Source organism: Macaca mulatta, chromosome 9, assembly GCF_049350105.2.
Source record: "Macaca mulatta isolate MMU2019108-1 chromosome 9, T2T-MMU8v2.0, whole genome shotgun sequence".
Classification (NCBI taxonomy): domain Eukaryota; kingdom Metazoa; phylum Chordata; class Mammalia; order Primates; family Cercopithecidae; genus Macaca; species Macaca mulatta.
The window spans coordinates 122,744,944-122,817,032 of record NC_133414.1 but is presented as its reverse complement, the minus strand read 5'-3'; the positions used below and the strand labels follow the sequence as shown (position 1 = coordinate 122,817,032).

The 72,089-nt window shown below is 39.9% G+C and overlaps 1 protein-coding gene and 1 non-coding gene across 2 annotated transcripts; both read right to left on the bottom strand.

Annotated features, from left to right (window-relative positions):
• Nucleotides 1-29,923: 29,923 nt before the first annotated feature.
• On the bottom strand, nucleotides 29,924-67,750 carry SMC3 (structural maintenance of chromosomes 3). The gene is made up of 29 exons (XM_015148176.3): nucleotides 67,602-67,750; nucleotides 66,402-66,477; nucleotides 61,405-61,443; nucleotides 59,735-59,802; nucleotides 57,342-57,413; nucleotides 56,921-57,000; nucleotides 56,139-56,217; nucleotides 53,852-53,969; nucleotides 52,781-52,956; nucleotides 52,242-52,322; nucleotides 51,333-51,497; nucleotides 50,926-51,047; nucleotides 50,493-50,706; nucleotides 45,726-45,829; nucleotides 45,441-45,540; nucleotides 44,858-45,018; nucleotides 44,236-44,377; nucleotides 41,940-42,090; nucleotides 38,623-38,775; nucleotides 36,519-36,670; nucleotides 35,015-35,173; nucleotides 33,967-34,074; nucleotides 33,385-33,493; nucleotides 32,620-32,867; nucleotides 32,324-32,536; nucleotides 31,838-32,029; nucleotides 31,504-31,681; nucleotides 31,214-31,320; nucleotides 29,924-30,327 (listed from the first exon to the last, which is right to left on the bottom strand). Exons 1-29 carry the CDS (start codon nucleotides 67,614-67,616, stop codon nucleotides 30,256-30,258), a joined length of 3,654 nt encoding a protein of 1,217 aa, XP_015003662.1. The 5' UTR covers nucleotides 67,617-67,750; the 3' UTR covers nucleotides 29,924-30,255.
• On the bottom strand, nucleotides 58,371-58,472 carry LOC114670246 (small nucleolar RNA U13). Its single transcript, XR_003719726.2, has one exon. It is a non-coding gene; the product is annotated as a small nucleolar RNA U13 (small nucleolar RNA).
• Nucleotides 67,751-72,089: the final 4,339 nt, after the last annotated feature.

The window sequence follows — 72,089 nt, the reverse complement described above, 5'->3', positions numbered from 1 at the left end:
CCCACATAATTCACACTTTTCTTCTTAGTTTGTTCCTCAATATTTTAAGCTCTTTAGTTTGTATAAAAATAGGGCTTTCTCTTTATTTATCTTCTCTAACTGGTTATTGTTTATATAAATATAAATGTATATTTGCATATTTATATTTCTATATTATTTAATCTGTATATAAAATAATGCATGTATACCCACAGAAGTATTTTGCTTGTTTTAGTTTTATCATTACAACTCTTGAGTTTTCCAGATATTCTATCATGTCATCTACAAATAGAGCTTTACTTTTTTCCCTGTCAATTTTTATTCCTCTAATAGTTTTCTCTTGTCTAGTTGTATTGATTAATATCTCGATTATGTTAAATAGTAGTGGATATATGGGCTTCTTTGCCTTGTTTCTGATCTCATGTGTTTATCTATTAATTTGGTGACTTTCCTAATATGTACATTTAATATATCTATTCACATCTTTATATATACATTTATTGTATTAAAATGAATTCTTACATAGGCATTGTGTGGAAAGTTAAAAAGACATGGAAAACGCCTGGTGCGGTGGCTCACACCTGTAATCCCAGCAGTTTGGGAGGCCAAGGCGGGGAGATCATGAGGTCAGGAGTTTGAGACCAGCCTGGTCAACATGGTGAAACCCTGTCTCTACTAAAAATACAAAAATTAGCCGGGCATGGTGGGTGCCTGTAATGGCAGCTACTAAGGAGGCTGAGGCAGGAGAATCACTTGAACCCAGGAAGCTAAATTTTGTATTTTTAGTAGAAATGGGGTTTTGCCATGTTGGCCAGGCTGGTCTCGAGCTCCTGTCCTCAGATGATCCACCTGCCTCAGCCTCCCAAAGTGCTGGGATTACAGGCCTGAGCCACTGTGCCCAGCCAATTGTCCTCTATTTTTATAACACCATGTTAATACCGGATGAGCAAGAATTATATTGGAAGTCTGTACTCCAGAAGGTGAGAACTTAAACCTCAAGAAGATTCAGGAACTTGCACATTAGTAGATTGGTAAGGACCCAAGGGTCTAGGGTCTGTCATCCCCTCCAGAGTAAAAGGTAAATCCTTTGCAGTGGCCTCATCAACCTCTTTCCACTTTCAAACTTCTACTTTCCCCTCTGAATAGCTGGTACAATGTCTTATAAGTGTCTGATGTAAACTAGGTGAGGATCAGGATCAATCTATATGTGAAATATTACCAAAACTTTGAAAAATTTTTGATAACATGGATAAAAGAAAACCAAAAGCTCTAATATTTTCTTCTTGCATTCCAATGGATTGACTTTTAAGCCTCATTTTTGGAAGTCAATTGAATAAATTATTACTTTTATTTTATTTTATTTATTTATTTTGAGAGGGAGTTTTGCTCTGTCACCCAGGCTGGACTGCAGTGATGCAACCTCAGTTCACTGCATCTTGTACCATCCATCATCCAAAAGGAAACATAGAGAGACTGCCTTGGTCCATCTATCCAGTGATAGGAAATGCTGTCAGCTTTCTTGGAATGAGGCACTGCCTGGGAAAGGATTCTGCAGAAAGTACAGGCTGGGCACGAGTAACTCTGCTACCTGGGCCATGTGACACAGAGAATCCTATGGCATGAGAGGCGTTTATGGAAGGAAAGACATATTGAATCTATTACAAGCCCTAGTAGGGGCATCACAATGTAGACACCTAGAGTTCTGGAGCAAGTCATGACATGTGCAGCAGAAATTTACAGCATTTGGAAACTAGTTCCTAGTGGGTGATTTGGCCCTGGTAGAGACAGAGCCTCTGATCTTGCCGACCACGGAACATCAAGTGACTATGTGACAAGAGCTGCTACATTACATTTCTACTGTTGTGTAACAGATTATCATAAATGTGAGGGCTTAAAAGGGCACACATTTATTTTTTCAGAGTTATGCAGGTCAGAAGTCCAGAATGGCTCAAATGGGTTCTCTGCTCAGGATGTTACAAGGCCAAAATCAAGATATTGGCCAGGTTGGGCTCTTATCTGGAGGCTCTAGGTGAGAATCTGATTCCATCTTCATTCAAGTTGTTGACCAAGTTCAGTTTCTTGTGGTTGTAGGACTGGAGTCCTCATTTTCTAGTTGACTATCAACAGAGGGCCTCTCTCAGCTCTTAAGGCCACCATACTCCCTCTCAAGTGGCTCCACCATCTTCAAGCAAACAACAATGCATCAAATTCCCATTATACTTGAAAAAGACTTGAACCCACCACTAGAACCTTTAGAGTAAATCCAGCACACTCACTGTTCCTCACAATCTAAATTATATAACTCCTATGCTTAGAGAATTGGCTCCTTCTCTGTTTATTAGCAGGCTGTGCTTCAGCTAGTCAAGTTATCTAATCTCTGGTTTAGTTCCTGATCTAAAAAAAAAATAAACATATAACACCTTATAGGGCTGTTGTGAACATCAATGAAATAACACTTATAAAGTACCTGACACATGCAGATGCTCAGTTAATGAAAGTAGTCAAAACCAGCACCTTCACCACCACCATCATCATCATCGTCAGAACAATGAAGACATGAACAATGCTGTTTTAGGCCTCTTTGGCCTAGAGAATGACAAGCCTTTGGTAAAGTAACCATGGAATGAAAATAGTTTGGGGCTCCAAATCCTAATGTATCTGAATTCCTGGGATCCCTGGAGTCCCAAGTTCCATTAAAGCATCATGGGTGGTATGTGTTTGGTGGCCCTCTGTCTTAGTGGGTTTGTTGTTGCTTATAGCAGAACACTGAAACTGGGGAATTTATAAAGAAAGAGAATGTATTTCTTACAGTTATGGAGGCTGAGAAGTCCAAGGTCAAGGGGCTGCATCTGGCAAGGACCTTCTTGCTGATGAGGACTCTCTGAAGAGCCCCTAAGCAGTGCAGGACATCACTTGGCAAGGGGGCTGAGTGTGCTAGCTCAGGTCTCTCTGCTTCTTCTTATAAAGCTACCAGTTCCACTCTCATGATAACCCATTAATTCATTAACCTGTTCATAAGGCCCAACCACCTCTTAAAGGCTCACCTCTCTAAATAACGCCACATTTAGGATTAAACTTCAACATGAGTTTTGGAGGGGACATTCAAACCACAGCACCATCATTGGTTTTGCATGTGGAAAATTAGTGGCCATTCAAATCATTCTACTTTTCTGGTCTTAATTGACAGTTGTTCTTCTGATATTGTTGGGATGAGGTAGGCTCCCTGCTTTGTGCTACCACAGCAACAAGAACTGCCCTCATCACCACCCTGTCTTCTAATTGCCTCTTGCTGGCTACATATTCCATGAGACTGTGAGTGCTCTGTGAAGGTGAGTGTTTTTGTCCTACTCAGCATTGTATTCTCTGGATATAACACAGCATATGATAGCATAGCAAGTGCTAATTAAATACTTGTTCAATACATGAATGAATGAATGTCCCCCAGCTCTTTTAATCATTATACTTAACAAGGCAGAAGGAATTAAGTGAATTAGGGACATTATTAGTACATAGTAATTAAAAATGATAATCATAACCATTATGTAGAAACTTAAGAAAACAATTATGTAAGAATGCCAAATGATAGAAAAGTTACTTAAACTCCTTTTGGCCACATCCAGAAAACGAGGCTATCAACATCTGCAATATTGGTTTGTTGTGATAATTAAAAGAGAGAAAATAGGTAAAATATTTAGCATGGTGCCCAATATGAACATGCGTTTCATAAATGGTAGTCATTTTGTTGTTGTTTACAATAATAGTAGGTGAAAGAAAAAAACAGAATGAAAATAGTTATTCTAGAGCTTATAAAATGATAGTTCCATAATTCTATATCTTCAAAGTTTCTATAACTTCAAATTCTATTTCTATAAAAATAACTATCACAAATATTTCTATTTCATCATTAAAGTCAAAGTGACCTGGGTTTATTACCAATTCTCTGAGCCCCATTAATAAAGTAAAAATAAGTATTATATCCTACTTGCTTTATAGGTCTTCAGTCAATCAAATACATTTCTAAATGTGAAAGTGACTTGAAAGTAGTCACCTACTTTTTTCCAGTTCTGTCCTGCCTTAGTTTTCACCTCTGGTGTCCTTGTGATGGATGCACTGGCCACAAGGGAGATTCCATACAAAAAGGGAGTCAGTAATTGGAGTGAAAATCAGTACAGGGTTGCCCATGACTTCAGAGAGTCAGAGTGGCCAGCCCTGGAGAGGATCTAGGGAGCAACCCCAGGGAGTGGGTTCCTACAAAGGGAACCTGGAGATGACTGGGAAGTGGAGACATCTTCTATGCTGGATTCTGGGTTTGGAAGGGCTCAAGAAAATGACATGAAGACCCAGGAATGTAAAATATATATACCCAAGGACAGCATCCTCAGACCACCAGGGCTCAACTGAGGCATGTTTTTGCTCTAAACTAGCCCTAGCTTCCCACTTCCCATACCTATGCCACCCACAGGCCCCAGCCTATTATTAGTATTGGCTGTTTGGCTCTGAATGACATGAGCCTTTCTTTGACTCTATCCCCAGGCTAAGAAAAACATAGGTCTTGGCTGGTTAAATTCTGCATCTACAGAGTCATAGCAACTGATCAGGACCATGAAGGTTATTCCTGCTGCTGGATGTGCTGCTTTCTGGCTTCAGAAATAGCACGCATTCCTTGCCTCTGTGGGTTCTACCCACTCCCTCTGAGAATACACAGACAGAAGTTGGATCAGGGACCACTCATGCTAAATGTAAACAGTTGGGTGTATTTGGAGTCCTTTTGTTTTAAAAGTCCAGCAGCTTCCTTTGCACCTGTTGGCAGAGTGTCAACTTTCTCTATTTCATTCATGTTGTATGGGAGAGTCAATCATAGCTTCAATTACAAAGTCAACAACATTTGGGAGACCCTTCCAGGCAATTTCTTTTAATCCTCGTAAAAACTCTACATAATACAAGGTAGGTATTATGCCCATATTAGGAACAAGAGAACTGAATTTCAACGAAGTTCAAAAACTTGAACAGGAGCACACGGCAGAGCCTGGATTCAAAGCTAGGGCTTTGGCCTACTGAAAGCCTGAACCTTTCTACAACACCAGATTATAAACAGAGAATGTTGGGACTTTAAAGATTGCTTTGTAAGTTTATACTTTGAGGCACTACTGCTGCTCCAAGCACATAAGAATAATAAATAAAATATGGAAAAAAAGGTAATCTTTGCTCAAAAGCACAATGAACATCTCCATGGACTACTCAAAATGAACCTGAAAAACAATATTTTTAAGCAAATGAAAAAATCTAACCCTAAAAAAAAGCCAACAAAATCAAACAACAGGAACAAAAATTTAATACAGATAAAATTAAAATAATAAGATTACCTGACAGCTACTTTAAAATATGTTTAGGTTGCTCAAACTAAGAAATAATATGCATATAAGAACAAAATAAAGGCCAAAACAGGCAGAAAAAAGGAGAACAGGTGAGTAATGAAAAAGAACCAAGTAGGAATCTTGGCAAAAAAATAGATAAACAAAAAAGAGTGTTGCACTTTTGGCCTCGATGGATTAACAGAGACCGGATTTACCCTCTTGCCAGAAACAACAAGAAAAACAGAAAAACATGACACAATGGTTTTCAAGACACTTGACATTAGGAAACAAAGAACGTGATCCCTGAACAATGGGAGGCAAACAAGGTGAGCCCTGTTATTACTACAGCTTACTGCCTTGAGAAGGGTTCCAGGACACAGTCCAGGGGTAGCGGGTGGGGGGTGGGGGGGTGAGGAGGGGTAGGGTGTAGGGAACTAAAAAGCCCAGTAGCATTTCTGATTTCAGGAGACAGAGCTGAGAATCTAGTAAGACCAAGATGCAAGTGTTCATAGGACAGAGTACTAGAGGGGAGAGAACTGCACAGAGACTGAAACCCAGAGATCTCCAGAGCATCCCTCTCAAATATCCAGCAGAGTACTAATCAGTGCACGTGTGTGAGGTCAGGAGAAGAATCATCTGAAAGGATCTGAAAGAACAGTGTTCAGCACTCACACAGCACTGGCAAAAATATCTGTTCCTACCAGAGAGAATGGAAAAACTCCAAATTCACAGGGCACTGGGTAGCGTATTCAAGAAGATCTTGCCTTAGTCGTGAGGAATAATTAGCCTAAGACTGAGTACTTCTCTGGGTTCACCTTAAAAATCATAAAAGCAAGATCTAAAAGCATCAAACTGTTTCCAAGTAATAGTTGGAACAAAGTTCAATAAAGTTCAAGATTTACAGGGATACAAAAATATCCAGCACCTAATAGGGTAAAATTCACAATGTCTGGCATCCAGTCAAAGATTACTAGGCATGCAAAGAGGCAGGAAAACACAATCCATTATGGGGATAATAATCATTCAATTAAAACCAACCCAGAAATGGCACAGATGTTAGAATTAGTAGAAGGCATTAAAACAATGATTATAACTGCATTCCATGTTTAAAAAGTTAAGTAGAAACATGAAAGATATATAAAAAGATCCAAATAGAACTTGTAGTGATAAAAATTACAATGATTGAGGAAAATAATAAACATGAATGTAGTTTCATCAACTCTAACAAATGTACCACTCTAGTGAAGAATGTTCACCAGATAATGGGGGAGGCTATTCACCTGTTGGGACAGGGAGTATGTGAGAAATCTCTGTACTTTCCTTTCAATTTTGCTGTGAATCTAAAACTTCTCTAAAAACAACATCTTTAAAAAACATATTATGTACAGAGGAACAAAGAAAAAGATGACAGCAGGTTTCTTGATTTCTCTTCAGAAACAATGCAAGCGAGACGACTTGGAGTAACATCTTTAAAATATTGAAAAAAAATTGTTGACCTATAATCCCATATATAGCAAAAATAACTTCCGAAACAAAGATTTAAAAAGTCATTTTGAGACACAAAAGTTGAAATAGTTTATCACCACCAGACCCATACTATAGAAGATGTTAAAGCAAGTTCTTCTAAGGTCACTCAACCAATTAGGAGCACAGCCAGGATTTGAAAACAATAAAATTAACCACAGCAAACATTCAACAAACATTGGCTTATGGAATAACGAAAGACACTCACTCAACCTTCACAACATCCATATAAGGTATGCATGACTTGGCCTCTCTTTATAGATGAAGATACTGAGACCTGAGAAGGTGAAGAAACTTAGCCTAGCGCACACACATGCCAAGGTTCAAATTCAGGCTTCTCTGAATTTGAAGCGTGTGATCTTTTCCTCGTATGTCAGTCTCTTGGGGGCTCCAGCAGAAAGTGGACCAGAGGGTCCAGCCTCTCTCTGGGAAGGTACTGGCAGCTGGAGATCTCTGTCTGGCCAGCTAAGAGCCCAGATCCTTAGATGGTCAACCTGACTTCTCAGGCTGAGGGATTCAGTGAAGGAGAAAGTGAAAAGTCGAGACCACTCTCCAACAGGTCTGGGGCATGCAAGTGAGCCCAGGCCCCACAAGCTGGAACCATGGAGGAGTTCGTAAAAGGTTACTCCCATCCTGCAAGAGCAGTTCATCCCCCTGATCTCAGCTCTACCTCTCTAACACTCCCCAAAAAGGAGAAGCCGACTCCAACAACCCCTTAGTGTCCCTGGAGATAGTGCTTCCTGCATTCCACATCCCACTGACAGATTTTTGGCTTCCTTTGATAACCCTAATAAAATGTGCCAGTAATAATTTATTTTTCCTTGGGAGTGCAAAAGGGTTATTGGGGAAAAAAAAAGAAAACAAACAAAAAAATAATTTGTTTTGCCTTAATTAAGAACTCCTGCTTGGAGGCAGTAAAGGAATGACCCTCCACGGCCTGATGATCAAACTCAGGGTTAAAGCTCTTGGCTCTCCACCCACTCCTAGTCTCCATGCCTCTGAACTCTCCATGACACCTTCTCTCTATTAGGTGCTGGACAAGACCTCCCTCCCTGCCTTCTGAGGTTTGTTTTTACAACAGTAAGAGCTTCCATTTACTGAAAGCCCAATCTGGGCCAGGCCCCATACAAGCAAACGACCTGCGATCTCATTGATTCCTCATGGCCACGCGGAAGAGTGACATTATTGTGTCTACTCAGAGATGGCGGCTTTCCCAAAGTCACACAGCAAGTAAGTGGCAAAGACTCAAATTGCATGTACTCGCTTCTGAGCCACACTGCCTTAGTCAGCTGAAAGTGAGCCAGGAGACCCCCAAAAGCCACACAAGGACCCTGCCTTGAGTCAGATATTCCTGGGATGAGAAAGGAATTGAAAGTCAGAGTCAACTGCCTTCCCTCTGCGCCCTCTGGCACAGTGATTACCCTCATAAGTCTGGAGTCCAAAAGGCACGTGGTCAAATCCAGGCTGCTTCCATGCTGTGTGGCCTTGGGCAAGGTACTCAAGTTCTCCAACTCTCCATTTTCTTATTTGTGAAATGAAATAACAGCTGTTGTACAGCTTAGACTCATAGGGCTGGAACTGAGTCAACTCAGGCAGCAGGGGTGTCAAGGGCGCCCTTATGAACAGGCCACAGCATAGCAGGTCTGAGCAGGAACTCTGGAGACTGGCTTCTTGGGTTCAAATTCTATCTCTACCACTTATTAACTGTGCGACTTCAGGCTGGTAACGTGACCTGCCTAAGCCTCGGTTTCTTCGTTTACTAAAAAAAAAGAAAATGGGTAACTGCTTCTTCTCCTTCCCTCTCCTTTCCTTGCTGAACAATTCATGGGCGGGTGGGGGGACTGGGGAGGAGAACACTGCAGTGACCCAGCGTGAGGGTGTCGGAGTCTGTGGAGGGTGAGGAGGGCATCCATTTGGGAGGTCGCATGTCACGGGAATCAGAAAGGGAAGAGGGCAAAGCAGTTGCCCCAATGGAGGGGCAGCCCAGCATGAAAGGTTAAGAGACCAAGTTGTGTGAGAAGGGACTCTGCTGGTGCGGGGAAGTGGTGGCCCAATATGGAGAGTCATAGAACAGGTAGGGCAAGGAGAACATTCACTGAGAAGGGCAGAGGCCCAGCCTGGCATGGGTGTCAGAGTCCAAGTGGAGTGAAGAGGGCATCCACATGTGGGGAGGCTGAGTTCCTGAGCTGATGAGAGCATCTATGCATAGGTGACAGGTGGCCTGGAACGGGGGATTTGGGGCCCAAGCAGAGAGGAGAGTGTCTGATGAGGGAAGGATTAGTGGAGGACATGGACACTGGTCACCTACAGGGGGATTAATCAAAGAAGGCAACAGATTCAGGATAATGAAACCAGAATTCTTGCCATTGGAGAAATGGGTTGCAAAGATGTAAAGGGAGAAAATGAGAATGAATTATATGGTGTGAAATTGGAACTGGAAGTTTCAGCGTGAATTTATTTCTGTATGTATTTTATCTGTATTTATTTCTTATATAGAGAATATAAATAAATCTAGAAGTAAATGTGTATCATTTATGTGTACCTTTTTGAAGACTTTTGAAATAAGCACAAACTTACAGAAAATTTGGAAGTACAAGTAACTTATTTTCTTCTATTTGAGAGTAAGAAACTGACCTGATGCCTCATTATTCCTGAACACTTTACTGACTTTTGTTTTTGTTTTTGTTTTTTTTTGAGGTTGGCGGGGGATGAGGACAGTGGGGGAGCATTAAGACAAAGCCTTTCTCAGGAGAATGGCGTAAACCCAGGAGGCGGAGCTTGCAGTGAGCTGAGATGGCGCCACTGCACTCCAGCCTGAGCCACAGAGCGAGACTCCGTCTCAAAAAAAAAAAAAAAAAGACAAAGCCTTTCTGTCAGCCAGGCTGGAATACAGGGGTATGATCACAGCTCACTGCAGCCGCAAGCCCCTGGGCTCAAGTGATCCTCCCAACTCAGTCTCCTGAGTAGCTGGCACCACAGATGTGCACAACCATGCCCAGCTAATTATTTTTTTTATTTTTTGTAGAGACAGGGGTCTCCCTATGTTGTGCAGGTTGGTCTCTAGTGTGTGATTTATCCTGCATAACCTCAATACAAAGCAGGGATTTGACATAGTTGCATTACTCTCTTGTAATCCTCAGACACTATCCGAGTTTTGCCAGTTGTCCCAATCATTTTCTTTATAGCAAAACGATCCAGCTCCAAATCATACAGTGCATTTAGTTGTCATGTTTCTTCAGCTTCCTTAAATCCTGAAAGATGGAATAGTTCCTTGATCTTTCCTTGACTTTCATGATCTTGACACTTTTAAAGATAACAGGTCAGCCGGGCATGGTGGCTCAAGCCTATGATCCCAGCACTTTGGGAGGCTGAGGTGGGTGGATCACCTGAGGTCAGGAGTTCGAGACCAGCCTGGCCAATATGGTGAAACCCCCATCTGCACTAAAAATGCAAAAAAAAAAAAAAAAAATTAGCCGGGTGTGGTGGCGTGCACCCAAGCTACCCAGGTGTAATCCCAGCTACCTGGGAGGGAGGCGAGAGAATCACTTGAACCCAGGAGGCAGAGGTTGCAGTGAGCCGAGATTGCGCCACTGCACTCCAGCCTGGGCAACAGAGTGAGACTCCATCTCAAAAAAAAAAAAGAAAAAAAGGCGGGCATGGTGGCTCATGCCTGTAATCCTAGCACTTTGAGAGGCCGAGGCTGGCGGATCATGAGGTCAGGAAATCAAGACCATCCTAGCTTAACACTGTGAAACCCCATCTCTACTAAAAATACAAAAACAAGGCCGGCCATGGTGGCGGGCGGCTATAATCCCAGCTACTCAGGAGGCTGAGGCAGGAGAATGGCTTGAACCCAGGAAGTGGAGCTTGCAGTGAGCCGAGATCGCGCCGCTGCACTCCAGCCTGTGTGGCAGAGCGAGACTCCGTCTCAAAAAAAAAAAAAAAAAAAAGGTAACGGGTCAGTTATTTTGTAGAATGTCCCCTAAGTGTCCCTTAAGTCTCCTCCATACTTGGATTCAGGTTATGCATCTTTGGCAGGAGTATCACAGACGTGATTTTTCTCATTGCATCTTATCAAGGGGTCCCCGGTTTCAATTCGTCCCATTAACAATGATGTTCATTTTGATCTGTTGACTAAGATGGTGTCTGCTCATCTTCTCCACTCTTTTGTAATCAGTAACTCCTTTGTAATCAGTAAGAATTCTGTGAAAAACCATTAGGATGCTGCTGCATTTGTGCAAACTAGAGTCAGTGGTGGCTTTCACTGAGTTAATGGCAAAGTAGTGGAGAGGCAAGGACATGTTTCATAAAATTCAGGAAATAAAACCCACAGGTCATGGTAGCTATTTGGATATGAGGAATGGGAGAAAGGGAGAAACTAACAACGATGCTAATAGAGTTCCCATCTGGGTTGCTGGGTGCTGCAAATGCACTTGGTAGGTGTGTAAATTGGTTCAACCGTTGTGGAAAGTGGTGTGGTGATTCCTTAAAAAGCTAAAAACAGAACTACTATTCAATCCAGCAATCCCATTATTGGGTATACCCAAAGAAATAGAAATCATTCCACCATAAAGACACATTCACATGTATGTTCATTGCAGCACTATTCACAATAGCAAAGACATGGAATAGACCTAAATGCCCATCAATGATAGACTGGATAAAGAAAACGTGGTATATATACACCATGGAATACTATGCAGCCATAAAAAAGAACGAGCTCATGCCCTTCACAGGAACGTGGATAGAGCTGGAGGCTATCATCCTCTGCAAACTAATGCAGGACAGAAAACCAAATACCACATGTTCTCACTTATAAGTGGGAGCTAAATGATGAGAACATGTGGACACAAAGAGGAAAACAACAGACTATTTAAGGAAGTCTATTTAAGGACAGAGTGTAGGAGGAGGGAGAGGATCAGAAAAAAAATAACTGTTGGGTACTAGGTTTAGTACCTGGGTAATAAAATAATCTGTACAACAAATCCCCACTACACAAGTTTACCTATAACAAACCTGCACATATACCCCTGAACCTAAAAGTTAAAAAAATTAAAAAATGATATTCTGATTGTAAAATATAAATGGAGAGTAAAAAAAAAAAAAACTTAAAATAGCTAAAAACAGTTTTGATAAAGGAAGAAATCCAGAGGACCTACACTACTAAATTTGAGAATTACCATTAAGTTACAGTCATCAAGACTGTATGGAATGACAGATATAGAGATCAATAGATGAGAATAGAGTGAGAAATAGGCCTATACATATATAGTCAATTGATTTTCAGTGGTGCCAGGATAATTCAATGGGAGAAATACAATCTTTTTAACAAATGGTATTGGATCCAATGGACAGCTTCATGAAAAATACTTAAACCTTGGGCTGGGCACAGTGGCTCATGCCTGTAATCCCAGCAATTTGGGAGGCCAAGGTGGGCAGATTACGTGCAGCCAGGAGGTCAAGACCCACCTGGCCAATGTGGTGAAACCCCGTCTCTACTAAAAATACAAAACTTAGCCAGGTGTGGTGGCGCATGCCTGTAATTCCAGCTACTCAGGAGGCTGAGGCAGGAGAATCACTTGAACCTGGGAGGCGGAAATTGTGACATTGCACTCCAGACAGAGTGAGACTCCATCTCAATAAAATAAAATAAATTTTGACTCTCACTTCACACCATATACAACAATTAACTCAAAATGAATCATAGACCTAAATGTAAATGCTGATTATAAAATTTCAAATAAAAATAGAAAAAAAATCTTTGCACAGACTTTAAAGATTAATAAATTAGATTTCATTAAAAGTAGAACTTCTGCTCTTCAAAAGCCACCATTAAGAAAATGAAAAGGTAAGGCACAAACGAAGAAAATGTTCACAGCACATATATCTAACAAATAGCTTGAATCCAGAATATAGGAGGAACTTTACAACTCTATATTAAAAATGCAAATCAGGAGATTTTTTATGATGAACAAAGATTTAAAACATAAAAGAAGATAAGCAAATGGCCAAGAAGTAATTTTAAAAAGCTCAACATTATTAGTTACCAGGAAAATGCAAAGTAAAACCATAATAAGAGCATCGTACACCCAGTAAAATGGCTCACATTTAAAAGACTGGTGATATAAAATGTTGGTGAGGGTACAGAGGAACTGGAACTCTCATATACTGCGTGGGAAAATAATATGATACAACTACTTGGAGAGCAGTTTGGCAGTTCCTAATAGAGTTCAAATATACTTACTATACAACCTCTACAACCCAGAAATTGCTCACCTACTGAAATTAAATTCCTCCAGAAGAATTTAAAATATGATACGTCTACACAAAGACCACTATACAAATGCTCTCAGCAGCTTTATTCATAATAGCCAAAAACTAGAAACAATCTAAATATTCATCAGTAGTATGCGGATTTAAAAATTGTGATATGTTTATATGATGGAATATTACATAGCAATAAAAAGGAGTACAATAGCAACATATGAATTTCAAAAATGTGTGGAGGAAAAGCAGCAAGATACAGAAGAGTATAATGTATTATTCCATATATTTGAATTTCTAGAAATGAAAAATTAATTCATATTGACAAAAAGCAGATCAATGGTTTCCTGGGACCAAGGGGACTGACTACAAAGGGGCATAAGAAACCTTTTTGGGGGTGGTAAAAATGTGCTAATTTATCTGAAGTATGTAACTATGAGTAGAATTACTAATCATAGGTGGTTGTATGTTCTGGTTTTATGAACCATCAGACCTTTTCCCAAAGTGGTTGTACCAATGGTGGTGGTTTACACTCCCACCAGCAATATACAAGAGTCTCAGTTGCTCTGTGTCCTCAACACTTGATACTGTGAGTCTTTTTAATTTTAGCCACACTGGTGGATATGTAGTAGTAATTTGTGATTTTAATTCACATTCTCTGAAGACTTTCCAATGTGTATTGGCTTTGGGAAATGCTTTTGCCCATTTTAAAAATTAAAATTGAGTTATCTGTATTTTTCTGATTATATTGTAGAATTTCTTTGTATAATGTGGAATTGAGTTATTTGCCAAATATAAATGTCAGTATAGCTTAAATTTGTATTATTCTTTTTATAAGTGAGGACAAACATCTTTTCATTGATTAAGAACTACTTGTATTTCTTTTTCTGAAGAGTCTTTATCCTTCGCCCATTTTAAAAATTGTTTTGGCATTATTTCATATAAATGATAGGAACTCTTTATATTATATGTTATGACGATAAGATTAGCCTTTTGCCTTAATGTCAATTGCATTTTTTTTTTCTTAGCTTGACGCTTGTCTTTTGGCTTCACTTGTGGTGTATTTTTTGGACATGCAAAAAATTCTTTTTTTAAAAGAATTTATTAACCTTTTCTTTTAGATGTGTGGTCATTTTTAAGTCCAATGTCCCCATTAGATACCAAAAAGAGGTGATTCAGGCAATGTCTAGCCACCTTGAACTGAGCCTATGGAAGGGCCTGAGCTAGTGGGGAGGGGAACAGGGTCTCAAGTCCTCTTTCTGCTACTTATGAGCTGCGGATCTTTAGGCAAGTCCCTTTACCTCCCCTTGGCGCAGTTTCTTTTTCTGCAAAATGGGGATATTGGGGCCCACCTTACAGAGTTGATGTAACAATTAAATGAGATATTATATGAAAAGCACCTAACACACAGCTGGCACAGAGTATAAACATTCCATACAAGGTACTTCTCTCTCTCTAAATGGTGTATGTGTGTGTGTGTGTGTGTGTGTATAACAGGTGTAAGTAAATGTATGTGTGTCTGTGAGTAGGAGGAAGCAGGGCCCAGCTGTAGGATACAACACACAGTTGGCTCAATTACTCATGGCCTCAAGATTAAAAAGCGGCTCCAAGTATTTACAGGCCCCCGGATAATTGCAAATCCCACAGCCTGGCTCCAGGCCAGAGCACTCTGCCTACCCTCCCCTCCCCCACCTCCTCCACTGGTGGTCAGAACCTGGCTCCCCTACTCCCTGTGATGGCCTGGCCCACAGATACCCAGAGGATTTGAGACTCCAGGGTGGTCTTGAAGGGGAGAGACTGGGGCCTTGGTGGTCTGCTAAGCCTTCTGGAGATCCCCATCTGGACTGCTTGCCTGCTCTGGGGACCTCTCCAGGCAAGGAGATCAGTGTAGAGTCAGTGAGTAGAGGGGCTCTACATGGCCTGGGACTCTCCCCCTTAACACCTTGGCTCAGCCAGACTTGCAAATCTCATTCCTCAACACACTGGAGTTCACAGAGCAAGTGGGGCTTTATGTCTCAGTGTTTCTGAGAAAGGGCCAGGAATTCCCTTTTTGTGTATCCATTCTTCCAGAGCTTCGGGAGAGCTGGCAGTTTAAAGGAGTCCTGCTGAGAATCTTCTAGGCAGACCAGGTACCTCTTCCCTGTGGAGCTTTGTGAAGCTGTTTTTCTCTGACTTTGCTAAAGATGAGAGGTGCATAGACACCTCTGGAACTAGCTGGAAAGGTGGCATGAGGCCAGGCAGGTCTCTCTGTTTCCCCAGTAGTGCCAGTCAGCCTCACAGGGCTCTGGTGCTAGGAAAAGGCTCACGGCCAGCACATCCATGCTCCTTCTTGTTCTACTCACTAGGGAAGTGGGCACCAAGAAGGGATATGATTTGCCTGAGGTCACTACATTAGAAGCAAGTCCAAGCAGAGATCTAGAAACCAGGAGCGCACTCTTTCCTCCTTCGTGTTCCCAGCATCAGACACAGGGTCTTTAGTGTAATGGAAGCTCAGAGTGATGGTTGGCTGAATTCAAATACCAGGTTTCCTGATGGCTGATCCAGTACTGATCCAGTTCTCTCCCAAGATGGCACTGGAAATATTCTATGCAAATACTTTGTAAAATACTTGTTGAGGGTAACTGTGGTAGATTAAAGATGACTGCAAAATCATGGCTATTCCTCCATGGGGAGGTGGAACCCAATTCTCCTCTGTGTGAAACTAGGCTGGGCTTAGTACCTGCCTGACAAATTGAATGATGTGGAAGTGATGTTCTAGGACTTCCGAGGCTAGGTCAAAAGCAATTTAGCAGCTTCCCCTTTAGCCATTAGTTAGCACTCCCTCTTGTAAACCTGAGCTTCCGTGTAAGAAGTCCAGCCACACTGAGACCACCAGGCCAGAGAACTCACTTGCAGGCCCCTGGCTGACAGCGTCTCTGAGCCCAGCCTTCTCACTTCCCCTAAACACACACCAGACACGGGAGTGATGCCGTCTTGGGCCCTCCAGTCCATCTGCTCTCTCCATCCCACTTAGGCAACCACCACTAATGCCATGTGAGACAAAGAATCACCTAGTGAGTCCTGCGTGGATTTCCGATCTTCAAATTCATAAGATGCAATCAAATCGTGCTTGTTTCAATCTACCTGAGTTTTGGTGCCGTCTGTTACACAATAGTAAATAACTGTAGGAAAACTTTCCCTCTTCAGGAGCTGCTGTTGAGCCCGTTCCAGAGTGAGTACACGCAAACTTACCCAGCCCCAAATATTGCAAATGTAACCTGGCTGCCAACTGGCACAAAAAGCTAAACCTAAGTCTCACGTAGCAAGCACTGTGCGCAAGGCACTCTGTTCACACATAGTTCTCAAGCCACCTTTTTAGATAGTTTCATGTGGTGTCTCCATTTTACCAGAGAGGAAACGGAGACAAAGGTTAACAGACTTGCCCAAGACCACGCAACTAACAAGTTGCACAGCTGAGACTCAAAACCCACGCCTTTTTCCAGAGTCTACATGTATTGTCTGCCTCGACGAGTGGGCGCTTCCTGGGGCTCTCCCCACTTAGGAGACATCATGCCCCCACAGGCTGTGTTGGTGACACGAGGGACTCTGGAGTAGATGTGGGAGTGAGGGTTCCAAAGCCCAGGAGAGCTGCCTCCAGGGTGATGAATGAGTCCAAACCCCAGGCCCAACCTCATTCCATCCACCCAAGCCCCCTCCTCAGGCCCCTGTCACAGCTGCCACCATCACAGCCTCCTATCCAATTACAAGCCCCAGACCACCCCCCTCCCTGCCTCCTCCTCCTCCTCCTTCCAGTCCGCAGGAGGGCAGAGACCCATCCTTCCTGGGAACAGTGCTAAAGCTGGAGCACAAATCTATCAAAGGCTGTGCCAGCTGCTGTCATCGCTGTGGCCCCCGCTTGCTGAGCTCATTCCCTGGGGTCCAAGGCAGCTGGTGCTGAAGAGGGACAGGAATGAGGGCCCTGCAGTGAGGATGTGTGGAATCCTGCAGTTGCCTTTGTTTAGATGTGTCAGACCACACCAGGCCTGGGCTCTGCACCTGCTGCTGGAGGAAGTCACCTCCTACTTCCCACCCAGTGCATGAACATGTACACACACACAGTGCCACCTCTACCTCCCGCTCAGGACATGCTCGCTCGCTCTCTCACACACACACACAGAGTGTCTCCTCTACCTCCCGCTTCAGTGTGTGCCCACACACATACACATACGTATGCTGACATAGTGTCACCTCAACCTCCCACTCAGGGTATGTTTATACACAATACACACACACACAGTGTCCCTTCTACCTCTGACATCAGTGTTCAGTGTGTGCTGACACACACACACATCCAGTGTCACCTCTACCACCCATTCAGCGGCCTCCCACACAGTTGGCTCAGTGTGCGGAAGTGATGTGGAAGCTCCCACACAGGCCTGATAATTCTGGTCTTCCCCACTTAGTTGGTGACTCTTTCCTAATCTATTTTTATTTTCAGAGATGGGGTCTCAGGGCCTCACTCTGTTGCCCAGACTGGAGTGCAGTGTTGCAATCACGGCTCGCTGCAGCCTCCAACTCCTGAGCTCAAGGGATCCTCCTGCCTTAGACTCCCAAGTAGCTGGGACTAAAGGTGTGTACCAGCACTGCTGGATAAATTTTTTTTTTTTAACTTTTTGTCAAGACTTTTTTCACTTTGGCCAGGCTGGTCTTGAACTCCTGGACTCCCGTGACCTTCCTGCCTCAGCCTTCTGAGTAGCTGAGATTATAAGCATAAGCCACCATGCTTGACCCTGTTACTAATCTAAGTTTCAGTTTTCTCATCAGAAAAATTGGTTAATCAAAGCATCAAACTTACAGCTTTTTATATTTCAGGTCCTCACCAAATGATTGAATAAAACCAAAGAGTCACTCCCCGAATCTATCATTCAACCCTATGGTGCAGGTCCCTAACCCCACTCCCTGTACACTTTCCCTTCCTTCCCACCATCCCACACACACGGACCTTGACCTGAGCTGCTCCTTATCAGGCCTGCCTTCCTCATGGCCACCCTCTGAGGCCTGAAGTGGGTGGTCAGAGGAGCTTCCTATGTTTTGGAAATGTATCTAATACTTGGAAAGACGTGACAAGCTCACTGGATGTTCTTTCAAAGCCACACTACAGCATGGTCCAACAGACCCTCTAAGGGTCATCTGACTCTCCAGGGGAAAGTAGCTTTAATTGACCCGCTATTTTCTACTGATTAGACCCAGGCTCTGTAAATGAGATGTTAACTTGCAGGGAAATAGGGGGCTGGTAAACTGGAAGTGACTCTTGTCTGCTAGAAAAGATAAGCCTAGGGCCGGGCGCAGTGGTTCATGCCTATAATCCCAGCATTTGGGAGGCTGAGGTGGGTGGATCACGAGGTCAAGAGTTCGAAATCAGCCTGACCAATATGGTGAAACCCCCTCTCTACTAAAAATACAAAAATTAGCCGGGTATGGTGGCGGGCACCTGTAGTCCCAGCTACTCGGAAGGCTGAGGTAGGAGAAATGCTTGAACCTGGGAGGCGGAGGTTGCAGTGAGCCAAGATCGCACCACTGACTCCAGCCTGGGCGACACAATGAGACTCCATCTCAAAATAATAAAATAAAATAAAGATAAGCCCAAAGGTTAATGTCCTAGAGAACTTTTGTCATCCTGCTGGTTCCCTCATTAATAAGTCCCTGACAAATTCTCACTATAGCCTGTAAGAGAATCATGATTTCAACTTTGCAAAAATTATGCTTCAACACTGATCTCAGGTTTCCAGAGGAGGTCAGAACTGGGGTGAGAGAACCTCTGAGGGTGAAAATTGGGAGGAAGAAGGTTGAAGTCTCTGTGAAGGATGACAAGCCATAGGGTAGAGAAGGCTGAGCTTCAGGCAGGAAGTGCCCCTGTGTCCTGAGTAAATGGTGCTGAGGATGCTGTGGGAATATGTGGGGTGGGAGTGTTTGGGGGAGGCAGGAGAAGAGGAGCAGGCAGAACTGGAAGAGGTGATTGCTAAAAAACAGTGGTCAAGCAAAGTGGCCACCAAACCAGGAACTCATTGGTCTCTCTTCCTAAACCTGGGAGAGAAGGTGGATGAGGAAATCTGGTCTCTATGGGAGAGTGTTTCAAAGAAAAGAAACCTCAAAAAACATTCTCATGGAGTAAAAGGAAGGTTCCAGAAGGCTTGGTGATACGAGTTTTTTGGAGGAGGTGGGGGTGAATATGGAAGATGGCAGGATGCAAGGAGCGGCTCCTGAGGTCCAGGAATGAAGGCAGCAGGGTGGGAAGCCTTCTGGAAGGAAGCTGAATCATAATGAGGCCTGTGACAGACTGACCAGGTCTGGGGCTTCCTACTGGAACAGGGCCTGGTGTGGACTCAGAGATCAGGGATGCTTCAGGTCTGAGTTCTGAATGATGGGCAGGGACCATTGGGGTTTTTCTTGGTGGGCTAGGCTAGAGGAGACAACTATGGAGTTGGTCACACTTCATGCATGACCACAGCAGCTTTTAACAGAAGTTCCCCAGAAACCACTGGTACAAGGACAGGTGGCAAGGAGCAGCCATAAGGCCCCCAGCAGCATATCTGCACCACCAGGGCTGTGACTACCCCCAAGTCCCACCCTCAGAGCTGCTGCCAGCATAGACTTATCAGCTGTGAACTTCAGGTTTCTCCTAATGAGGAGGCCGATGAATCAAACTGGCTAGTTTACAATTACTCTCCGCTCAAGAAAGGAATGAGCTTAATAGCCCCGAGTAAAATGGGGCAGTAGCACATTACCGTGGCTGGTCAGGATGGAGACATTGGCTCGCTCATCTCTGTAACCCCAGCTCTCCAGCTTGGGGGCCTCTCTCTCTAAAATTCTGCCAGTTTCAGGGACTCCCCTCTATATCCAGTTGCTGTGCCACTGTTTATTTACCATAGTGAAGATAAATTTCACTTTCCTCATTGGATAAAAACAAACAAAACAAAAAATCTCTGCTGCTTTCTTTGGTATAGATGCCTCAAAAAGGACGTCTCCCAGGTTCACAAACCATCCTTTCCAAAGGTCAAAGTTTTAGCCGACCTAACTCCACCCTTTGAGGTCAATATATTTCCCTGGTTAGCAGGTCTCACCGGTGGCCCTCCTGGGCCCTGCCCAAGACCCAGTGTAGAATCTCCAGGGGGAGAGACTAGAAAAATCACTTTCAAGTGAATTTGATAATGAGGCAAAGACTGGGTAGGTTTAGATTAGAACCTCTCCAGTTTGCTAACAAGATAGTACGCTGGGTTCCACACACATTTCTAGACAAAGTTCTGGCAAAGCTATTCCAGAATCTTACCTCACCGCTAGGTTCCCCTCGGGGTGGGGGCATGGGGGGCAGATGAACTAGGCCTCACAGCATGCAGCTTCTCTCTAACACCCATTCCTCATTTCTCTATGGGTAGAATCTAGTTAAAGAGAACCATGGCAAAGACAGAAGTAGTCTGTGGGGCAGTCTCCGAGGGGCGAAGTAGCCAGGGTATTGAAGGAGCTAGCCTACCACACATGGAACACTCACTCATTGCCAGAGAGGCTAGACGTCACTGTGGACCTCCGAGGTGGACGAGGCCTGCGGTGAAGCTGACTTCCACCACTTACAGCTGCGTGGCCATGAAGGATAATAACCTCTTTAAGGCATAGTCCACTCCTTCAGAGCATGAACAGAACAGTAATCCTTTCAGGGTTGCTGTGAGCTTTGTCTACCACGAAGAACAGAAATTACTCAGCATAGAACCTGACCCATAGTCAGTGCTCAGTGAGTGCCAGCTACTATGTATTCAACAAACACTGGGTAAAAATAACAAAAACAAAACAAAAACAGATAGGCCTGGCCCCAGCACAGAACTTACAGGGTACAGGATCTTAAAGGGACATTTACCTCTAAAATAATAGAAGACAATGGGTATTTGTTTTTAAAGTGACAGGAAAATAACTGTGGGTCAGAAATGAATTTTTTTCTGACCCCTAGAAGCAGGGAAAAAAAAAAAAAAGAGGATGAGAGTCCTGACCTTGCCCCTTCTTTAGACTTAAGTTTGTTGGAGCTAAAATAGAGTATAGCGGCACAGAAAAGGGGTGTGTCTTACACATTGCAGAGCATTTAGCCTTGGGACAAATTGTTACCCCCGCACCTGCCGTAATGTGTCTGACAGCTTGGCTACCTGGAACTGTTTCGAGTTGTCAGCTTCCATATCCCTCCTGATATGGTTGGCTCTGTGTTTCCATCAAAATCTCATCTTGTAGTTCCCATAATCTCCACAGCTTGTGGGAGGCACCAGGTGGAGATAATTGATTCATGGGGGAGGTTTTTCCCCCATCCTGCTCTCGTGATAGTGAGTTAGTGCTCACGAGATCTGATGGTTTTATAAGGGGTTCCCCCCGCTTCGCTGGGTGCTCAGGCTCTCTTCTGCTACCCTGTGAGGACGTGTTTTCCCACCGTGATTGTGAGTTTCCTGAGGGCTTCCCCAGCCATGTGGAACTGTGAGTCAATTAAACCTCTTTTCTTTCTAAATTTCCGAGTCTCAGATATTCCCTTCATGGCAGTGTGAGAACAGACTAATACACCTCCCTATATCAAGTGTCCCAAATTTCTCCTTAAAAATCCTCTTATGGCCGGGTGCAGTGGCTCACACCTGTAATCCCAGCATTTTGGGAGGCTGAGGGGGGCAGATCATTTGAGGTTAGGAGTTCGAGACCAGTTTGACCTACATAGTGAAATTATATCTCTACTAAAATACAAAAATTAGCCGGGCATGGTGGTGGGCGCCTGTAATCCCAGCCACTCGGGAGGCTGAGGCAGGAGAATTCCTTGAACCCAGGAGGTAGAGGTTGCAGTGAGCTGAGATCGTGCCATTGCACTCCAACCTGGGCTACAGAGCAAGACTCCCTCTCAAACAAAAAAACCCTCTTATACCTGCAAACTACGAAGTGAAACATAATTAATTGGATGTGAGAACCAAAAGAGAAATGAAATGCTTGGGGGCAGAACCACAATCCTGCTTTTCAGAGCCGGGAGGTGAAGCAGGGCTGGGCCAGGTTCCTGCGAGAAAGCAGAGTGCTAAGCGTCAGGGTCACGAACAGGCACAGGGTAGTGCTAGTGCTCGGCGTGCAACCTTGCCCAGTCCTGCCACTACCAATCCTCCACTAGCCTTTTCCTTTTCAAAACTGGGAGTAGAGACTAGGGTTGGGCCAGGTGAGAGGAGTTGAAAGTTAACTACTAGAGAATAGCAGAATCAAAGGCACTCAGCCGGCAACCTACTCTGCTGAGATGCACGTGGGGCATACAGCGCGAGAAAAGGGGCTCCTGGTTCTGAATTTGCGGCTCCTCCTCAGGTACCATCTGAAAGAGCCTCCATCACCCAGGATCTTGTTAAAACAAAGCCTTCTGCTTTTGTGGCATGGCGTCCCAAGGGTGTGAGGACGGAGACAGCAGGAAACAATACACCACAGATTTATAGACAGCTTTGAAACCAACAAAGGTGCTTTTTGCCCTTCCTTGTGGCTGGTCTATCTACAAGTGTTGACACTGGTTTCATTTTAAATTTAAAATGGCAGCTAGAGAGGTTGGTGGAATAGGATAAGCCAGGACTCTACTCTCAGTTTCACTGCTTTCCGACAGAAATTGTTAGACAAGTTACTTTGCCCTCGTAAAACTTAGTTCCTCTTCTGCAAACTGGGGTTAACAGCACCCACTTCAAAGTCGCTGCCCTTAAGAGAGATGATAAAAGGGCCCATCTGGTACCTAGTAGGTAATTATTATGCACAAAGTGCATACATTGATATACAAAAAGAAACTCTCTGAAAGACTGTAATCCTTCTGCCCCAAGGAATCAAGAAATTACTTGAAATCAACGAACCCCTCTTCATCTACTCAGCCAAGGGCAGAAGTTAGATGGACAGACCCCCTGCCTAGAAGCATGTCCATAAGAAAAAGAAAAACCAAAAGGCAAGGGTCACTGGGAAGACCTCTTTGGCACCAGCTTCAGTGGTTTCTCTTTTTTGAAGTTTCTCAGAATCTCACAAATGAGATGAGCTCTGTCCATCACAAGGCCATGCTCAACGGTCTTGCCAGCATTCCCATCAGTGTCAAGGCAGAATGTTGCATCTCAGAAGATGAGATTTAGCCTGCTGTGTGACCCCTGTGCTGAGGTAGAGGGGCAGGGCTGTGTGTGGGCTCCCACACGCCTGCTCACCATGGGGATGAACTCTTTAAACAGTAGAGAAACGGGACTTCTGGAACAATCCTAAGGCACATAACAGCCACATAATCCCAAGACTACAGGGATTCTAATAAGATTTCTAATAAGAAAAGTCAGCAAGTATTCCCTTCACTCTGTGAAAGAACATAAGAGCCCCCAATTTAGACTGTCTTGTTGGGGAGATGACTTAAAAATGGTAAACCGAAAAGCAACATAATAGGTGAAGCCATTTCAATTAAGGGATGCCAGGTTAGAGACAGCGAATGAGGAAAATTACAATAGAACAACCTCTTCTGGGTTTATATGAGGATTCAGAAAGTATAGAGGAAGAAAACTGCTTTGAGGAGAAACAAGTAGGGCTACTGCAAGAAAGGGCTACTGTGTGATGGTTGATACTGAGTGTCAACTCGATTGAATTGAATAATGCAAAGAATTGTTGCTGGGTGTGTTTGTGAGGGTGCTGCCAAAGGAGATGAACATTTGAGTCAGTGGGCTGGGAGAGGCAGACCCACCTTCAATCTGGGTGGGCACCATCTAATCAGCTGCCAGTGCAGCTAGACTAAAACAGGCAGATGGAAAGAGCAGACTTGCTGAGTCTTCCAGCCTTCATCTTTCCCGTGCTGGATGCTTCCTGTCCTCTAACATCGGACTCCAAGCTCTTCAGGTTTTGGACTCTTGGACTTACACCAGCGGTTTGCCAGGGGCTCTCAGGCCTTCAGCCACAGACTGAAGGCTGCACTGTTGGCTTCCCTGCTTTTGAGGTTTTGAGACTCTGATTGGTTTCCTTGCTCCTCAGCTTGCAGACAGCCTATTGTGAGACTTCACCTTGTAATCATGTGAGTCAATACTCCTTAGTAAACTACCCTTCATATATACATCTATCCTATTCCGTCCCTCTAGAGAACCCTAATACAGACTGCCATTTTGTTAACAAGATCCCATTAAATAGCTGCTGCATACCTTTCTAAGCAACAATCCAACCTGTTGCAAGCACTAGGTACCTTGGCTAAAAGCATCCAGTTACTGAGCTGCAGTTAACACATAGTTCAAAAACTCTTGCAACAGAGAAATCTGAAGAATATCACACCTTGACCATCTCATTGCTCCTGGAACTCTACTGTAAGAAACTAGTTTGTAAAACTAGACTGAAAAAATGGAGGGGTTGGCATGTGTCAGGGGCCCCCTCTAGTGACTCTGGAAAAAAAAGTGAAGTAATTTGGGATTGAGGATACTGGGAGAAAAAATAGCAGCCCAGACAGTGCTGAAGAAAGCCTCAGCCTTATCTGCCTTTGCAGCCCTCATTTCTAATTCTGAGGTGGTACGATAGATTCCTGTGTTTGAAGACCTCTCCTAGCAAAGACCTCTGCCTCAGAAGTGTTAGGGACTTCCAGTACATTACACCTTAACTGCCTCTGTTAGTCCCAAATGATTTGGCCTTAAACCCATGTCCTTCGATTTTCTGTGGTGGTGGGTTTTTTTCACCCATATGTACTTCCATGTTTCCAGCCTTTATCGCCGTCATTGTTAATTGCTGAATAATTTTAGGTGTATATTTATAAAGCCAAAGCAGGACTTGTGATCACTGCACACTTTGATGTTTGATAATCAACTTTCCAGGCACTGATCTGAACACACAGTATCCATGAGATAACATTCAAATCTTAATGTCTCTTTCCAATAATAGACTTATACCAACCAATGTGAGGACTTCAGAGAGGAAATATATCCATGTGCTTCTTGCAAACCTAATCGCTAGGCTGCCTCATGTCCCTGTGCAATTACTGGCTGCCACAAGGGCTCTTACACCCAGGAGACTCTCTGTCTCTAGGAAGGGGAGAGTGAGTGCCACATGGTGGCAGATTTATGGAGCAACGCTGGCATCTTTCATGCAGAAGACTGGCAGCCAGGAGTAATCCAGTCCCCCTAGGACACTGACACAAGTGATCGGAGTATACCTAAATAGGTGCGGTCTAAAGAAAACAGGAGTGGGGAGGCAAAGGGCAAAGAAAACCAGAGATGGTGAATTGTGCCCTTAAAATCTATTTCTCTGTGTCATGTGGAGGATCAGTCAACACTGTGCTCTCTCTCTCCCATTTACATAGTTAACTTGGGAGAAAGAAAGAGCTAATGTATTAAAGAGTCTGTCCTACTTCTGAAGCAGGAAAGCCAGGACTTGGTTCTGGCTCTGTGGGTTATTAAGCTGTGTGTGCTCACTTATTCATTTGGGTCACTTACCTAATCTGGACTTCAAATTTCCTCATCTATAAAATTAAAGTATTAAACTAAAAAATGTTGTATCTCTGGATCTAAATATATCCTGTGAAGTACTAACTTAGACAAAGTGTAGATATGAAAGCCATTTTTTTATTTTTTTGAGACGGAGTCTCGCTCAGTCGCCCAGGCTGAAGTGCAGTGACACAATCTCACCTCACTGCAAGCTCCGCCTCCTGGGTTCATGCCATTCTCCTGCCTCAGCCTCCTGAGTAGCTGGGACTACAGGTGCATGCCACCAGGTCTGGCTAATTTTTTGTATTTTTAGTAGAGATGGGTTTCACCGTGTTAGCCAGAATGCTCTCGATCTCCTGACCTCATGATCCACCCACCTCGGCCTCTTGAAGTGTTGGGATTACAGGCATGAGCCACCATGCCTGGCCGAAAGCCATTTCTAAGAAGACATGTTTTGTGAAATCTGATCTCTTGCCAAAATAATATTCCTTCTAGAAATGTTAACCCACTTCATCAAGAATTACTTACTGTGACCAAAATAAAAGCTGTTAATACTTCTAGGCAATAGGCAATTGAAATATTCTGTTCTTACTTTTCTCGGATGAAAAGAATAATTGTTTCTTCCAAAAGATAAAACTAAGGAAACAAGGATATCACTGTTGCTCAATATTCACAAAAAAGGAGAAGATAATTTCCACCTAATTACATATAACTTCAAAACAAGGGCCAGGTGCAGTGGCTCACACCTGTAATTCTAACACTTTGGGAAGCCAATGATCACTTGAGGCCAGGAGTTCAACACCAGCCTGGGTAAAGTGAGACCCCTATCTACTTAAAAGCACATACCTGTAATTCTAGCTACCTACTTGGGAGGGTGTGGTGGGAGGAACCTTGAGCCCAGGAGTTGGAGATGACATCGAGTTATGATTGAGCCATTGCACTCCAGCCTGAACAAGAGTGAGGCCCTGTCTTCTCTTTAAAAAAAGAAAAAAAAAAAAGGAAAATACCAAGTAGGGAAGGAAAGATCCTCCTAAGTAGCAGGCTAACACTTTGCTGTTACCATTTAAACTGCGTTAATGTGCAACTGGTTCCATTTACACTTCCCTCCATTTAAGATAGCAGACTAAGCATAAATACACAAACCTGGATTATTAGCATTCCAGGATAAGGAGATATGCCTGAGTAAAAAGATACAGAATGAATAGTATTTCGTAAATGTAACACTTTTTCCTCCTCCCAGGCTCAAGTGACCCCTTCCACCTCAGCCTCCCAAGTAGCTGGGACTACAGGTGTGGCCACCACAACCAGGTAATTTTTAAATTTTTTGTAGAAATGGGATCTCACTATGTTGCCCAGGCTGGTCTCAAACTCCTGGCTCAAATGATCCTCCTGCTCCAGCTTCTAAAAATGTTGGTATTACAGGTATGAGCCACTATACCTAGCAGAATTTTTATGAAAAGTTCTTAAATCTTTAAGACAGAACATAATCTCTGTACCTCTGTAGCAAGCACCCAACAACTGGAAGCTGTATCCTGTGTAAGACCATTCACTGGGTGATAGTGAAATATGAATACTGTTCACTTTACTTAAACACTAGTATTCTCCCTTTGTGGGAAGCTGAATCAAAGTACTAGTCCTTTTATTTAGAGTTTGTTTTGTTTTTGGATGGAGTCTCGCTGTCTCCTAGGCTGGAGTGCTGTAGCGCAATCTTAGCTCACTGCAACCTCTACTGCCCAGGTTCAAGCAATTCTCCTGCCTCAGTCTCCCGAGTAGCTGGGACTATAGGCCCGTGTCACTTCGCCCAGCTGATTTTTGTATTTTTAGTAGAAATGGGGTTTCACCATGTTGGTCAGGCTGGTCTTGAGCTCTTGACCTCAAGTGATCTGCTCGCCTCGGCCTCCCAAAGTGCTGGGATTACAGGCGTGAGCCACCGCACCTGGCCTCGAGAGTTATTAAAAGAGAAACACTTTTTAAGAATTAACTAAATATTTCCAAAGACAAGTTTGCTATTGCTTACTTTTAAAAAAGGAATCCTCCCTTTCTCTTTCTCCATTTTCTACTGACTATATTATTCACAGTAAAATTATTTCTATAAATTGCATCATTTTATAAAATTACTTTTTCACTAATTTTGAGTAGACAAATCCTTAACCTACATATTAACCATTTCATGTTTTACATCTTTTTCAAAAACAGCATAAAAAGTAAATAAAAATCCTTACAAATATTCACACTGACTTCTAGGACTCTAAGCTGGGAAAATAATCCTAAATTTTGGGAGTTTTATGTATAAAAGTGTTGATTTTTTAAATTCATTTTTGGTACTTTAGCCAAAAGAAAACAATCCAGTGGGATAGTTAAGTAAATTATGCTACTTCTACTTGACAGAATAGCATATGGCTATTAAAATTTTGTTTCCAAAGCATTAAAACAGCAATATTTTATACTGTATTACTAAATTAAAAATCTAAGATATAAAATTATGCACCTAGAATAAACATAAAAATAAACCACAAAACTTTTTATGAAGATTTGAAGGAAATGCCCCAAAATATTAATATTGGCAGGCCAAAGTGGAAGATCACCTGAGCCCAGGAGTTCAAGATTGCAGTGAGCTGTGATCCTGCCACTGCACTCCAGCCTGGGTGATGGGATGAGACCCCTCATCTCTTAAAATATATGTTCTTCAATTCCACTATGGTGAATGTAATGCATTTGTAACAGTATTAACAAAATCTGCAAGTGGAAGAATCAGTACTACTCTGAGGAAAGGACTCTCCAGCCAAAGAGAAGCACTTAGATTTTATGCATCATTGGCTAACTCCTTGGGTAAATGTCTGTCCTTCTAAGTTTCTGGGTTAAGTATGCTCAGGATTGTCACATTTTTCTATTCAGTTTCATTAGAATTAACAACTCATGACTAAGATATCGCAAAGAATATAGGCTTTTACAAAAATTTATTGTTTCATTATTAGGTGCTTTATTATTATAAATTTACTGGCATTTCATCATACTAATATCTTTTGGGAAACAAGAATAATATTAAGTTTTAGAATGATGCTATGTCTGTAACATCCTTTGAATTGAATCTTGGAACTTACCTTACACCAAATTCTGTATTATAAGGGATTGGTCATTATCAGAGGAAATCTACAAATTATAAACTATACACCAAGCATTCATGATGAATATTCTTAGGTAGATGTTTAAGAAAAATTCTTGGGGAAATGTGTAAGAAAAATGGTAGAAATACTAGAAAGATATTCTAGTTACATAACCCTTTGAATGGAATCGTAGATAGAACATATACCAAATTATCTATCATAGATCAGTTATATTACAGCAAAGCTATAAAGTATAAATAATACACCGAACATTTAAACTCTAAAGATTCAGTCAAAATGAAAACCCAAAGTAAACACACATTTTAAAATTCGATTTAAAGTCCCATTACTATTTCTTTATTTTAAAAGTATCTCTCTAGGTATTTCTGGTTTCCAATGATGGAAGAGTAGCTCCTAACAAATTCTCCTACAGATAAAAAGTATAAACTGAGGCCAGGGGAAATCAACAAGAAAAAGAAATTAAAGGTAAATATTTCAAAAGGAAGAAATAAAACTGCCTCTTTCTTGCAAATGACATGACTGTCTATGTGGAAAATGTCAATCTACAAAAAGCTACAAGGACTATTAAGGTAGTCTTCCAGGGTCACAGGAGACCCACAGTGAGGGCTGCACTTCAAGACCTACTTTCAAAGAAAAGAGTACGGAAAGGGGAAAAAATGTAACCTCACAATGAAGAAAACTGGCAAATACAAGGTTGGGTAGGTGATCGAGGTAAATATCATCAGTGATAAAGCATGTTAATATGTACTATTATATGAGGTAATGAGAATACTTCACTTCTGTGGTATTAGCCCCAATCTAACCATGAGAAAAATATCAAACCCAATTTGAGGGACATTCTACAAAACATCTGAATATTCCTCAAAATTGTCAAGATATAATAAACAATGACAGAAACTCTCACAGACTAGAAGAGATGTAAGTAAATGTAATGTAGTATCCTCTGTGGGATCCTACAAAAGGAAAAGGGCCTTAGTAGAAAAACTAGTCAAATCTGAATGAAATCTTGAGTTTAGTTGATAGCAATATATCAATGATAAATATACTATGGTTGGTAGGGGCTGATTTTGTGCTTCCCTTCCCAAATTCACATGTTGAAGTCCTAACCCTCAATACCTCAAATGTAACTGTATTTGGAGACAGGCCTTTTAAAGAGGTGATTAAGTTAAAATGAGGCCTTACATCCAATCTGATTAGTGTTCTCACTGGAAAAGACTATGACAAATGAAAAGCCACATAAAACACTAAATTAGTCATAAACCAATTATTTAATTGAAGCTATAAAAAAGGCAGTATAAGTGATAAAACAATTAGGAAAGAATATTTAGCATGTTTCAAAAGATTTAAAATAGCAGGACATTTTACAAAAAGTTGTACAGGAAATAAAATTCTTAAACTATAAGTACAAACATGACATTACAGAGTATCTTATAAAATACAAAGACAAATATAAAAGGACTATGATGCTTTAAGTCTGAAAACTATTAATAATGGCCAAATATTTAGGTTTAAATTCACAGTTCCTGGGTATGAGAATCATTACTATACACATCTCCCAAACCAGTAGGTAGTATTTTCCAATTAACCATGTGTGGTATCATCTTCTACAAAGTCTTTGGCCATCTCTGCTGTGATCACATCAATATGACTAACCTGAAGAATAAATGTTAAAAACAAAATCTGTTAAATACATCTGTTTGCATTGTATAGGGTAATATATACAGCCCATCACCTACATTTTTAAATTTTTCTTTTTTTTTTTTTTTTTGAGATGGAGTCTTGCTCTTGTCGCCTAGGCTGGAGTGCAGTGGCACGATCTTGGCTCACTGCAACCTCCGCCTCCCAAATTCAAGCAATTCTTCTGCCTCAGCCTCCCAAGTAGCTGGGACTACAGGCTCACACCACCATGCCCAGCTAATTTCGTATTTTTAGTAGAGACAGGGTTTCTCCATACTGGCCAGGCTGGTCTCAAACTCCTGACCTGATGATCCACCTGCCTTGGCCTCCCAAAGTGCTGGGATTACAGGCGTCAGCCACTGCGCACAGCCTATCACCTATATTTTACATATGAAGTAAAATAATTCTGAAGCACTGACTTATAAAACCTTTATTTACAGTGGTGTTTGTTCAATGCATGGATTTAAAAAATATGTATTTTAATGCTCTGAAGAAATACCATGCCTAAACATCTAAACTACCTTTTGTTCACTTTCTATTACTTTGCTATTTCATCAATAATGTTAAGGTTGGGAAGACACCCAGGAAGAGCTATGCAGTCCATACAAATGAACATATGTAATTGTTAAAGATTGTGCATTACAGAAGCACTGAATAGACTGGATAGAAAGATATGGTTTGCTAATGCCAATGAAAATAAAACGAATGCAATGCCATAAACCACTGCTAAACTTCATAGTTATTTGAAGGAAAAGTTTTTTCTTTAAAAAGACATCAGATAAGCAAAGACTTTCTAAGTTTTCTTTCACTATTTAACATAAAATCAGAATTCAACAAATTAATTACAAACTTAAAAAATTACCTTATTTCTGAACTTTACACCATAGAATTTGTCAGCTGACTCAAGCAGTTCAGGCCTAAAAGTAGTTGTAATAAACTGAGCATGTACAGCAAGTTCCATAATCATATCTGTAAAAAGGAAATAGTGCTTTAACAAATTTCTCTTTTCAGCAGAGCTGAAAATTTAAAAAGCAACTATCTTTACTCTTATTAAAATTCAAAACTGCCTGAGTTTGATTTTTTCATACATTGTATCAGCAAATATTACCAGCTTATTGTTAAATACAAAACCAAAACTGTACTGAACTGTACCTGACACAGCCTTTCTGTGCTGAGCATCCAGAGCCTGGTCAATCTCATCAAACAAGTAAAATGGAGCTGGGTCACATTTCTGAATGGCAAAAATCAGAGCAAGAGCTACCAAGGATTTCTGTCCACCTGAAAGCTGTTGCATTTCTCTCATTTCACCTTGTTTTCCTGTAAATGACACCTAAGAATAAACACATGAGTTAATATCCTAAAGGGTAGAACCACCACCATCTTCCAAAAGTAACTTGCATATAATGCACCAATCAGATATGCAAAAGATACTATAAATTCTATTATGGTAATGCTCTGAGGAAAATGGAATATAAAGGTATTTTACCCTAATTCCAACTCCAGTAAACTGGTCAACTGATGGGACACTGCTTTGTGAGCCAGAACCCCTCTCACTCTCACCGCTCCCTTCTCCTTCATCTTGAGACTGACTGCCTTCCACATCTCCTTTCTTCATCACCAAAGTAGCTTTGCCACCAGGTACTAACTTCTGGAATACTTCACTGAAGTTCTTGGATACCTTAAAAAAAAAAAAAAAAAGACTGAAATATAAATTTTGCTTAGGTAGAATTATATATTAACAAGTAAAATATTTAAAAGCTACCAATTATTTTTTAATCTTAACAAGGATAACAGACTGGATCCTTCTAAAGGCTGTGTAAAACATTCAAGTTACTGTAAACCTATATGTTAGATTTGTTCACATGTATTAGATTCACCTGTTAATGAGGAAAAAAGCTTTAAAATCTTTACAAACTGAGTAAGAGCTGAAGCTTTTGTCCTGTGTATATTTTTACTACAAAGCAAAACATACCTGTTTGAAAGTTAACTGAATAGCTTCGTATTTCCGAAGTTCAAGTACATTCATCAGCTCCATGATCGATTTGTAACCCCTATCTAACTCTTCTTGTCGCTTTATTAACTTTTCTTTCTGCTCTGAGAAATTTACAAACTGATCCAAAGCCTTTTTGTTAACATGGCTGTACTTCTTTAATTCTGTGTTGCACTGCTCAAGTTTTCGAAACAACTAAAAAGAGAAAATATGTATTCATATAAATAAATTTACATACCAAGCAATTTGTTAACAAGACTTCAAATTTTAAAACCAACCTGTTTGAGGCTCAGTGTCTGGTACTTTTCAAATGCTTCCTGGGGAAGTGATCCAAGTTCTCGAATTTTCTTCATACACTCCTCTTTCTTCTTCAATAGCATGCCTTGCCGATTTGTCATCTTTTCCAGTTCTTTAGTATCATGATTTATAGCATCCATATGTTCTTTTTCCATATTTTTCCAGCGCTCCATACTCTTCTGAAGCTCCTTAATTCCAGCTTCTGTTTTATCAATGGAATTGTCCAAATCTAAGATGGGGGGAAAAACAAAATTAGGCTATAATATCTAGTTTAAAGCCAGTGTTACAGCGTTATTTGAGTAAAGATTTTTATGATCAAACCTACCAAAATAGGTTTTAGGTTTTTGTCAGTGTTTAAAATTATCTGTGAACATTTATGAACCACTTAAATCAGTACAAAATTAGAAGTATATATATGTCACTCAAATATATAATTTTCATTATTCAATGTTAATGCTTATAAACTAAAGTTATTTTCTTAGCAACTAAGTGATAAGAGAAACTTGAGTCAAGTATTTCATATTTTATCAACAAAATGAATCATTTATGGTCTCAATTGTCACAAACATTTCAGTAAAAACTTCCTATTTATAGTCAACTTACTAAATTCCATTCACTATACATTGTTTATAATGGAAAACAAAAAATCATTAGTATATGCTTCTGCCTATTTGGACATTTTATTCTGCAGTAAACAATTTTATAAAACATGTATGTAAACAAAATTTTACTACATAAAAATTCACCTTCTGATCGTGCCATAGTGTCTTTTACTCTTTTATTGATGGCTTCAAGTTCTGATGTTGTGGCAGTGAGAACAGTACCCCCTTCTGTCTCTCTCAGCTCATTAAGTTCCTATAATAAAAAAATGTAAATTCCATTAGTTTCAAATGTTATGACTGCCAACATTTTCTACAGCTATTGTCTGAACATTCAAGAAAACCAAAAAATATAAATACTTCATATAATTAGAAATATACTTAAAGTATCCATTAAAGGGAAGAAAAAGACATAATTACTAGAAAATTTCTAAGCATCTAAACACCACTGAAAAACTATAACATTTACTAAGTACTTAGAATGTGCCACGATGGCAATTATATAAAACAACTATGATAATATTTAATTTACACAAGAAACTGAGGCTTAGAAATAGTAAGTGACTTGTCCAAAACCACACACTAGGTGGCAGAATTCCAACCCAAGGCCCACAGACACTAAGCTTTCTGTCCCCAAAGCCCTTGCTTTCAATCAGAGCCTCTGATATAACCACTTGCAGTAGGTCATGGCCACCAAGGAGCCCTTAAAAAAAAAAAACACATACACACCTGTTCTACTTGGTCCAAGCGTTTTCTCAGATTCTCATTGAGATAAGTCTCTACTCGAGTAATAATACCTTCTAATTTAATTCTTTCATTTAGCAACTGTCTGTTTTCCTAGAATTAAGAAAAAGTCTACATAAGCATGTACATTTCACACACAGGAAGAGTGCTCATCTGCTGTCCTCTGTAGTACTTGTGCTCACATTGAGCTGAAATGAAGTTTAATACATTATATTCTTCAAAAAAGCCCTATACTTTCATTTTTCTCTTATCAATTCATAATGTTAAATGTTTGTGGCTGGCTCTTTTTGTAATGCTTGTGGTCAAAAACGGTTTCTTTAACTGCTTTTCATTTTTTAGAATCAGTGTTGGTGGTTTACATCTATGCAGTTTTAAAAATCTACTAAAGGCTGGGCACGGTGGCTCAAGCCTGTAATCCCAGCACTTTGGGAGGCCGAGGCGGGCGGATCACAAGGTCAGGAGATCGAGACCATCCTGGCTAACACGGTGAAACTCCGTCTCTACTAAAAAAAAAAAAAAAAAAAAAAAATTAGGCGTGGTGGCTGGCGCCTGTAGTCCCAGCTACTCGGAGGCTGAGGCAGGAGAATGGTGTGAACTCGGGAGGTGGAGCTTGCAGTGAGCTGAGATCGTGCCACTGCACTCCAGCCTGGGCGACAGAGCAAGAATCGTCTCAAAAAAAAAAAAAAAAAAAATCAATTCAAATGTTTAATTAAAATATTAAATATGTAAAGGTAGTAAGATAAATATGGTAAGTCTTAACAAGCTCAAACTTACTAATAGCAATACTTACAACTAATAAGTAATGCTAATTAACTAAACTGTAAGGAAATGAAAATTTCTTGTATAATCCTAACCTAGCTAGAATGGTTTAGAAAAACAAAATCTTATTTACTCCTATGGGTATTAAAAGTCCAAGCCTCATTTTAATATTTTCTCAGTTCTTTTCTTTCATATTTCCCTAGTTAGCAAGAAAGGCACTTTTCACAATAGCCAATTACTAATGAATTTTTTTTCCAGTCAGCCATGTACTTACCTGCTGAAGTTGACGAATCTCATCATTCAGTGCATCTACTCTCTTCTGATCTTCCAAACTCAGTTGAGAAAGCAAATCAGTTCCCAGTTCTGCTTTCAATGATTCTCTGGTAGACTCCATAGCATGCAAGCTTGCCTCCAAACTCTGTAAGCTACGTTGCTATATGACGTTATCCGTTTATTAGTAAGATATTAGCCTCTGGATTACTTATAGTGAAAATTTTAAAACAATCTATATTTGATCTGAGCTAAATACAAAACATAACTCAAATATTAGGTGCTTATTAATGTGGTAATTAGGACTCTAGCAACAAAAAACATACGATGTAATAGTATAGGTGGGGCAGGATGGGCCAGATCATATTCCATGATTAAACTATACAAAAATCTTCAGGCATACTATAACAAAAAGTTGCCGGGCACGGTGGCTCACACCTGTAATCCCAGCACTTTGGGAGGCCAAGGTGGGTGGATCACGAGGTCCAGAGTTCGAGATGAGCCTGGCCAACATGGTGAAACCCGTCTCTCTACTAAAAATACAAAAATTAGCTGGGTATGGAGGCGTGTGCCTGTAATCCCAGCTACTCGGGAGACCGAGGCAGGAGAATCACTTGAATCCGGAAGGCAGAGGTTGCAGTGAGCCGAGATCATGCCATTGCACTCCAGCCTAGGTGACAGGGCGAGACTCCATCCCAAAAAAACCCAAAAGTTGTCAGAATGTGTTGGGATGGTACAATTGCAGGCACATCTTGTTTTTTTTTTAAGCTCTTTGTAGTTTCAGTATTATACTACGTAAAAGATTGGTCAAAACTGTCAAGTTTATGAGACCAATAACATACTATCACATAAGTTTGCTTTCTAATTTTAATACAGTCTGGACAAAATGGAATCAAATGTTCAGCTAATTCCACTGTGCTTCAGATAAAAATGGTTACTGACAAAAACTGACCATCAGACAGTTATGTCATAGCTTCAAATGCCTATTTGTTCAATGCAGGTGGAAAGTTTGAACGTGCCAACAACAGGAGACTCTGGGTATTCATGGGTTTAAGAATGGTGAAACAGATGCAGACATCCAAAAGTATGGGTCCAGCCTGGGCACAGTGGTTCACACCTGTAATTCCAGTACTTTGAGAGGGCAAGGCAGGCGGATCACCTGAGGTCAGGAGTTTGAGACCAGCCTGGCCAACATGGTGAAACCTCATCTCTACTAAAAACACAAAATTAGCCGGATGTGGTGGTGCACGTCTCTAGTCCCAGCTCCTCAGGAGGCTGAGGCAGGAAAATCGCTTGAACCCAGGAGGTGGAGGCTGCAGTGAGCTGAGAACACAAACTGCACTGCAGCCTGGGCGAGGGCGAGACAGAGTGAGACTCTGTCTTCAAAAAAAAAAAAAAAGTATGGGTCCAAACAAAAATGAAGCATAAAATTCAAGGATAACCCATATAATGTATGATCCACATTAATCTGTAACAGTTGGTCTATAACCAAAGATATACTTACGAACCTTAGGCATGAAGGTTTTCTCTGACTGCTGCCTCTTCTCTTTTAGCATCTTCATTTCTGATAATATGCTATCTCTAGATGCTTTAAATTTCCTTTGCTGGGTCTCAATCTGTTGCATTTGGTTCATCAACTGATCAATTTCATTATTAATCCATATACAAGGCTAAGGAAAATTATCTCCAGGTGGTAAATGTATCATGTTCTGAATTCTTTTTAGACACAACACCATATATCCCTTCCTTTTCTTTACCCCCAAATAACATTCATGTCCTCAAATTTATGGACCAAAACAATGCTGAACTGTATTACCCAAAATGCGTTCAATCATAAAGAAGCTTGAAACATTTCACACCCCACCATTTCACTCTCAGAATAACATGTATACGGTTTTACTAAAAGCTATACAAAACAAATTCTTGGAAAACCATAAAGGAGGCTAGGTAAATCTAACAATATTACATACTTTTAAGTATCTTTTCATTCAACAAATGTTTACTGTTACTATGCTTAAGGCACTATGTTAAGGGTTTATGTATGAAGAGTAGTTCTTGCCATATGTGGAAGAAATAATTCAATCTAGCTGGATTATCAAACACAGGAAGACAGCTGGTACACACTGTCAACATCCTCCTTTTCCTCAGTATTTCCCCATACTCTGTGTCAACATCTTGCCAAATTCAGGCAGTTCTTTAAAGTGTGAATATGCAGACCCCTACAAGGTCAAAGCTCAGGTGCTTATTTTTATTTTTCTGTGCTTGCACTGATGGCACAGAAGGTATGTATCTGCAGTTTTTAAAAAATGCCAGTTTCACTTGAAGCAGTAAAAACCACTAACTTTATATCTATTCTTGACAGCCGGGCGCGGTGGCTCACGCCTGTAATCCCAGCACTTTGGGAGGCCGAGACGGGCGGATCACGAGGTCAGGAGATCGAGACCATCCTGGCTAACACGGTGAAACCCCGTCTCTACTAAAAAATACAAAAAACTAGCCGGGCGAGGTGGCAGGCGCCTATAGTCCCAGCTACACGGGAGGCTGAGGCAGGAGAATGGCATGAACCCGGGAGGCGGAGCTTGCAGTGAGCTGAGATCTGGCCACTGCACTCCAGCCTGGGCGACAGAGCGAGACTCCGTCTCAAAAAAAAAAATAAATAAATAAATAAATAAATAAATAATAAAAAAAATAAAAAATAAAATAAAAAAAAAAATGCCAGTTTCACTTGAAGCAGTAAAAACCACTAACTTTATATCTATTCTTGATGCTCAAGTACCTATATTTTTCAACTTGTTTGGCGAAATGGAAAGCACACATAAAGTACTTTTGTCTTATACCAAAGCACCATGGTGATTTTAAGAAAATCCACATACACAATTGTTTCATTTGTGAACTGAACTAACGACTATGGTTACTCAGACTTGGTTATCTGACAGCCATTTCCTCCACTGACATTAAATTTGCACCAAATAACTTCAAGACAGTAAAATCTAACATTTTTCACCCTCCCCTGCCACCCCCCCTTTTTTTTTTTGAGACAGGGTCTCACTTTGTCACCCAGACTGGAGTGCAGTGGTGCGATCTCAGCTCACTGCAACCTCCACCTCCCAGGCTCAAGTGATCTTCCTGCCTCAGCCTCCCAGGTAGCTGGGACTACAGGCCTGTGCCACCACACAAGTACAATGAACTGCCTGTCCTTACATATTTGACTTCTAAGCAGTATGTAACATTACTGATGCCTCTCACTCTCTTCCTTAAAACATTATCTCTTGCTTACATAAATTTAACAAGAAAAAAATCAAAAAACACTACCAAGGTTTTCCTTATACAATTCACTAACTGATCCTTCTCAGTTTCCTCTTTCTTTGCCTGATACAACCTGTATTTTGGTGTTCTATGGGTTCTTTTCTTCCAAGTGACTTGATGGTATTAGCTACTTAACACTTAAACAATCATTAAAATAGCTTTTAGTCTTCAAAAGCTAAACAAACATAAGCCCTGAACTTAAAACACAAAGTTTTAATATATATGTGAAAAAACAAAAGATTATATATGGCAACCAAAACACAGTTCTTTCCCCACAATATCATTATGCACAAAACAAAAAGATATTTTCAATATTTCTGCGCAGGTTTTCATTGAGCTTTGCTTCAAGTTCGCCTAGTTCTTCTTCTGCTTTTCTAACATCTTTCTGCAATTCAAGTCGAGACTTCCTTGTGTCATAATAACCCCCAGTTAGAGCACCTCGATGACTGACCTGGTCACCTATAAACAAAACATATGTGATAGGTCTGTATAACTTTTATTCAATGATAAATTGACTTATAATGAAAAAAACTAACCTGCAGGCTTTAAGTACATAATGAGAATTGAAAAGAATTTAAACCTCCCTGAAAAAATTGCATTTCAATGCTAAAATTTCCTTTTTTTTGAGACAGAGTCTTACTCTCTTGCTCAGGCTGGAGTGCAGTGCTGTGGCCACAGCTCACTGCAGCCTCAAACTCCTGGATTCAAGTGATCCTCCTGCTTCAGCCTCCTGAGTGGCTAGGACAGGTGTGTACCACCACACCTTTTTTGTAGAGGCCAGGTCTTGCTATGTGCCCAGGTGGTTCTCAAACTTCCGGCCTCAAGTGACCCTCCTGCTTCAGCCTCTCAAGCATCTGGGATTACAGGGTCAAGCCACTGTGCCCAGACAAAACTCGCAGTTTTTGGTTTTTTTCTTCTAACAAAAACTCGCAGTTGAACCTGAACATCTACCAGAGAGCAAGGAAGTATTGAAGACTAATAAGGACATATTAGTAGGACACAGGACCTAGCCTGAAATTTCCACTGGCCCTATTTAGGAAAATTTGAGCATCAAAATAATAATACCAGTATAATAACACATTTTATTTTTTAAAAAATAATCCATGAATCACAGTGATACTTTTAAAAAAATGAAAAGTGGAGACTCTTCTCTACAGAAGAGTGACAGCTAATAAATGCAGTAGCAATAACAGAATTCAAGAATCACCATTTTTAAACTCCCAGTGTAATAACTGATTCAGGCAAGAGTCAACAAAGGTGCTAAAGCAACTGGTAAAGTTGTTGGGAGAACCTGACATTCATGTAGTCTTGAAGAATAATCTCACATATTATTAAACTACAAAGGGGCAAAAGGGGTACCTTTACAATGGAGAGATCTACAGGTGATCAAACCTAGTATCGCTAACAATGAGACACATTATATGACACCATAAGTATATACATTCATGTCAACAATAAACGATGAGGAAGCAAGAAGACAAATCCAGAAAATGGAACTTTTCTGGATTTTTCTAGGTGGGGAGAAGGGAGGAGTAACTGTCTTATATTTAAAGAATCTAAAGAGAAGACACTACATGCATACTTGATTGAATCCTAGATAGAAAAATATTTTAGAAAAACAAAGCTTGAATATGGATACTTTTAGAAGATATTAGGTTAATGTTAAATTTCTTAGGTGTAACAATGATACTGTGGAATACAAAAGAATGTTCTTATTGTTAGGAGATGCATGCTTAAATTTTAGAGATGAAGTGTCATGTTTTACTTATTCTCAGATGGTTCAAAACCACAACAAAATGTACATATACAGAAACAAAGCTTGGAGGGAGACGGGTTTACCTGCTTTCTTTAACAAATAAAGAGAAAAAAAAAAAAATTGAGGGCAGGTAAACTTATATACTGGAGGATTCTTAACCTGAATTCCAAAGATGAAATTCAGAAGATCTCTGATTCGAATAGGAAAAAAATTTACATCTTTATTTTTATTAACCTCAAAATGAGATTTAACATTTCCTTCTATAATGAACAGGACAAGAACCACAGTAGTAGTATTAGTACCTGTGACTTTACCAAAAGAAGAGCTATTTTCATATTAGATTACACTTATCAGATCTCAAAATAGTTTACATGTATCAGTACTTCAAACTTATGGTAGTTATTAGACCCACTACTAAATCTTGTTTTTTGAATACATTAAAGAATTATTATTTTTTTTTTTGAGACAGAGTCTCACTGTGTCTCCCAGACTGGAGTGCAGTGGCACAATCTTGGCTCACTGCAAGCTCCACCTCCCAGGTTCACACCATTCTCCTGCCTCAGCCTCCCGAGTAGCTGGGACTACAGGCGCCCGCCCCTACGCCCGGCTAATATTTTGTATTTTTAGTAGAGACGGAGTTTCACCGTGTTAGCCAGGATGGTCTCGATCTCCTGACCTCGTGATCTATCCACCTCGGCCTCCCAAAGTGCTGGGATTACAGGCGTGAGCCACCACACCCAGCCAAAGAATTATATTTTTTTAAATAATCTTGCCAATACATCTTTGTGATCCAAAGTATTTTATTCTAAGCATTAAAAATTGTGTTGAATGTGGCTTTTGCTGTAGAAAAGAAAAAAAGTAAAAAAAAAAAAAAAAAAAAAAAAAAAAAAAAAAAATTGTGAGGAAGTATCCATAGGCTTCAAATAGCCAAAGCAGTCCACACTGCAAAAAAGGTTAAGAACCCCTGCTACATACCAAATGATTACATTTCAGAGACATCAACTAAGTATCAAGTACAAACCCTGTCTGGACTCTTAATTGAACAAACCAATTATTTAAAAAACGATAAAATAATTGAAAATAAATGTTTCTTTTCTTTTCTTTTTTTTGAGACAGGGTCTTGCTCTATCACCCAGGCTGGAGTGCAAGGGTGTGATCTTGGCTCACTGCACCCTCTGCCTCCCGCGTTTAAGCCACTCTCATGCCTCAGCCTCCTGAGTAGTTGGGATTACAGGCGCACACCACCACACCCAGCTAATTTTTTGTATTTTTAGTAGAGATGGGGTTTCGCCATGCTGGCTAGGCTAGTCTTGAATTCCCGGCATCAAGTGATCCACTTGCCTCGGCTTCCCAAAGTGCTGGGGTTACAGATGTGAGCCATCACACCCGGCCAAAGGCAAAGGATGAATTTTTCGAATACTCTCAAAACCAGAATCCCTCCAAAATACTGTTAAGATATATTCATCAGACATGCATATAGCTCAAGTGACATATTACACAGATTATATGTCTCTCTGTTTTTTGAGACAGTCTCACTCTGTCACCCAGGCTGGAGTGCAGTGGCGTGATCTCGGCTCACTGCAACCACTGCCTCCCGCGTTCAAGCGATTCTCCTGCCCCAGCCTCCTGAGTAGCTGGGACTACAGGTGCACACCACCACACCCAGCAAATCTTCGTATTTTTAGTGGAGACAGGGTTTCGCCTCGTTAGCCAGGCTGGTCTTGAACTCCTGACTTCAGGTGATCCACCCGTCTCAGCCTCCCCAAGTGCTGGGGTTACAGGCGTGAGCCACTGTGCCCAGCCAGATTATGTTTTAAATGATTTGTTAGAATTTATCTGTTTAAAGCTAAGAATTAGTATTACAAACCTTCCAAAGTAATACAGTCCATAGTGAAAGCACGGGCCAGCTGGGTTGAAACTTCCATGCTACGACAAATAAGAGTCTTTCCAAAAACATGTTTGAAAGCTTTGTCGAATCTGGAATTGTACCTCAGTTTGCTGATCATAGGAATAGCATCCTAAAAATGAAATTTTGTGAACAGAGAGATCACAGTTAACTAAAAACTTAGAATTACAAAAGTACATCTTTATGAAATACAAATAAACCAAACACCATTATATTTCAAAACTATTGGGGTTTTTCCTGAAGTAGTTAGAAGACTCATTCCACTAGAATATCCTGGTAATTTTGCTCATGTAATCAAGGTTTTCAACAGTAGAGCCTAATAGCATAAAGAGTTTAGTGGTTCTGTAGCTAGACTGCCCAAATTCAAACACTGGTTTCACCATTTATCAGATGTGTGCTGTGGACAAGTTGCTTAACTTCCTCAAATAATAGTTACTTCATCTACAAAATTGTAGACAATACATACCTTCCTTATAAAGTTGTGAAGCCTAAATGAGTTAATATATGCAAAACTTAGGATAGTATCTCTCACATAAAAGGGCTAAATATAAACAGCATTTCCTCAATGTTTTAATTTTACATATTTTATATATCTAAATTAGATACTCAGGAAAATATTTTGTCAGATAGAATTTCATTTTCTCTCTCCTAAACTGTTAGAACAGGATTTTTGGAATTTTTTAAATTATGAAAATATATCTCATATACAGAAAAATGTAGTTAAGTGTTCAGTGTAAATTAATAAAGAGAACACCAACATAACCACCACACAGCACAAGAAACAGAGCACTGCTGACACCCCAGAAGCCATGGGTGTGCTCCTTTCCTAATCACACAGCATTTAACTACGGTGGTTACCTGCCAGAAATGACCACTGCCATGACTGTGCTAATCACTTCCTTGTACTTCCTAGTTCAATTTTTTTTTTTTGAGACAGAGTCTTGCTCTGTTGCCAGGATGAAGTACAGTGGCATGATCTTGGCTCACTGCAACCTCTGCCTCCCCAGTTCAAGCGATTTTCCCGCTTCAGCCTCCCAAGTACCTGGGATTACAGCTGCCCACTACCATGTCCAGCTAATTTTTTGTATTTTTAGTAGAGACAGGGTTTTGCCATGTTGGCCAGGCTGGTCTTGAACTCCTGACCTCAGGTGATCCGCCCACCTCCCCCTCCCAAAGTGAGGGGATTACAGGCATGAGCCACCAAGCCCTGTCCTCATCTAAGTTTGGTTTTGTTTATGTAGCGTAAACAGAACCACACCCCATGTATTCCTTTGTGTCTCGTTCCATTCATACATCATGTTTTTGAGACCCAATTTTTCTTACCCAAACTTCAAAAACAATTTATAGATGTGATAGCAGAAAAAGCCAGACCCTTTGATAGCTTACAGGATTCTTAATGTTCCACTTAAATTACTGATCATTTCAGCTTTAACTTCAGGGGATGGTAAAACAGTTGATACTACCATCAACATTCTGAAGTCAAGTACCTCAAAGCAATTACACTGTTCTAAGAATGGTGTCTGAAGAATATTTTTAATCCACCTAAAGTTCACTAGCTAGTAACAGCAATATTATGTTTCTGAAGTCTATCACGTTACTAGCCATTTTTTTCATTTAATTTGTTTTTAAAATATATCAAGACACTTTAAATCTTTACATGACAGTTCCTTGGGAATTTTTCTCCAACTCCCTAACCTTAATTATGTCACTCCCAGATATACTCTCAAAGTATCCTGTACTTACGCTTTTAACACTGTACATTTGCAATGATTTGTTTCGTATCTTGGCTTTTTTCTCTTTTTTAAATGATCCTCCCACCTCAGCCTCCCAAGTAGCTGGGATTACAGGCGCACATCACTACACCACGGATCATGGCTGTGACTTCTGTCTCCCTCCCCAAAACCCACTCAGCACTAAGGTCCATGGGAAGACAGGTATTTTTACCTCATAGACCATTGAATCCCAGTGTGTAGTGACTGGGCACTAGCATGTGTTAGACTATGTGACAAAAAAAAAGAGAAATAGACCTTATCACACATTGACTCACATTGGTTTCAGGATAGGCAGTATCCCTGACATCTAACTTGTTATTTTATGTGACAAAAAAATAACATTATAAAAGAGAAATAGACCTTATCACACATTGACTCACATTGGTTTCAGGATAGGCAGTATCCCTGACATCTAACTTGTTATTTTATGTGACAAAAAAATAACATTATAAAAGAGAAATAGACCTTATCACACATTGACTCACATTGGTTTCAGGATAGGCAGTATCCCTGACATCTAACTTGTTAAGAGGCAGAAAAGTAACCTCTCCAGGAAGATTCATTTTATTAAACTCCATTAAAATCTTCGTGCTGACTTCATCTGAATCAACAATGTGATAAAATAACCTGAATATAAAGAGAGTAAGACAAATCTTTATTGGTACTTTTTTTTTTTTTTTTTTTTTTTTTTTTGAGACAGGGTCTTCCCATGTTGCCCAAACTGATCTTGAACTCCTAGACTCAAGCAATCCTCCCACCTCAGCCTCCTGCATAGCTGGGACTGAAGGTGTGCACTTTTAAAGTGTTATAAACACTTAAGCATCAAACAATTAACTTTTTTGCTATATAATCCAAATAATTTTGGAAAAAATAAGACTACTTTAAAAATTCCAATGGCGGAGGAGAAACTCCCAAAAGGGGAAATTTCTAGCTTCTATAATTAGGAACAAATACTTAGCATCTACTTCTTTAATTAGAAAGTCAGATAAGGAACCGAGGTATAAAAAGATAATGGAAGGTATGATGCACAAAAACTACAAAAGTTGTTTCTTAGACTATTCTTATTCCCTCTTCTAAAAATGCTAAATATCAAGCAAAAGCTTTAACCTGTTTCCAGCAGTGACTTCCACGCATGTGTAGAAAGCTGGTTCACATTCAAAGTTATTCATCACAATGCCATGATAGCCATTTTGAACATGCTGGTTTATTCCTTTTCGACGAAAGTGGTCTAGCACTTTGTTTATGCTGTCTATTCCATTTAAAATGGCCTGTAAATTGTCAGAAATGAAAAATATTAAAATTTTATCATCAGTGAGACTCCTGGTAAGGAATGAGACCACAACAACATACATTTTAAAAAATACCAGTGATTAAACTAAACATCCTCTCCAACAAACACATTACCTCCTCACTATATGCCAACTACATGTAACACCTTATATGATAGGTTCTGTTCTATAACAGTAGTGTTAAAAATGGGCTCTTTATCTGAAAATCAAAAGTGCTACTATTTATAGTATGTGTAGTAATAAAACTATTTAAATCTCTATCATTTAATATTTAGAAGATAATTTGGACTCCTATTTATCACTTGCAACCCACGACCTACACTTGAAAGGTAATAAATTCTTACATAACGATGAACTCAATGACTCAGTGTAAACAGAAGTGATGAAAAGAACCTGCCTACCTTTCCCGTTGCCGCTCTAAGAAGTTGTTGCTTCTTTTCAAGATCTTCTCTTTTAGCAGCAAGTGCTTGCTGTTCTGCATTCTCTTCTCTCCACAAGTAGCTAATAAATAAAAATTAGACTGTCTTTAATTTTAAACACATATGAGGATGCATTAATAGTATACAGTTTAGAATCAAAATATAGAAAGCAAGCCTGACCGGTTAATTTGTAACTTAAAGACCACATAACACCTAGTAACAAATATTATTCAAAAAATTAATGCATATTTTAGTCTAAATACTAACTTTCTTTCACTTTGTAATTCATCTTTCTTATTTTTTACTTCGTAATATTTTCTGTCCAGTTCTTCTACTCGAGCTTTGACTTCATTAAGATCCTGGTCCAGTTTCTACGGAAATAAAAATAAATTTAAAATTCAGTTTCATCAAACAAATCTACCCTGATAGAAAGCAGATCAGTGGTTGCAGACGGATGGGGGAGGGAGACAAAAGGTGAGGGAGGAATTACAAAGGGGTATGGAAAACACTTGGGTAATAAACATGTTTACTGTCTTAACTGTGGTGATGGTTTTACAGATGTATATGTGTCAAAACTCATCAAATTATATTTTTGCCACTTTCCTGACTAGGAAAAATTATGTACACTAAATATGTACAATTTACTGTATGTGAATTATACCTCAATGATGCTGTTGAAAAATCCAATTTCAGTTTTTTTTTTTTTTTTTTTTTTTGAGACGGAGTCTCACTCTGTCGCCCAGGCTGGAGTGCAGTGGCCGGATCTCAGCTCACCGCAAGCTCCGCCTCCCGGGTTTACGCCATTCTCCTGCCTCACCCTCCCGAGTAGCTGGGACTACAGGCGCCCACCACCTCGCCCAGCTAGTTTTTTGTATTTTTTCAGTAGAGACGGGGTTTCACCGTGTTAGCCAGGATGGTCTCGATCTCCTGACCTCGTGATTCACCCGTCTCGACCTCCCAAAGTGCTGGGATTACAGGCTTGAGCCACTGCGCCCGGCCTTCAGTTTTTAAAAGTTGTCTTTAGGCAAATGAGAATACCACCAGAAAACAAAAACCATTAAATACTCTAAAACATGTTGCTAAAACAAAAGTTAATTTGTTCATTAGTGATCTAAATCTTCCTATTTCTATAATATACACTCCAGAATTGTAGAAAAAAAATTCTAAGTTCTCATAATAGTGCATTATACACTTTCATACTGCCCCTTCTACACACACACACAACAGAACACAAAAACTACTTTCAACTATTTTACATTCAAGAAAAATGAGTTTAAAATCTTGGCAGAACCTATAACAAATCTAGAAGAATCTAACGTAAGATGCTGTTTCCTTAAGGAGAGTTAATGAACTGTATTAATTTAGTAAATTATACTGAGCTGAAAAAAAAAATCCAATATCCTAATTGGCTAGAGTTTAAGGAAGCTGACACTTCATCCACTTAGTGAAGTTACCAAAAGCCTAGTATGTACCAGGCATTCTTATAAGAGCTGGGGAATCATCAAAGACCAAAGCAAACAAAAATCCTTGCCTTTTTGGGAAGCAATAAAACAAGCAAAATAAATCTGAAGATCATCCTTTAGGGGAAGGGCTTCAAACTGCTTCATGAGTTGATTATATTCATCTGTCTGTATTATAACTAATTATTGTCAGATATCAAAGTAATTGTAAATAGTCCCACAGAGTACTAACAATTATTAGTCCTCAGTAGTAACACTGACTTTTTGTCCAAAATTTTAATGGACAAAAAGTCAATGTTACTACTAATTCCACTGACAAAAAGTCAATGTTACTACTGAGTCATAAAATCTTAGATAATCGGCCAGGCGCGGTGGCTCACACCTGTAATCCCAGCACTTTGGGAGGCTGAGGTGGGCAGATCATGAGGTCAAGAGATCAAGACCATCCTGGACAACATCGTGAAACCCCATCTCTACTAAAAATACAAACATCAGCCAGGCGTGGTGGCGCGTGCCTGTAGTCCCAGCTACTCGGTAAGGCTAAGGTAGGAGAATCACCTGAACCCGGGAGGTAGAGGTTGCAGTGAGCCAAGATTGTGCCACTGTACTCTACCCTGGTGACAGAGCAAGACTCTGTCTCAAAAAAAAATCTTGGATAATCAGAATGACTTTCAACATCTTGGATAATTAAACCCTTTAATTCTACACATGAGGAACTTGGGACTCAGTGGTATCTGAAACCATAAGAGTAAACAAATTCCCTATGTAAAATTTAACTTTTCTACAGCAATTACTTAATTCATCCCCAGGTTATCTGAACACATGCTAAAAGAAGAATGTAAATCCTGAAGATTTCCTAAATTAATGTTTCAGCTTTCACAGTCCTAAACAATTCAAAGACTGTTGTGTTACTAACCAGTATTACAGCTTACAGTATTTCTAAAGTCCTACGTACTTTGTTTTTTTTCCAGGTGTATCTGAACACTAATGGTTCCCTTTCTGAAACCATGATGCTACTCAGAACCAGTAATAAAGTAAGCTACCTATATTAAATTCAAAATACGTTTTGTAGACTTGAAATGCATTACACCACCTGGAAAAGAAAAAACATTTAGTATTTAGTTTGCACTGAAACTATCCAAAAGCTTCCCCTTCTCCACAGCAGTTGCTAGGGCCAAGATACCACTGACATAAGTTAAAAAAGTCTAAAAACTTAGTTTGGTAAGTATGTATGATATATATCACATAAATGAACCATAATAAAGCATAATAAAACCACCAAAACTACATTTTATTTTTCATACTGCAGGTTTTAAAAATATACTGTGGAAAAATTAATTTAGAATTATACCAAGAGGCAAAAGGCTATTTACATAATACAATCAGCACTATAAAATCATCTCTGTCCAAAGGAAAGGCTTCATCTTCACAAGTGGTCATTTTGATAACCAAAAGTGTGACTGGAATATTGGAAAATAAATGAACTTCAAGCATGACAAAAAAATGAATACTCTCACTGGAGGCTCCTTCAAAAAGGGCATCTGCTGAGGTTAGTTTCATAAACTCAAGAGAAAATACATTTTATTTCAAGAAAGGAGGTGTAACTATTACAGTTCAGACTACACTAACCATATAAAGAACTACCTAGATTAACCCAAGTTTTCCACTCCCTCCACAAAGTACCATAACTAAAGCCCACAGCACGACTGGACTTCCAAAAACAGCAGGCTACACTCCTGGCAATTTTACCTACCTGTTTTTTATGCTTACAGAGGCTGTTGCGTTTGCTCCCCACTTTATTTTTTTTTTGTTTATGTAAAGTGAGAATATGAGTACAAAGAAAACAGCTCTTTAAAACTTCACTGAGGTTTTGGATATATTTAAAGGTAAGTCACCAAAAACTTAAAGTGGGCAAATCACTACAAAAGATTAGGGGCTGGGCATGGTGGCTCACACCTATAATCCCAGCACTTTGGAAGGCCGAGGCGGGCGGGTCACAAGGTCAGGAGATCGAGACCACCCTGGCTAACACAGTGAAACCCCATTCTACTAAAAATACAAAAAATTAGCCAGGCGTGGTGGTACGTGCCTGTGGTCCCAGCTACTTGGGAGGTTGCAGCAGCAGAACTGCTTGAACCCGGGAGGTGGAGGTTGCAGTGAGCCGAGATCACGTCACTGCACTCCAGCCTGGGCAACAGAGCAAGACTCCGTCTCCAAAAGAAGAGATTAGGGACAAATAATTACATATAATATACAATTAATGAGTACATAAATATTAATATATGTACTTTATAACAAATAATTTAAAATGTCAAGTCCCAAAGTCAAGAAAAAAACTAAAGAACTGGTCCAGATTAAAGGAGATAAAAGAAACCTAACAACTAAATGTAACATATGATGCTGGAATACCAAAAAATGAAGTTTAAAAAAAAAAAAAGTTACACCAGGCATGGTGGCTCACGCCTGCAATCCCAGCACTTTGGGAGGCCAAGGCGGGTGGATCACGAGATCAGGAGTTCAAGACCAGCCTGACCAAGATGGTGAAACCCCGCCTCTGCCAAAAATACAAAAAATTAGCCAGGCGTGGTGGCGGCCACCTGTAATCCCAGCCACTTGGGAGGCTGAGGCAGAGAACTGCCTGAACCTGGGAGGTGGAGGTTGCAATGAGCCTTGTCTCCAAAAAAAAAAAAAGTTACTAGCAGCCAGGCGCAGTGGCTCATGCCTGTAACCCCAGCACTTGGGGAAGCCAAGGCGGGTGGATCACCTGATGTTGGGAGTTTGAGACCAGCATGACCAACATGTAGAAACCCCATCTCTACTAAAAATACAAACTTAGTGGGCTTGGTGGTGCATGCCTGTAATCCCAGCTACTCTGGAGGCAGAGGTTACAGTGAGCCGAGATCGAGCCATTGCACTCCAGCCTGGGCAACAACAGCGGAACTCCATCTCAAAAAAAAAAAAAAAAAGTTACTAACAAGTTGTTTTAGACATATGTGACATCTTGTCAAAATTAAGGGTATGTAAGACACATGCTACCAATTCATAAAAACATATTTTAAGCTGGGCATGGTGGCTCACGCCTGTAATCCCAGCAGTTTGGGAGGCCAAGGTGGGAGGATTGCTTAAGCCCAAGATTTCGAGACCAGCGTAGGCTACATGGCAACACCTCGTCTCTACAAAAAAAAAATTTTGCTGGGCATGGTGATACATGCTTGTGGTCCCAGTTAGGAGGCTAAGGATAGAGGATCGCTAAGCCTGGAAGGTGGAGGCTGCAGTGAGTTGTGTTTGTACCACTGCACTCCAGATTGGGTGACGGAGCAAGACCCTATCTCAAAAAAGTTAAAAATACATACATACATTTTAATATACTTAATCTACATAAAGGCTCAATGACATGAACATTCTTAAAAAAGAGAACTATATGTATATTGTGCAGGCCTTTTCTAAATAAGTATCTGTCATATATTTTAAGGTCACATGTAGACTTATTTATAAACAAAACTTGAAGTAGATAAAACTAAACATGTTTATCTCTTCTAAAAGATTTTTACAAAGTGGCTATAAATGTTCTTACATTATACTGCTCCAGATTTTTCTCTTTATTTGCTTCAGTGTCTTCCAAATCCTTATGTATAGCAGCAATCTGTCTTTTCTTGTCATTAATAGCCTGATCTAAAGACTTGAGTTCCTTTTTAATCCACTTATCCCTTTCTTCTTTTGATGTAAACTGGCTTCCTCGACCCTGCTTTGCATAAAGATCCGTTCTTTCCTGGGTAGCTTGAGCCAATCTACACAAAATAGAAGAGAATGAGATGAAAGGAGAATAATAACCAAGTTTAATTGTAACCAATAATGTCAACTGTACACAGAAACATAAAGCCATTTTTCGAAACGATACAAGAAGAATTAAGTGTAAAAAGCAGCTACTATATAATTGAGCTCCTTGGACTATCTAGTTTTATATAATATGATGAAGAAAGTTAAAGTGTTGGTGAAAGTTCTCAGACCTAGCAATTCCTCGTTCTTCTTTCTCTTTTACACTGTTGAATTTAGGTTCTGTTTCTGCCAGTTCTTTCTGCTTTTCTTCTATTTTTTCAAGCAGCTTCTGCCTCTCTTTTAATAAACGTTTCTGTAAATAAAGATAAGTAAAAATGCAAACTGCTTTAAAATTTTGCATAATTTAGGTCTAGCACGTTTTCTCATGAAAAAAACTTCATAAGAAAACCCACCTGTAACATGAAACTTTTTAAATGTAACAAAGGGACAGTACTAAGTTGTTACTTGAGTACAAATTATGTTAACATAGCAAAGCTTAAAAAAAATTCCAGGACATACCAGTCACAGAAAGGACTGTCTTCTGCAGTTCCTACTCACCTGAACATTCATGTCTTTCATTTTTAGCATTTTAACTTACCCTTTGTTCACTGTTGCCTGCTAGTTCATCCTGTAAATCCTTGGCTTTAAGCTCCAACTTAGTCCTCTGCTTAATTTGTTCTTGTCTTTCAGCACTAAGCTGTTCTTTTTCTTCTTTCATAGCTGAAATTTTTGTTTTCAATTCTCTAACTTGGCGTTCAATATCCTATTCAAAAGTATTAAACAGAAAATAAGTCAGGCAATTAGAAGTACAACAGCAGAATTGTGACACCATTAATTCTCTTTCACTTAACATTTAGTACTACTCTTCAATATTCAATTCCTCTAACTCCCCCTTGTGGTAATCATTCCATAATTCTGGTACAAAAGGGTTTACTATGGTCAAAAACTATACGATGGCTGGACATGGTTGCTCATGCCCGTAATCTCAGCACTTTGGGAGGCCCAGATGGGAGGAATCCGTGAGCCCAGGAGTTCAAAACCAGTCTGGGCAACATAGTGAGATTCCATCTCTTCAAAAAATAAAAAAATTAAGAGGCTGAGGTGGGAGGATCACTTGAGCTTGAGAGATCCAGGCTGCAGTGAGCTGTGATCTCGCCACTGCACTCCCGCCTGTGCAATGGAGTGAGACCCTGTCTTTAAAAAAAAAAAAACAAAAAACTTCAGGAGGCTGAGGCAGAAGGATCACTTGAGCCCAGGAGTTCGTGACCAGCCTGGGCAACATGGCAAGACCTTGTCTCTACAATACATTTAAAAACTAGACAGGTGTGGTGGTACACACCTGTGCTTCCAGCTATTTGAGAAGCTGAGGCAAGAGGATCGCCTAAGTCTGGTAAGTCAAGGCTACAATGAGCCATAATGGCACCATGCACTCCAGCTTGGATGACAGAACAAGACCCTGTCTCAAAAGAAAAAAGTAAGTTTACATGAACCTTGTTTAGAATCTTACCTCCATTTTATCTCTTGCATCCTGTTGAGCATCTCTTAACTGTCTGGATTTTTCTCCACTAGTCTCTCGCTTAGCAGAAAGCTAAGAAGAAAAAAAAAGTTATATCGAACTCATTTTGTATTTACTAAATATTTCATAACATCTAATAACAATTTTTATATGAAAATAAACCAGAAGTAACCAAATTTTTTACAAAAATTTTAAAAGTGATTTTTAACTAGAAAACTGAAGCACTACCTAAAATTTTTGTACAAAATGTCAGCAATACTAATTACAAAATACATTCTAAAACCACAAGAAACCTTCAAAATGATTTTCCTCTCATCTGCCTAATAACACCATCTGATTATATTTCAGATAATACTATACAGCAACCACGTGGCTATTTTCTTTAAAAGAAAAAACTTGCTGACTAATAAATTCATTGAGAGGTTAAGTTTCTATTTAAAATCACTGAAAAGTGTAATTACGGCCTGAGTTTAACAAATTCACAAAAACAAAATTAATCTGATTTTAAGTGTCAAAGGTAAATATTTTACCTCATCAAGTTTAGCACGAGTCTCGTTAAGTTCCTGATTGTAAATGGTATATTCCAGGGCTCGTCTCATTTTATCCCACTTCTGATACTGAGCTAGTTCTTCCTTTTCTTCCTCTAAAGTATGTAATCTCTCTTCAATGTATTTTAACAACTCATTGATTTTTTCCCGTTTGCCCTCTTAAATGAAATAAGGAGAGAGATGGAAGAATTGAATAAAATTTTTATGTAGTATCACTTCTTCAACATACCTTGAATTAAATTCTTAAGAACTGTAGCATTATTTCTCTGATGTAATGTGGTAACCAAATTTAAAATACTAAAATAGCAATTAACCCGTTTATGCTGGAGGTTGTAAATTTTTTTCTGTGAAAAATCAGACCTTGGCGATGACCTCAGGCAGTAGATATAGGTAATACCCACAAGCTTAGGATTCCAATTACAGAATGCTAGGCATAAATGGGTTAAGATCCTTTATTATGAAAAGCAACACAGAACAAATTTACACATGGTGACACTGGTTCTTTTATAACATGTAGTAAGGGCCTCAGTTTAAGCTTCCTTTTAAAAAGTCAGTGTGCTGGCTGGGCATGGAGGCTCATACGAGTAATCCCAGCACTTTGAGAGGCCAAGGCAGGCGATCACCTGAAGTCAGGAGTTCGAGATCAGCCTGGACAACACGGTGAAACCCTGTCTCTACTAAAAATACAAATATTAACTGGGTGTGGTGGTGGGCACCTGTAATCCCAGCTACTTGGGGAGGCTAAGGCAGAAGAATCACTTGAACCTGGCAGACAGGTTGCAATAAGCGGAGATCATACCACTGCACTCCAGGCTGGGTGACAGAGCAAGGTTCCATCTCAAAAAAAAAAAAAAAAACTCAGTGTGCCTTTCAACAATATTTTTAAAAGCTACTAACATCACTGGTGTTATAGATTCTCAATTTTTATTAATAACAGCATTATCTACTGCTGCCGTATACTAAACACCTACTATATTCCTATTATGGAGCTACTCTGTCACAAAAACAGTAATTTGTAACAAAAAAAATAAGGCAGAAACACATTTATTTTACCTGTTTCTTTCATTAAGGAGATGCTTTCTTCCTTTCGTTCATCATACACTCTAGTACCAGCTACTTCTCTTAATAGCTTTAATCTCTGAGAATCTGGTGCTGTTGCCATCTGGTTGATCTAAAATTTTTAGAAAAATAATCATTATATAGCTGTAGCCTCCGTTTAAGAACAAGAACTCCACGTTGAAAGGTTTTTAATACACATGAAGTTTGGGTATCCCTTATGCAAAAGCGTTAGAAACCACAAGTGTTACAGATTTTAAATTTTTTCAGGTTTTGGAATATTTGCATTTATACTTACCAGCTGAGCAACCCAAATCCAAAAATTTGAAATCCAAAATGTTCCAACAAGCATTTCCTTTGAATGTCACATCCACACTCAAAAGGTTTCAGACTGTGGAGCATTTTGTATTTCAGACTTTTGAATTTGTGACATGCCAAGTTTTAAATAGATTATGATTTGCCTAATGTCATTTGTATAGCACATATGCCTACATATCTATGTCTCCTTTACTTAAATTTACCAAATAAAATCCAAATACAACTGTTACGTTCATAATTCTCCTTTATGAAATAGGGCTAACAAGTGAAGGAGTTATCTCACACCACCATCTTTTTCTTAGTCAATATGATAAGGTACAAAAGATGAGCTCCATTCTCAAAAAACAAAGTATTTTTATAAGGGGAAACCATCACTGACTACACTTTTTTTTAAAGCTATAATAATATACTAACAGTACAATTCTCCCCCACTTTCCATGGGGAATTGGTTCTAGGACCCCCTGCAGATACCAAAATCCAAGAATGCTCAAGTCCCTTATATAAAATGGCACAGTATTTGCATAAAACCTATGCACACCCTTCCGTACACTTTAATCTCTAGATTAATTGTAACACAATATAAATGCTATGTAAACAGTTATACTGTAGTTTTAAATTTGTATTATTTCTTGAACTGTTTTAAAATTTTGTTTATTTTAAATATTTTTGATCCATGGTTGGTTGAATTTGCAGATGTAGAACCCACAGATACAGAAGGCTAATGATATGACAAAATGGTATGCTTTAAATATAGAGAGAATGGTACAACTTAAGTGCCATGCAACTTAATATATAACAAGTATCCCTAAACATCAAAAATGATACCACTGCATTAAAAAGTTGAAATTATCTCTAAGAAAATATGGTCTATCAAAAGTATCTACATCAAAGAATCATCCTTCAGATCCTCATTATTGCGCGCTCCAATTACACATATTTGTTCAAGCAATTTACTCACTTAAAAATTATTTATCAAATGACTACAACATATGTGCCACTGCTGGGGCACTGGAAAAGAGCAAACAAAGCAGAAAAGGTCCCGCCCTCATGGAGCTTACATTCTAGTGGAAAAAGAAAATAAGTATTAACAGTATAAGTGTTACGAAGAAAAATAAAACAGATTAAGGAAATAAAGCATATAGGGTTGAGGGGAAGGCAATGCTTTTAGATGAGGCAATCAAGGATGGCACAGGGGCAGAAACTGAGATGAAGTAAAAGGGCCTACATTGAGAGCAGAGGGATCTCAGAAAAGTGCTCTTTCAAATCAGCCTCCCTTTAAAAAAATGCCTCTCCCACAAATAGTAAAATCGGGAAAAAAACTTGTTCTTCCAGTACCACATTTTCTAAAACTGAAACTCCATATTCTTCCTAATCACTTCTTCCGAATGCTAACTTTCTAATACATACCAAAAAAAAAAAACCTACAGTATAAAATAAGTGAATATTCTGAGAATTTTCCCTAGTCCAAAAAAGTGAAAGTACATGAGAAGAGAGCAGAACAATCAGCTAAAAAAGTATGTAGTTTGGCTGCTGAAAAAATGTAAAAAAACACAATCCCTATTAGGGAAAATAACGTAGCAAAATAGCAGATTTCTGGTAATGTTAGCTTTTCAGTATTTTAATTGTGATAACTGGGTAACACAAAATATTAATTTTAGGAAGTTTTTCAAATGTGATTTTTATAGAATTCCTACAATATTCTTAATTATTGCAACTTTCATAAGCCAATAATGTCTTCCCATACTTTCACCTCAGTAATACCAGTCGCTAGGAAAACAAGATCCACTTAATATGCTGAAATACTTCCATCTCAACATGCAATGGACAGACCTATTTGGTACTTTATGGCCATGTAAAAGATATGGCCATTTTTGCTTCAGCTTAACCACTCGAATCAACCAAATTCATCACTCAAGAATTACTCAGAAAACAAATTCTATTAAAAAAGGACATACAATTGTTTTACCTTTCCTTGTTTAACAATATAATAAGGATTGCTTCGAGAAAAACCAGCGCTTTCAAGGAGGTTCATCACATCATTTTTCCTGTTGACAAACAATGAAATTATATTCAGGTAATTTTAAAGCACCATTAAGCAATGAGTAGACTAGCCCCTGGGTTGATAGCATTAGGGAGGGCAGATCAGTAATTATAAACCATCTGTATCATCCTCAAAACTTTCTGATTCTTACGTTTATCCTCTATATTGATTTGTCGAAGATGAAGCAAATACTCCCCATATATGAAGCAGGTAAAATAATACTTTTTTGTAAGGAAATCATAAAGAAAAATGCGACTGGGCGGTGGCTCATGCCTATAATTCCAGCACTTTGGGAGGCCAAGGCAGGCAGATCACAAGGTCAAGAGTTCAAGACCAGCCTGCCAACATGGTGAAACCCCATCTCTACTAAGAATACAAAAATTAGCCAGGTGTGGTGGCGCGTGCCTGCAATCCTAGCTACTCAGGAGGCTGAGGCAGGAGAATAGCTTGAACCGGGGAGGGGGAGGTTGCTGTGAGCTGAAACTGCACCATTGCACTCCAGCCTGGGCAACAGAGTGAGACTCCATATTAGGAAAAAGAAAGAAAAATGCTGGCTGGGCGTGATGGCTCATGTCTGTAATCCCAGCACTTTAGGAGGCCAAGGTGGATCACTTGAGGCCAAGAGTTCAATACCAACCTGGCCAACATAGCAACACCCCATCTCTATTTAAGTACACATTCATTTCTTTAAAAAGAAAAATGCTTACGTGACCATCTTCTTGTCTAAGAAATACTGATCCTTTTTGGCACCAATAACTCTTCGAAGTGAAACTTCCTCTTTATCGATCTAAGAGAAAATGTAAAAGCCCAAAGTTTAATAGTGAAGGAGAAAACTTTTTAAATAAGGTCATTTTAAAGTCCTTGACCATAACTATTGATTTTAAAATTTCAATTATCTCACTAAAGATAATACTACGAATACTTAATACTCTTAACCAAGACACTTTTCACAACAACTTGTACATTCCCATTTGTTAACAGAGTATTCACTGTAATTTTAAGATAAAATCTATAAAAACTGTAATTATAACAAATTATAAAAGCTTAAAAAGTTTCAAAGTATGAAGATTAGCTACTCCAATTAAATTCTCAGCATTATTTAAAAAAAAAAAAAAAAAGGTTACTTACTGGTAACCGGTTGTCTGAATTATCAAAAATAATCTCCACAAAAGCAGAAATAACACGAGGACCAGTACCTTCCTAAAAATGAAAAAGGTGAGAAATTTTTCACTTAATAGTATATTCATATCCTTTAAAAGGATTCTTAAAGTCTAGGGCATAATAACAAGTCTGATTCAATGGAGAAAAATTTCTACTAGACTCATATATATACACACACACACTAATGTCTCTGCTGTTTTGGCAAGAGGGATACAAACTTTGGGGATATCCCCAGAGAGATAGTATATATTCCTCTTGCCAAAACAGCAGAGATGTTAGATTAGGATAACAAAAATTCTCAACCAAATAGTTTCTGATTCTAAATAAAAAATAAGAACTATGCAAGACATGTCAAAGTTAGATATCCTTAAATTTGATTCTACAGACCACTTTATTAGACTGGAAGACTGGGGCCATTTAATTCTACCTATTTGCTAATACCTAACATACCAGAAGACTTCTCTTACAGTCTCATTTTAATGCTGCAAAGAAATCCTAATAAATCATGGGATAATTACCAAAAGTCTGTTTTTTAAAAAAATTTGAGACATTCTACAGTTTTAAATCTATTATAGAAATACACACATTTAACATGTGTCACATTTAAACCAATCTGTGACACAAAAACTATGGTACCAAGTCCAGATACCTTCCAGATTATAGAAACTGTTACTATGTAGTAAATACAATGAAGAACTGTACCAAAGAGGTTATTATTTTAATGCCAATCTGAAAAACCTAAAAAGTTTTCTATGGGAAATCAATTCTGATTACTGGGCTACAAATTCAAACTAAACAAGGGGAAAAGACAGACAAGAGATAAACGAAACAACTTCCTATGTGTGAGAAACACTGTTAAGATATATTGAGGAATTTCATTTTCTAGTCTTTAATAAGCAATATTCAAACCAGAAGGATTAATTACATCATTTTTTGTAGTCTTTCACGATTTTCTATCCTAAAATTACTTTAGTCTATTACTCATATTTTTTTCCACATAACATTGGTAATGTGCCAACATCCTAACAAGGTTTGAGGGAGGCATGACTCACATGAACACGAAAACCCAATCATCGTGCTTATGAATTACAAAAGGACCCGTTTAATAAAATATTCTAACTCACATTACTGTAAATAAACAGGTGGTCCCCGACTTATGATGGTTCAACTTAACAAGGGTGTGAAAGCAATTTACCATCAGTAGAAACCATAATTTGAGTACCCATAAAATCACTTTTTTTTTTTTTTTTTTACTTTCAGCACAGTATTCAATAAATTATATGAGAGATTCAACACTTTATTATAAAACAGACTTTGTGTTAGATCATTTTGCTCAACCATAGGTTAATGTCCATTTCTGACTTACGGTATTTTCAGTTTATGATGGGTTTATCAGGACATAACCCCACTCTAAGTTGCAGAACATCTCTACTGTTTTTCATACTGGAAAATGATGTTTACTATCTAAGTACAAATATGGCTAAAACAACAAACAACTTGTATGTTGTTTAGTTTGCAATGGTTGTTTCTCTATGCTCCCAATTTTTGGTTCTGCATCTTAAAGTTCCTAATCTCCAATCTCAAACTCCTCTTCTTTCTCCTCAGCAAACCTGCTTTTAAGCCTTTGCAGATCACATCCTTAAAGAAATTTATATGGAAGACATACCCACCTATAGGTAAACCCTATAATTTTCTCCTAAACATCGTATAAAAATTAGGCCTTTATCTGGCATTAACATGTTAGGCTAAATTGCATAGCAGAATAAAACACTTATGAAATATATCACGTCTCCTTTAAGAAATTTATATGGAGGACATATCTATAGGCAAATCCTGTAATTTTCTCCTAACCACTGCATAAAAATTGGGCTTTTGGCCGGGCGCGGTGGCTCAAGCCTGTAATCCCAGCACTTTGGGAGGCCGAGACGGACGGATCACGAGGTCAGGAGATCGAGACCATCCTGGCTAACACGGTGAAACCCCATCTCTACTAAAAAATACAAAAAAACTAGCCAGGCGAGGTGGCGGGCGCCTGTAGTCCCAGCTACTCGGGAGGCTGAGGCAGGAGAATGGCGTAAACCCGGGAGGCGGAGCTTGCAGTGAGCTGAGATCCGGCCACTGCACTCCAGCCTGGGTGACAGAGCGAGACTCCGTCTCAAAAAAAAAAAAAAAAAATTGGGCTTTTATCTGGCATTAACATGTTAAGATAAATTTCACAGCAGAGTAACACACTTATGAGACAGACTGTGTCTGGTTCACAAAGAATCTGAAATTTGAACAAATGCTTTTTTAACCAGCATGGAAAATTTATTTTTAAAATACATTTAACATCAATAATGCCTTAAAGCAGTCTCACTCACATGCAATAAAGCCAACCGCTGTTCTGGACGAAGATGACTAAACTCATCACTGAGAACAAACTGAATTGCTGGAAATACAAAAAGAACTATTAGTATACCCTAAAAAAGTGTTTATAACTTATTTATAACTTCCCACACCTCAATAGAACATAGTGTGTCTGGTAACAGACAATGCAAATAAATTATCTGTTTCATATAGACAAAAGGAAATGCAGAAAACGTGCCTGCACATAAGACTAATCAGGTAGGAAGTGATATAAGAAAAATACTGAGTTTTCATTGAAACATTTAAAGTAAGAAAATAAAGAGAAAGCACCGAGATACACGAAAACAGACAAGCAAAACTAAGGTATATTTCCGGCTCAAAGTGTACACTGACCAGATTAGGTTAACACTGTATTTGCTTTATTCCCCACTAGACATAAATGATATGAGTTAAAATCTTTTTTAACAAAATAGGATGTATGAGAATATGCTTAAGTGGATACTTTACCAAAAGAAATAAAACTAAGGAAATACAAGGAAATGTTTGAGATGCCCAACTTCTACTACACTTCTTATATTACACTGAGCTCTGTAAGAAGGGGCCATTCCTACTTCCATATAGAGTACCTAACTGGACCACCCTGCCTAGGAAGTGGAACTCTTTACTCAGCTGTTCTTGTCCCAGTCCACCCAAGAGACCTCGGCATTGTGTGTATGTGCGGGGCGGGGGGGAGGGGGTTGCTCGCATCAGCAAGTACGTGCATAAGCATTAATGTGTGTGCTGTGGACACAGGTCGGGGTGAGGAGACTTCACACTGCCCTCAACCCTGGAGATTCTGAAATACTTCCACTTCAGTCCACTCTCTCATCATTGCCAAATTACAACCACAACAGGATATACAGGCTAGAGAGTGCCTTTCAGATTTGTGTGCACAGAAGGGACAGAACCTTTACTCTTATTAAGCCAGTCCACTAAATGCTCCTTTCCCTCAAGCATTACCCCAACTAAAAAGTTCATATTTTTCAACCTACTCCTTAACAGTCTAATTTTGTTAAAATGTTTTTCTCCTCAAAGGATTTGTTAACAGAAGCATTGCTATTTATACTTAAATGCAATTTATCTTCAGAGAGAATTTTCGAAGCTCTATTTACTATCTTCAAACTGACAACAGTCTGTTCAGTTTCAAGTTTTTTATATCTCTTCATCCTTTACAAAGATGACTAGTTTAGAAAACGTTTTTAAAAAGGTGAAATAAGAAAGATGAACCATTTTCCAAAACAATACTATGAACTATTCTACTGCATTTACATACATTTAAAATATGCATTTATAACTTATATATTACATTCAAGTTTAAAAAGCAATTTCTTACATACTATTGCATTCCATTCTTACAAACCATCTAAGGTAGACAGGGCAAACATCCAAATATCTCCATTTTTAAAGTGAAAAGAACAATTTGAGAGGCTACGTGCTTTGCCCAGTCTCACATAGCTAATCAGCCACTGGGTATAAAGCAGAATTCAGATCTGTACACTCTAAACCCTCTACACTAAGCTGCAATCCCATATAAAGTATTTCTTGGGTTTCATGCATATATAACCTCAGAAAATTAATGATTTCAATAAACTACCCTAAGATACCCAGGTCTTAATATATTTACAATTCAAAAAACAATACCTACCATAAAAAAAGTTACTTTTTCCAGATCCATTTCTGCCCACTGGAAAATTTCAAAAAGTACAAGTTATTTTACATAAAAACCAATAAATGTAAAACTGTTTACCTTTTTAAAAATACTCAAAATTTTTAAAATCCCATTTTCTAATACATCTTAACATCTGAAATTAAACAACGGTGAACAAAAGAAACCAATAAAACAACTATAATCACCAAATGAATTCAATTTTGTACAGACTTCTAATAGTTTTTTTCTTTAAAGATATTTCACAGTTGATCCTTTTCCTCTTACCCAATAGTTTACAATGAATAGGAGTAGCTAAATATACTACCTGGCTCTTATAATTTATCATATTACAACGGATATATAATTCTATTTAACTATATATATGTTTAACAATTGAAAGATTCATATATTGCTAACATTCTAAAACAATCATTTTAAATCCTTACAGTGTTCTCATGTTTACAATCAACCCTATATTATCATGTGTAGTCTCACAGAACCACAAAAGTATAAATAATTTTAAGGTACTTTTTGACTAACAAAATTCAAATATAAGCAATTCAATACTTAAAAGGATATCAAATCCTTTTGATTTTAAGTAAGTGTATTTGTTTAGTGAACTTTTCAGTGTTAAGACTCATAAATAACTATGTCAGTCTTCTCAATCTTGAGCCAGAAATATTCTGAGCAAATTAACCACACAGTTACCACCTTTAATGCAAAGTAAATCCCAAAAAGATCATGTCATGCCAGAAAGGACACACTTTTTAAAAAAACGCATATGACAGACGTAGGAGCCAGCTTGAAAGGGGCTTTCAGTAGCTAAATCTAGGGGTAATCTGAGCACCAAAATGACTAAATAAATTATAAATTATTGGTGGGGGGAATAATCCATGCACCCATACCAATAATAAAAAGATAAATAAGTAGGTAAGGAAGGAGGAGAATTACCAAATGCCAAGTTGTAAATGTGAAAGGAGATCTGGAAATGAAAAATCATTTTGTGACCATCAGAATAAAGGCAAGGGTCATCAACAGATGCTAAATGTAGGCACAAAGTTTGAAAAGGAGCACAAGATTTACATGGTCCAAAAGCATCTGCCTATATTACTTATTAGTTGCAAGGGAAAAAATAATACCTACACAGTGGAAACATTAGACCTTGACTGGGTGATCAAAAGTAATATCAGTAAGAGTCAGACCTCATGTGCCTCCAGATGTGATATCCTGAAAGGGATACAACATCACTTATGTCTTAATTCTCAAAAACAACAATGTTATAAAAGACAAAAGCTGTGGAAATGATCCAGATTAAAGGAGACTAAAGAAGCATGACAACTATGCAACGCCTGCTCCTAAATTAGATCCTGCACTAGAGGGGGGAAAATGCTATCAAGAACATTTCTGGGTCAGTCAACATAACTGTAAAATGGACAGATTTTTACTATGTATTAAATTTACTTAAGTTGTAAATTATACTTTGATTATGAAAGAGACTATATCCCTCCTCTTAGAAAGTACACATTAAAGTCAGAGATAAAGGACTGTGGCATAAATAACTTACTCTAAGGAAAAAAGTGTTTAGAGAGTGGAAATGATATAGCAAGTGGGGAAAATGTTAACAATAGGTGAATCTAGGTAAAGGGTTTATGAGTAGTCTCTGTACAGTTTTTATTGGGGCAATTTTTCTGTAAATTTGAAACTATTTCTAAATAAAAGTTTAAGATGACAATTTATCATTAAATGAATAAATATTTCAAACCATAATCCATCTATAAATAACTGAAATTTTAAGAATTTCTTTGTAAGAATTACTCTTACCTATAGAGTGGAACACTACATAGCAATTTTAAAGGATGCTGAATATTTAATAAAGATATTTCAAGATTTATCCTGGAGAATAACAATTATCAATAAATTATATGATGAACCCATTTTTATTTAAAAAGGCTTAATTACAGATGTATACAAAGACTAAAAACAAATTGAGGCAAATACAGTTTATATATGGCCCCAGATTCATCTTTCTCAACCCAGGCCTTGGCTGCCAATCAATGGAGAGGCTCAGTCTACTAACACCTCTGGTAGATTCAAGCTACCTTGGGAGTACATTCAGGTACTGCTGAATTGTGAAGATGGAAAGGAGGCTATAACTCCCTGACTACTTCCGGGTGTTAGTTCCCAGGGAACCACAATCCAAAAGTTTGGAGGCATTAATGCCGGATGTAGAAAACTTTGACCAATGAAAGACAGGTGCCAGCAAACAAATCCTTGACCGAATCCAAATCCATTCCTCTATCATCTGACCTTTCTAAGGCATGGTGGGTCCACAAAGTCTGTAAGTTATTCAACATGACTGCAAACCACCTGTGTCTTCTTTAGAAATCTGTGACCAGCTTTTCTCTTCATTCTTGCCCTCAAACTGCACCTCCCATTAAAGCCTTGGCAGCTAAGCCTGTCTGTGCTGTTTTCTAGGAAACCAGGACTAACCACAAGTATAGACTGTTATTATTAAGAATGGTTATCTCAGGCCGGGCGCGGTGGCTCAAGCCTGTAATCCCAGCACTTTGGGAGGCCGAGGCAGGTGGATCACGAGGTCAGGAGATCGAGACTATCCTGGCTAACATGGTGAAACCCCGTCTCTACTAAAAATACAAAAAACTAGCCGGGCGTGGTGGCGGGCGCCTGTAGTCTCAGCTACTTGGGAGGCTGAGGCCAGAGAATGGCGTGAACCCGGGAGGCGGAGCTTGCAGTGAGCCGAGATCACGCCACTGCACTCCAGCCTGGGAGACACAGCGAGACTCCGTCTCAAAAAAAAAAAAAAAAAAAAAAAAAAAAAATGGTTATCTCTGAAGAATCATGGTGTGCAGTAAAAAACAAAGAATGGTTACCTCTGGGTAAAAGGAGTATAGTTTATCTTAATTTTCTTCCTTTTAGCTTTTCCATAATGTTCTATAACTAACATGTATTTCTTTTGTTAAAAGGTTAGGGGGAAAAAATCCCTAAAAAGATACATGTTTGATGCATATACCCAAGAGATATTTTTTAATAGTCAACATCATTCATCAATCAAAGTGGTATGCTTTCACCAGATATTTTTAAGGCAAATCTCAGTACATAACTACTTTTGGTCTTTCTTACATTACTAATGTGCCTGGTTTTAAAACATGTTTAATCAGGAGTTATCTTGGGTTCATTTGTTTTAAAAACCATTTTCCTTTGTAATAGTGACTGTTAACAAATCCAATGCTGCAATCACAGTAGTAAAACAGCTAACTGATAATAGCTAAAACAATGGTATTTGATGGACCTTATAGATAAAATGTAATCATTCTAGCTAATAAGTTATTTTACAGATGATTTATAAAATCACACAAATGAAATATTAAGATACTTATTTTAAGGTGCAAGTTAAAGAAAATATAAATCTAGTAATTCTTATTTTTCTACATTTCTAAAGATTTTCCGATTGATGAAAAAAATCAGAAAGTACTTGTATGTAAGCAAAACTCCAGTACAATTAAGCCACCCTATGGCATGTCAATTCAATTAAATGACTTCAGTAGACAGAGCACAAGCGGGAAAAAAAGTATGTCTTCTTTATTCCCAACTACAAGGCTGCTATTGATAAATCAAGGGCAAAAAAAACCTGCCTTCAATTTTATAATTTTATACAAAATAAAGTATGATTCTCTGAGGGTCTTCTGGAAACAGTAATATGAATCTCACCTGCGTGTCACAGACTGAATTGTGCTCCCTTGAAACAACTGACACCTTAAACCTGAATGTGACAGTATTTGGACATGGGGGCCCCTGGAAGATGATTATGGTTAAATGAGGACATTAGGATGGGGCCATGTGAGCACACAGCAAGAGAGCAGCTGTCTGTAAGCCAGGAAGAGCACCTCACCAGAACCTAACCATGCAGGTATCCTGATGATGGATGTCTGACCTCCAGACTGTGAGAAAAAAAAAATCTTGTTTAAGCCACCAGTCTACGGTATTTTGTTATGGCTGCCTTAGCAAACTAATATACCGCTTAGTCTGGACTCTGTACAGCAAAACTGCGTCAATAGCAGTCTGTTTTTCTGGTGTCCAGAAGCACTCCTTTCATCTATCCTGTAAAATACTCAGCAGAATGTCAGAAAACATCTTTGTTAGCTGTATCAGCAAAATGCACACTACAACCTGAGCCATCTATAATGACTACATATTGTTAATGGCAATCACCATTAGCCCTTTATTCTCACACTTACATAAGGGTTCTCATTTAATCTTCCCAACAGCCCTATGAGACAGGTTTACAAATGAGAAAACTGAAGCTTCTCAAAGTCTCAAAAAGAACGCGTGACTGGGATTTTTTTTTTTTAATTATTATACTAGGGTACATGTGCACAACATGCAGGTTACATAGGTGTACACATGTGCCATGTTGGTGTGCTGCACCCATCAACTCGACATTTACATTAGGTATTTCTCCTAATGCCATCCCTCCCCCAGCCCCCCAACCCCCTACAACTGGGATTGGAACCCCATTCTGTTATGCTCTAAAATTTATGCTCTTCCAATCTAGCTACATGGTCTGTCCTTAGAGACACTGAACTAGAGGGTTGGGGGGAGGGCAGGAATTCTGGGATCTACTTTGTGAATAAAAACTGTCTTGTCTCTGAAATAAGGCAACAGTCAGCATTTTAAGATATATAACAAGAACAGAAGGGCGCAAATGCTTTAAAACTCTCTTACACATACATACAAGGCTACCCAGATAAAAAATGGGTAACTTATGAGTGTCTTATCCAAACATTTTAAGTTCATAGAAATAAGCAATTCATCAGCGCAATAAGACAGAAAAGTTATTTCAAGCAGAAAAATATACATAACTTTACTTAACATTCAAAGACAATTCCTGTCTCCTTAAGCCAATATACAAATCGACAGAATTTACGTTATCTGTATAGACTATAAATATGACCGAGTAAACCAAGAACACTTACCAATCACATTATGTTTTGAACTGAAGGGATCTACAATTGTTTGATCTCTGTAACTTCGAAAACCCTGGATAATCACCTAGTAAATAAAAAACACTTTTGAGAACTCACCCCCCCCCCCAAAAACAATACATTAACATTTTTCTCTTGAATTTCTTTCTTGTTTCTCATTTAATGCAATATACAAAACCTGCAATTTCATATAAGAAAAATTCATTTTGGAAAGTGGTGATTAAAAATCTACTTTAAAAGAAAAAAAAAAAAAAGTCCATTCATCGGTAATCTTTGCCAGTGCAATGCTGCTGGGTTTTATTTTTTTTAGGCGTTATAGTTGTCAACCTGTTAAGGATCTTTCAAAATCAAGAACACTGTGTGAGCCTAACTGGAACACTAGACACTGCAGTACAATAGCAAGTCTATCCAGCAGGCCGACCGGCCCCAGCTCTCCTGACTCCAAGACCACCGAGCGCTGCTTTCAGTCACTCACACCGGCCAGCGCCAGCCAGAAAGAGCCCACGTTCCAAAGGAGTGCTCAGAGCCCGACAGATCCAACAGAAAACCGTCTCCAAGGCCGTGTGCCTGGGCTCATCTTTGTGGTGGACTCCCGCGCGGGAAGACCCTTTTGACAGAAGTAAACAACCGGGGGAGGCGGCGCTCCGCATCCTGCAAGCAGGAGGGTCCCGCTCACTTCGCGGGTTAATCCGGGGGAGGAACGGCCCTCCGCAGTGACACCTGACACCCCCAGCCTGTGCCCCCAAGGCCGCCCCCGAGCCGGGGAGGCCACGTTTCCACACATCCCACGCACATGACCCGTGCGAGGCCACCCGTGCAGGACCACACAGCCCTTACGCCCGCGGCCGCCCCGGCGCGGTGCCCCCGCCAGCTCTCGGGCCGCCCGGGAAGGCCCAGTCCCACCCAGCGGCCCGCCCGCTCGCCCGCCCTTCCACACCTCTCGGAGATCCTGCCTCTCCCAGACCAGCGCCAGCGGGGAGGCCCAGGCTGCAGAGGGGCACCCCAATTCTCCGCGACCCCGCAGCCGGGACACTCGCGGGGCCTGGGGTCCCCTCCTCCCCCACAGTCCCCGCCCAGCCCTGGTCCAGCCTGTGGAGAGAGGGAAAGGCTGCGGATGGCGCCGCAACACTCCCGCCTCAAGGAGCAGTCCCTACCGGCCTATGACGGGGTGGAAGGACGCGAAGGCCTTACCTGCTTTATGTACATGATTCCGGGCCCCTGGCCTGGAAGGAGACTTGCCCGGGAGCAGCGACCGCCCGGCTGCACCGTCAGGTGAGGCGCCTACGCGACCCCTCCCCCAAAGCGCCGCTCGCTCCCCTCCAGCCAAACAAAATGGCGGCGCTCGTGGAGGCGGAGTCCGCGCCTTGGAAGGAACCACCTTGCAGCCCTCACAGGGCGTAGGAGGAGTCAAGTTCAGGTCTGCTCTTTCTTTTAGGCAAAACCAGTCTTCCACAGCGTTGTTTGATGGATTTCATTTGAATATAGAATTCTGTAGCTAACGGTTTCCTGAGACTTAGTCAAAAGCTTCACTCGGAGAAGCCATGACCGTAAGGTTGGTCCGTACCCCCTCCGAGCGCAGGGCCAATGGTCGCGTCCACGAGGGGCTAAGGTTCCGCGCCAAAGCCGGGTGGGAGACTCCGAGGGCCAGTAGCGCTGCGGGCCGTCGGCCACGTGATTCCGCACTGTTTAAAAAAGGGGACCGCGCGCGCTGTGCCAGTTCTGGAACACATGGAATGCTGGTGACTGTTGGAATTCTGTGCACAGAGTCCCTGCTGCCCCTTTGTTATAGCTCTCCCTAGGAACGTTTACAATCTTAGCACGCCCCAAGCTGGTTCCGAACTGCCCACTCGCAGGACAACCCCGAAGGGATTTGTCAATGCTCGAAAATTTGTTTTAATATGTGTTAATTCCCTCCGTAACTGTTTCTACTCTGCCATCTGCTATAAATCTAGGCAGATCTGTATAATTGCAACAAAGATTTAGGTAAGGCTGAAAGGTTTTAATCTACTTTAAAAACAAAAAAAACAGCCTGGATTAGGTGCTAGTGGCAACCCTAGGTCTCTCTGATCCCTATCAGTCTTGGGAGAAAAACATCATTTGTTTAAAAAATGGATCTCTGAGCTCTGAAATTACTTGCTGGGAAGAGAACAAAATACCCAGATCATCCCCAGCCCTCCGGCCCGCTGCTGGAGGCAATTCTGGCCTTGATTATTTCTAGATTGAACTATTTTTAATAGCCTCCTAACTGCCTCTGTTAACCAGGGTATCTCCCTAGGAGTCCTTTATGTGGAGCCCGGATAAAATCCTATCCAGCCCTTGCTTTAAAATAAATAAATAAATAGGCCAGGTTGAGTGGCTCACTCGTGTAATCCCAGCACTTTGGGAGGCCGAGGGGGGAGGATCACCTGAGGTCAGGAGTTCAAGACCAGCCTGGCCAACACGGCGAAACCCCCGTCTCTACTCAAAATATAAAAATTAGCCAGGCGTCGTGGTGGGAGCCTGTAATCTCAGCTACTCAGGAGGCTGGGGCAGGAGAATTGCTTGAATCCAGGAGGCAGAGGTTGCGGTGAACCAAGATTGCACCACTGCACTCCTGCCTGGGCAACAGAGGGAGACTCTGTCTCAAAATAAATAAATAAATATTTAACCATTTTCTTTTCTTTCTTCTATTTTTTTTTTTCTGACAGGATCTCGCTCTGTCACCCAGGGTGGAGCGTAGTGGCTCGGTCATGGTTCACCGCAGCCTCGAACTCCTGTGTTCAAGCCATCCTCTCACCTCAGCCTAGGGCTGTGGCCACCAAGCCCAGCTAACTTTTTTTTTTTTTTTAGAGACCGGGTCTCCTTATATTGCCCAGGGTGGTCTCTAACTTCTGGCCTCAAGGGATCCTCCCACCTCTGCCTCCCTAAATGCTGGAATTACAGGCATGAACTACTGCACCCAATCTAAACATTTTACTTCTAGATTTTAGTTGTATTATTTAAAGCTTAGGCCAGATGTGGTGGCTCACGCCTGTAATCCCAGCACTTTGGGAGGCCCAGGTGGGTGGATAACTTGATGTCAGAAGTTTGAGAACAGTCTGGCCAACATGGCAGAGCTCCATCTCTACTAAAAATACAGAAATTAGCTGGACACGGTGGCGGGTGCCTGTGATCCCAGTTACCTGGGAGGCTGAGGCAGGAGAATCACTTGAACCCAGGAGGCAGAGGTTGCAGTGAGCTGAGATTGTGACACTGCATTCCAGCCTGGGTGATGGAGAGAGACTCTATCTCAAAAAAAAAAAAAAAAAAAAGTTTTAAGCCTCTAATTCCTAGTCTACAAAATGAAGATGATAAAACTTCATCATATTCAGAATTACAAACAGGGTGTATAAGATAATCCTATTTACCTAAAATTGTTTTTACCTATGTAGGTAAAATATGAAAAGATGGTGACTAAAACATTTAAATGGCTTTCACAGTGATGGGAGTTTTACTTTCTTCCTTAGGCTTTTCCATATTAAATGAATCTTATACAATTAGCTTATATTATTTATATAGGCAGAAAAAAAGATCAGTGAAAAACCTAAAATAATCAAAAGGTGAGCCGGGCGTGGAAGCTCAAGCCTGTAATCCCAGCACCTTGCGAGGCCGAGACGGTCGGATCACGAGATCAGGAGATCGAGACCATCCTGGCTAACATGGTGAAACCCCGTCTCTACTAAAAAATACAAAAAACTAGCCGGGCAAGGTGGCGGGCGCCTGTAGTCCCAGCTACTCGGGAGGCTGAGGCAAGAGAATGGCATAAACCCGGGAGGCAGAGCTTGCAGTGAGCTGAGATCCGGCCACTGCACTCCAGCCTGGGCAATAGACCGAGACTCTGTCTCAAAAAAAAAAAAAAAAAAAAAATCGAAAGGTGATTTTGAGAATGTAATGCTTTTGTTTATATTTACGTATTTTTTTGTCTGTCTCTGCAAGAATATAAATCCAAGAGAGAAGGGACTTCATTTTGTTCCTGCTGTTATTTAGTAACTAATTCACAGAAAGTACTCAGTAAATACTTATGAGTGAAAAATGCACAGAAGCAAAGTACTTACCACTGTGCAGGGCTCACATATGCCAGCTGTTGGTGTTTAAAAGCTCCCTATGTCCCCATTTCACCCACCTTTCATCCCCCTTAGGAGCATCATTATCTTCTGATAAGTACGTAGGCGTAGAACATATTGATCTCCTTTAGCCAGGATGAATAGTTCTTCAAACCTATGAACTATCTGGAAGCAAAGGGACATTCCTGAAAGAAATTGCCACCATAAAGCAGAATGCCAGCTGCACAGTGCCTACTAGCTCATAGCTAAACAACGGAAAACTGCAGCCTTTGAAACAGTGCCCCAAAGAATTAAAGAAGCCTGTGACTAACAAATTCTTGAGTTTGCAGGATAGCAGATGAGAAAAGAAACAACTTGCTGAAACTCCCTCCACTTGTAATATTAAAAAACTGGCTGAAATTGCTTGGAACCAATATGACCAAGTGGAGTTTGCGCAAATGATTTGCTGACATCACAGCCTGAATTTCCAGTGCATGGTTCATACGAACTCCCCTTGAAGTCGACATATGATCCATGTGGTGGCATGAAGAGGTAACTGTGCATGCCTCAGCACTTTCTAGACCTCCCCTTTCCTTCTGCCAATCACCTACTAATCCCAGAATCCACCGATGAATATTTTTCTAATAAAATTGCTACCTTAAACCTAGTACAGAGAGACACATTCGAGCTGGATTCCTGTCTTTTTAGTCAACTTGCAATAAAAAGCTTTTCTCAAAAACCTGGTATCATACTATTGGCTTCTAGCACATCAAGCACTGAGCCCTTTTTGCTTGGTAACATCATTTTACATCTATACATCTCATTAACAACACATGGCATCACCTCAGTGCTTTTCTTTCTCTGTCCCAACCCCACCTCGGATTGATTCGGCATGATCACTTAGACACACTGGAGTGGGAGGGAGGAAAAAGAGATATTAATCATAAGTCTTTAAGAATGGAGTCTTTAATGCTCAAAGCACAGACACATAGCAATCATAATCCCGTATATTTGTGTAGCTCCTCACCCACTTCAAAGTGCTATCATGTGTATGGTCTGTGTTAGGTTTTTTCACTGATGCTGTGAGGAGCAAGAGTACTTATTTTGCATTGGGTTGGAAACCCAAGGGTCTTATGCTGACTCCATTTGACAAATTCCATGGCTTGGGACATGTCATTTTACCATGTGACTTTAGTTTTCCTGTAAATAAAATGGGAATATTCTCTGCCTTTCCAGGCAGCAAAGATGCAGATAGAGATTTGCCCCAACAGGCAGTGATCAGACTTTGGGAGTGCTGGCCCACATCCCGGCTCTACCACTTGCTGACGTATGACCTGGGGAAGATTAACCTCCTGAAGCCTGTTTCCTCATCTATAAGTAAAGATTTTAATGACATCTATGGAAATTTCCTTGCAGATCAATTAGGATGATTTATTTAAAATAACTGGCACAAGACATAATGTTAGCTATTTTTGTTATTAGTTCATAGCCAAACTTGTATTCAGCAAATCCCTGGGAAAAGACAGCAAAGAGCTTTCAGTTTAGAAAGGTCAAAATGCCAGGAGAAAACTGACCAAAGACTCTGGGACCACCCAACCCCTCATTATTCATGTATTCA

Bases quoted from the DNA above. Each gene is read 5' to 3' on its own strand.
- SMC3 (XM_015148176.3), bottom strand. The intron at 61,444-66,401 runs GTAAGTGTTCTT...GAAATTTTCCAG, and splicing joins TTCAAAACATAATGTGATTG to TGGGCAGAAATGGATCTGGA. The intron at 34,075-35,014 runs GTAAGTACATGG...TCTTAATTCTAG, and splicing joins AGATTCGTCAACTTCAGCAG to GAAAACAGACAGTTGCTAAA.